This window comes from Cibotium barometz, chromosome 54, assembly GCF_041138505.1.
Source record: "Cibotium barometz isolate CiBa-2024 chromosome 54, ASM4113850v1, whole genome shotgun sequence".
NCBI classification, from domain to species: domain Eukaryota; kingdom Viridiplantae; phylum Streptophyta; class Polypodiopsida; order Cyatheales; family Cibotiaceae; genus Cibotium; species Cibotium barometz.
This window is the reverse complement of record NC_141099.1, coordinates 4,947,351-5,019,439: the sequence shown is the minus strand read 5'-3', so window position 1 is coordinate 5,019,439 and position 72,089 is coordinate 4,947,351. Positions and strand designations below refer to the sequence as shown.

Here is a 72,089-nt window from a genome sequence, read left to right as displayed (position 1 = left end):
ATATATTCACTTATAAAAACCAAGATGGAATCTCCATTGAGGGCCTTTTGGATAGTTCCTAGCTCATAGTACCCGATAATATATTCACTTATAAAAACCAAGATGGAATCTCCATTGAAGATCAGCAAGATCAACCAAAAGATCCATATAAAAGAGCCATGGATTCATCCGTTGAGGACCAGCAAGGTCAATCAACCAGATCCATGCCCGGTTTCAGAAAACAACTCTTACTCCTTGTTCCAATATCTTCCGCGATGCACGTGTGGGTATCTTCAGTGACCTAGAGCCCGAGCACCGTATGATCAGCACCCTCTAGGATCCTTCGCAGAGCTCACCTAGCACTTCACTCATAGGCCGCTTCCTTGGTCCCTCATCCACCATACCGGAAGCTGACCATTTAAATCCAACTGAGGCTAGTCAAGACCTCGGCTGACCTTGCTACGCGAGACATCCTCCATTGACTCTCTATCAACTGTTGCAACTTTATCAGTTAGGTCACCACGACCTCATTCAAAAGACGGTCAAACATGCTTCCCCAACATTTTTGATATAAATTAGTCATTTAAAAATAGGTCAAAATACAGTTCTTATAATGAACTCTCGTCTTTCACATTGTTCCACATCCGTCCACATTACTTAATCCATATCCAATTCATGTGTATACCCATTCTCATCTAATCACATCATTTTCCATCTCATCACATCTTTCCTCATTTATTCTCATCACATCCCATCCACTCGCATCAACCCATATTCACATCCCATCACACCTCATTCATTTCACATCTATCTCAATTTACATCACATCTCATCTCATTCATTTCACATCTATCTTAATTTACATCACATCTCATCTCATTCATTCTTATTCCCATTCACATCACATCTCATCTCATTCATTCTTATCCCCATTCACATCACATTTCATTCATTCACTCACATCGATATCACATCCTTTCACATACATATCCACATCCATTCTTCCACATACACAACCACATCCATTCTTCCATATACACATCAGCATTCATTATTCCACATACACATCCACATCCATTCTTCCACATACACATCCACATCCATTCTTCTACATACACATCCACATTCATTCTCATCCTATCGCATCCCATTTACATCTTATCACATCCTATCACATCCCATACACATCTTATCGCATCCTATTTTCACCTTATCTCATCCATTCACATGCTATTCCCATTTAATAGCTTTTTCTAGGTTGATCCCGAGAGTGGGACTTCTTCTAAATTTCTGCCAATTACTTGGTCTAATTAAAGGTTCTTTTCTCGACAACTATTTCCATATTCATTCTAGGTTGATCCCGAGAATGGGACTTCTTCTAAATTTCTGCCAATTACTTGGTCTAATTAAAGGTTCTTTTCTCGACGACTATTTCCATATTCATTCTCAATTTCTCAAATGAATTATATTCAATATTCCTCTTTTGAATAAAAGAATTCATGGGATTTACAGAAATCAATTCTACCCATATTTTCACTTTTGATAATTAATCATAAATTGAATTATACTAAAAACTCCTCTTCTTCTCATTTAATTTCTTGGATCTCAATTACCATGGGAATTCCTCTTTTTGCATTTAATTATTTGCATTCCAATGACATGGGTATTCCTCTTTTATCATCAAATATTTCTCATAAAGTAATTTCATCTAAAATAAAAAACCCATTAATTCAATATGCTAGGAATTTCTCTTTTTCCATCTAAATGATGGAGTTTCAAATGTCATAGGAATTCCTATTTTAACATTTAAATATTTCTCATAGATAAAATAAATTTATCTAAATTTCATCTTTGAATTTAATTAAAATACTCATTAATTCCAATATGCTAGGAATTTCTCTTTTCCCATCTAAATGATGGAATTCCAAATGTCATAGGAATTCCTCTTTTAACATTTAAACTTATCTATGCAAAAAGATAAATTTAACTAAAATCCTTCTTTAATTTTTAAATAAAAATATACATTATTTTAGCATCCCAAGTTTTCTCTTACTTCATTGGAATACATGGATTTCCATTGTCATGGTGGGGATTACTCTTTTAACATAAAAATGGATTACTAGAAATTTCTTTTTTTCCTTATTAACTATTTATGCATAAACATAGAAATCAATTTTTTTCATGATTATAATGAGAATTATTCAATTAATCTAGGATGATTAATCCTAGATGATTATTCAATTAATCTAGGATGATTAATCCTAGAATATGGTAGGAAGTCCTCTTTTCATATTATGAATGAAAATGAATTATGTGTTTATTTTTCAGAAATTTTGCCATAGCTCCACTGCTATTACTCATAAATCTCAATAAATTTGAAAGAATAAAGTTTAGTATTTATCATGTGATTAGAATAACCACTGATTAGATCATTGTCCAATTATGGATTGATTCTTAATTTTACCATAAATTAAATAGCATAAAAGTATTAAAAAGCCATTATTTTGGCCTCCAATTAAACAAGCATAGAAATTACTTTTAGATTAGAGAAATGCTTCATGAGAAGCCTCATTCGAATTCAGAATAGGTCATAGGAATGACCATTCTTTGGGAGAGAGAGAGAGAGAGAGAGAGAGAGAGAGAGAGAGAAATGCTTAAAAACCATTATAAATTAAGCATAAATGAAAATTTATGTGTTTCTTCATTACAATACATTAAAGAACTTGAATAGTATTCAAAAGCCATTCAAATTAATGCTTCTCAAGCTTGAGAGGGGTTGAGAAGAGAAACATTTTGAGATTTAAGAAAAAGAAAACAATAATCCACACTTTACCTCCTAAATTACTTGATTCTTTGATCACATTAGAGGCCCCCAATCAATCAATTGGTTTGGTATGTTGATGAAGTCTCCAAGGAAGATTGAAGAGAGAGAGAGAGAAGCTCCAATCTCTTCAATTTGTAGAGGATAATAGAAAATATCATTATTTCAGTATAATACTAGCATGGTATAGTTCTCATAATTTTTTCCAAAGGGCTAAGGATCTATTTATAGGTGAGGGAGGCCTCTAACCAAGTCCAACTAGTTTCTAGAATTTTCCACGTTCAGTTTGGCTGAATTTGGACAAGATTTGGTGGACCTAGTTTGGCTCCCTTTTGATTTGGTTTGATCTAGGAGAGAGGAGAGATAAAAAATATCACAATTTTTTTGAGTTTAAAACTCCACCACACATGTGAAATAGGTGTCTCCTTGAAGAGTCTCCTTCTCCTTACCAAGGTGTCAAAATTGAATCATTATATCCAAAATATCTCATTTTTTTAAGTAATACTTATAGTTTTTTTTACTAATAAACCTTGTCCTTAGTCAACTCTTCATCTTATGTGAGCATTTACTCATTTTTGGGGGGTTTTTCTTTTATAAATTGGATTTATCTCCTCCCCACACTTGGATTGATCCTATTGGCCCATAGGAACCTTAATTGGAGCATAATTCAAAAATTTCTGAAAATCTGGACCCTTAGGCAAAGGTCCTTTTTACTTATTTTCAATTAACTCCAAATGCACATTGGAAAGTTCTTTTTGAATTTCTGTTTCAAGGGAAACCATTTTAGACACTAGGAGGATTTTTATATCCAAAAATATCTCAATTTTAGATTACCTCTCTCTAGATATTTTCTCTCTGTAGGTCAAAACAGGGTAAAACAGAATCTTTATTTTATTTCAAAGAGGGAAATAATTACAAGATTAGAAGGGGAGGTTCTTACACCTGTACACCTCAAAAGCTGGAGGGAGGAATCTTACATTCTACCCCACTTAAAAAACACGAGATGTCCTCATCTCGTAGGTGGAGTATGATCTCTTTCATCTTCTTCTTCTTCTTCAATCACTTCCAGCGTTATTGCCTTGGAAGTGGATGGCCAATTTGGGAGCATCACTCTTTGACTTCCCCTATTCTGAGGAGGCGGAGGTCTTGCAATACTTTGGATTGAAACTGCGGGTTGGTTAGAGGGGCTATTTCTGGGATTTCTCTGATTTTGGGACGGAAAGAAACCTGTTACTCTAGAAGGAAGGAGATGGAGTTTGGAATCTTGATCCCTGATATTCCCACCCTAAAAACCTTGTTCCAAAAGGAGTTGGGCAATCCATACTATTGCGATATCCAAATCCTTGACACTTATAGCATTTCACTCCCTTGTTCAAGGGTGGAACTTCTAAAGTTGAATTCCAAGGGATTGAGTTCCAGGAAAAGGACATTTCTTCCATTTTGAAACTCCCCATATCGTGGGCTTGACCCTCATATCTCTTAGACGGTGGAAGGTTAGAATCACCTTCTGGAGCTAAAAACCTTTTGAAAGGTGATGGTGCTGGCTTCGGCGCGGGACCTTGACATCAAAGGCCTTGGCGAAATCCTTCGCCATCCGGCATCGGCCATGGAAACTGGCTTGGCATTCTTTACTAGGATATTCAAAGGTTCCTTCAGTCCCCGAATGAACCTGGCCATCAGCTGTTCTTCATCCAGCGGTGGCGAGTATTTGAGGAGGAGAGAGAATGCTTGGTGATATACTTCAATAGTTCTGCTCCCTGGGTTAACTCTAAGAATTCGTTCATCTTTGTTTCCAAAAAGCTGGGAGGGCAGAATCTCTTCCTTAGGTAAATTTTGAGATCATTCTATGATGACTGAGTGTTTCGATCCACGCGGTTTGTCTTGCAGTGGTTTCTCCATGCTACTCTGGTTGTTTCTACTATCTTCAACCTTACAAGAGCCATTTTGCTCTTCTCATTGTACCCGGTGACATTGAAGTATTCTTTCATTGCTTCGATCCACTTCTCCACAGTCTCGCCCAAGTTTTCCCCTTCACCCTTGAAAGGTCCAAGCTCTGCAATCTATGAAGAGTTTTACGGACATCCAAGTCGAGCTCTTCCTCACCGAGTTGGGGGTTATCATTCCTACCACGAGACGACCTCGATCCATGATCCTATCAATACGAAAATTCTTGTTAAGTCCTTTTATTTACAATTCAAATCCGACTTTAGATCCAACTGATTCTAGGGTTCTTTAGATTGGTCAGCTCTCCACAGAATCATGGGATAAAGATCCCTTATATAGAACTCATTATCAGATAACAATTCATTCAGAACATATCATTCATATTCTTAATGCAATAATGGTCCATCAAACCAAAAATTCCATCTGAACATTCCTCCATCGAAGTTTCAATTATGCAGGTTTTTAATTTGTCATCCCTTAACTGGATCCACTAGGTCAAGTGTTAATAGTAGCAATCTGTCAGCACAATCCACTAATCTCGTAGTGATTTGCTGAAGTCCTTATCGTCATTCCAGTTACGAACATCATCACAGGGACTCGTCCATTCATCCTCATTGTGGCTTTGTTCAACTGATCGCTTTTCAACCAAAATTCAGGAATCCTCTCAATCAGAATCCAAATCAACTCATCAATTCTCAACCAGAATCTTAAAATCATATCAACCACATTCGAATTCATCATTTGGATAGCATTTTTACTTGTAATTTCAAGGTCTTAGATTTACTCGTATATACTGCCAGTAAAGAGCTGAAGTTATATCCTCGCTATATACGGGTAGTCATGATCCTTGGAATTATAAGGTAAATACCATCATGCCTAGGCCTCAATCAAGTTAGGGATTTCCATACAATTGCAGAACTTTCATCTGAAGACCCAATTTTCAATTTATGAATTTCAGTCTGAATATCAATTTGTATGAATTTCATCACACAATTCGAACCTTTTACTGATACTTCATAAATTTTTGACATTTTTGGCTTCTTAGTTGATTCACTTTAGTCAATTTGCTCTGATACCAGCTGAAAGATCCCTGCCCCCTCCATGCAACGGATTCGAGGGTGCTAGCAGCGGAAGTAGCACTCCGTGCACGGGCAGGATCCCTCACTCGTCGCGGTCTCACCCACGGATATCAGGACAAGAGACTAATCCCTCGGTTCTTCAAAATCCGAACCCGAAAAAACTTCCCTTGCCTAGAAAGCATGGGAGAGTCCACCAAAATATTTGTACTTTAACGTAGTCAGGGTCATTACTGACCAAACTGATCCAACTGAACCTATGAGTAACTTGGTGAGATCAAGGAAGGAACTTGCACTTGGATCATAGAAACCAACGCTTTTTTTCCCATCGAGAGGCACAGCCGTTGATTCTTTTTCCATAGAACAATTACTATCCCGGAATTACTTCATCTATCATACCATAACAGAATTGAGTCTCTTTTACGGATCCATCAGTCCAGCCTAGCCCCATCATGGGTTAGCCAACCGCCCAACCACTGTAGTGATGGGATCCAATTAAGAATTTGGTTAGGTTTTGTCCCGGTACCAGGGAGGAAAAGAGTTCCCAAGCCCCCTAGCCAGATATTCATGCAAATTTAATGCCACTCACACCACTTACACACCCAATATGAAATTGCTTTTTTCACAGATTCAGCTATCTTTAAAACAATCATTTAATGAAACCATACTGTCACTGATCATAATCCTCCAAAATATCCAGTTGAATGCTAATTTCCAATCATTCCTTCATCGGTGTACCTATGGCATCATTGGCAACTAGAACGCTCACCACCTGTCCCTCAAGGGCCTTTTCGATAGTTCCTAGCTCATAGTACCCGACAATATATTCACTTATAAAAATCAAGATGGAATCTCCGTTGAATATCAGCAAGATCAACCAACAGATCCATATAAAAGAGCCATGGACTCATCCGGTCAATCAACCAGATCCATGCCCGGTTTCAGAAAACAACTCTTACTCCTTGTTCCAATATCTTCCCCGACGCACGTGTGGGTATCTTCAGGGACCCAGAGCCCGAGCATCGTATGGTCAGCACCCTCTAGGATCCTTCACAAGTGACCTAGCGCTTCACTCATAGGCCGCTTCCTTGGTCCCTCATCCACCTCTCTCTCTCTCTCTCTCTCTCTCTCTCTCTCTCTCTCTCTCTCTCTCTCTCTCTCTCTCTCTCTCTCTCTCTCTCTCTCTCTGTGCATCTTTTAAAATTTGTACAAGCAAAGTACTTCTAGGTAGCAAATTACTCACACGATACAAGACTCTAAAAGACTTAAACTACTTAACAAGAATTGAAATGAAGAAAAACCAAGAAGTACATGGAGACAGATTTAGTACTCTAATTCATATTTATCTTCATCTTCATCTACCTTTCCCTCTTCCTCTTCACAGATATCATCGTAGTATTGTTGTCCTGCTTCCTCTAGGCACTCAGCTAGGAGTGAATCTTTCTGAGTCGGTTTATTAAGCTCCTCATCCATTTCCATTTGCCAAACCTTATAAAGATTATCGTATTCTTTCTCATTATAACCAAATACATCACATACAGATTTTCCCTTCTTGAGACATAATGGCCTCTCATTTAAAGTCTTTTTCTTTGCTTTAATATCCTCTCTTAGCTAGGACAATAGGATAGGAAATCCAAAGGGAATAAAATTTACCTAAACTATTTGTGTCATTGTGTCTCAAAGCCATTCAAGGGCTTTAGGTACGGTTCGTGTGGGTGGTGACCAAATCAAAGTCACTTTGCAAATTCATTTGTGTAGCCTAAGGAGTGAGCTGCTTTGAAATTGCATTAGAGGGCGGGGTTTCATCTTAGGTGCCATTGTGCTTATGCTAATGCTACCCTCCACTAATGGTCAGACATTTGCCCCATTCTTCTTTATAGATGGGGGCTGGGATGCATGTGGCTGAGACTCTTCAGTGTATTGCAGGCCCTCTTCCATCAATCATCACAAACTCTTGGATTTTCCTCTAGAGATAAGACATGATTTGACAGTTGTCCTTTCAGATATGAATATATATATATATATATATATATATATTATATTAAAAAATTACGTTTTATTTTTTTTTAAATTTTAAATTATTTGTTTATATATTTAGGTAGTTAATCATTTTGTATTTGAGTGGAGGTTTCTTTGTGTTATTCTAGCATAGATTCATCCATAAAAGTGTAAGAACTATAACTGAAGTTAGAAACACATTTATAAAATGTGTATTGTGTGAGTAGGTAGTTGATTGCCATTTGACACGAATATGTGATTCCAACTTGTAGAATCATCCTTTATCACGCCAAATGGCATGCTTTTTTGATATCTATTTGGTGGGTTTGTGCCTCCAGCCTCCATGGAGCCTAGTGTGCTTTGAATTGGATAAGAGAATGCTATGGACCATTAATTCAATAATAGACACGCATGCAGAGATAAGAATGTAGGTATTGGTATTAAAGAACTCTGGTTTATAATAAAGGCCTCCTTCTCATTCATGAATGTTTATTTGTTCTAGGTGCATTAAGAGATTGCTTGTAGCCCTAGGAACAGTCTGCCCTATCGAAGATTTATTTGACTCAGAAATCAAGAATATCTCATTACCATAGCAGAAAGATAGTTACTCCTGTGGGTGGAGGACTCTTTTTCATGTTGAATACATTCTTGATAGCTTGTACAACTTGAACCCTAGGTTGCACAAGATAAGAAAATCACTAGCAAATAAAAATTAATATTAAGTCAATGTTCAAAAAAATTCTGAAACACTGTCTTCTTGACTGTGCAAAACTATGATAATTTATTTATAGAGAGTTATAGGGTCATCACTATCATAGAGTGTTATAGGGTCATCATTGTGCAGAACTATGGTAGTTTATTTATAGAGCGTTATAGGGTCATCACTATTAAGGTGATCCTGAAATGTGCAGAAGAGAAAATTGAACACAACCAGCTAGCATTTCCAGATGAGGTAGAGGCTCTGCTCAGGAACCAAACAACTCTCGGATCATTAGGAGAGAAAGAGGAGAACGAGGAGGAAAATCACAAGGAGGAGAAGCTTTTGAATAACAAGGAGGAGAAGTCAGAAGAGGAGAAAAAAGCGGATAAGCAGGAGGAGGAGAAACAAGAGAAGAAAGAGGAGAAGAAGGATAGAGATAATTATGTGAAAAAGCAGGAGGAGAAGCATGAGAAGATGGAGGAGGAGAAGGAAGAGGAGAAGAAGGAGGAGAAAGAAGAGGAGATGCAGGAGGGAAAGAAGGATGAGGAAAAGCAAGAGGAGAAGCTAGAGGACTCAGGGGAATGAGGAAAAGAAAGATGAGGAAAATGAAGTGGAGAAGCTGGAGAAGACAAGCAAGAGGAGGACAAGCAGGAGAGGGTGTAGGAGAAAGTTGCAAAAAACATTACACATCAAATTAAACCTAAGAAAATAGATGTAAGCCTACAGTAACAAATTGTAGCATTTGTGATATATCAATATCTATAATGTTCACAGTATCTCTAAATCTTTTGAAGAGTTGTAGAGATTTTAGAAACACTAATTGAAATTTTCTTCCACTTTCAGAGATTGATCATTCTTGACCTTAGAGTCACAACCGCTCGTTTTGGCTTGGCATTCTTCACTAGGATATTCAAAGGTTCGTTCAGTCCCCAAATGAACCTAGCCATCAGCTGTTCTTCATCCAGCGGTGGCAAGTATTTGAGGAGGAGAGCGAATGCTTGGTGATATACTTTAATAGTTCTCCTCCCGTGGGTTAACTCTAAGAATTCATTCATCTTTGTTTCCAAACAGCTGAGAGGGCATAATCTCTTCCTTAGATAAATTTTGAGATCATTCTATGACTGAGTGTTTCAATCCACGCGGTTTGTCTTGCAGTGGTTTCTCCATGCTACTCTGGTTGTTTCTACTATCTTCAGCCTTGCAAGAGCCATTTTGCTCTTCTCATTGTACCCGGTGACATCGAAGTATTCTTTCATTGCTTCGATCCACTTCTCCATAGTCTCGCCCAAGTTTTCCCCTTCACCCTTGAAAGGTCCAGGCTCTGCGATCTATGAAGAGTTTTATGGACATCCAAGTCGAGCTCTTCCTCATCGAGTTGGGGGTTATCATTCCTACCACGACGACCTCGATCCATGATTCTATCAATACGAAAATTCTGCGAAGTCCTTTTATTTACAATTCAAATCCGACTCTAGATCCAACTGATTCTGGGGTTCTTTAGATTGGTTAGCTCTCCACAGAATCATGGGATAAAGATCTCTTATATACAACTCATTATCAGATAATAATTCATTCAGAACATATCATTCATATTCTTAACATAATAATGGTCCATCAGATCAAAAATTCCATCTGAACATTCCTCCATGGAAGTCTCAGTTATGCAGGTTTTTAATTTGTCATCCCTTAACTGGATCCACAGGTCAAGTGTTAACAGTAGCAATCTGTCAGCACAATCCACTAATCTCATAGTGATTTGCTGAAGTCCTTATCGTCATTCCAGTTACGAACATCATCATAGAGACTCGTCCCATTCATCCTCATTGTGGATTTGTTCAACTGATCGCTTTTCAACCAAAATTCAGGAATCCTCTCAATCAGAATCCAAATCAACTCATCAATTCTCAACCAGAATCTTAAAATCATATCAACCACATTCGAATTCATCATTTGGATAGCATTTTTACTTGTAATTTCAAGGTCTTAGATTTACTCATATATACTACCAGTAAAGAGCTGAAGTTATATCCTCGCTATATACGGGTAGTCACGATCCTTGGAATTATAAGGTAAATACCATCATGCCTAGGCCTCAAGCACGTTAGGGATTTCCATACAATTACGGAACTTTCATCTGAAGACCCAATTACCAATTTATGAATTTCAGTCTGAATATCAATTTGTATGAATTTCATCACACAATTCGAACCTTTTACTGATACTTCATAAATTTTTGACATTTTTGGCTTCTTAGTTGATTCACTTTAGTCAATTCGCTCTGATACTAGCTGAAAGATCCCTGTCCCCTCCGCACAATGGATTCGGGGGTGCTAGCAGAAGTAGCACTCCGTGCGTGGGGCACGATCTCTCACTCGGGGCCTCACCCACGGATATCTGGACAAGAGACTAATCCCTCGGTTCTTCAAAAGCTGAACCCGAAAAAACTTCCCTCGTCCAAAAAGCACAGGCGAGTCCACCAGGATATTTGTACTTTAATGTAGTCAGGGTCATTACTGACCAAACTGATCCGACCGAACCTGTGAGTCACTTGGTCAGATCAAGGAAGAAACTTGCACTTAGATCATAGAAACCAACGCTTTTTTTCCCATCGAGAGGCACAGCCGTTGATTCTTTTTCCATAGAACAATTACGATCCAGGAATTACTTCATCTATCATACTATAACAGAATTGAGTCTCATTTTACGGATCCATCAGTCCAGCCTAACCCCATCATGGGTTAGCCAACTGCCCAACCACTGTAGTGATGGGATCCAATGAGGAATTTGGCTAGGTTTTGTCCTGGGTACCAGGGAGGAAAAGAGTTCCCAGGCCCCCTAGTCGGATATTCATGGAAATTTAATGCCAGTCACACCACTTACACACCCAATACAGATTCAACTATCTTTAAAACAATCATTTAATGAAACCATAGTGTCACTGATCATAATCCTCCAAAATATCCAGTTGAATCCTAATTTCTAATCATTCCTTCATCAGTGTACCTATGGCATCATTGGCAACCAGAACGCTCACCACCTGTCCCTCAGGGGCCTTTTCGATAGTTCCTAGCTCATAGTACCCGACAATATATTCACTTATAAAAATCAAGATGGAATCTCCGTTGAAGATCAGCAAGATCAACCAACAAATCCATATAAAAGAGCCATGGACTCATCCGTTGAGAACCAACAAGGTCAATCAACCAGATCCATGCCCGGTTTCAAAAAACAACTCTTACTCCTTGTTCCAATATCTTCCCCGACGCACGTGTTGGTATCTTCAGTGACCCAGAGCCCGAGCACCGTATGGTCAGCACCCTCTAGGATCCTTCGCAGGTGACCTATTCACTCAGAGGCCACTTCCTTGGTCCCTTTTCCTTGGTCCCTCATCCACCTCTCTCTCTCTCTCTCTCTCTCTCTCTCTCTCTCTCTCTCTCTCTCTCTCTCTCTCTCTCTCTCTCTGTGCATCTTTTAAAATTTGTACAAGCAAATTACTTCTAGGTAGCAAATTACTCACACGATACAAGACTCTAAAAAACTTAAACTACTTAACAAGAATTGAAATGAAGAAAAACCAAGAAGTACATGGAGACAGATTTAGTACTCTAATTCATCTTCATCTTCATCTTCATCTTCATCTACCTTTCCCTCTTCCTCTTCACAGATATCATCGTAGTGATGTCCTGCTTCCTCTAGGCACTCAGCTCTAGCAGTGAATCTTTCTGAGTCGGTTTATTAAGCTCCTCGTCCATTTCCATTTTCCAAATCTTATAAAGATTATGGTATTCTTTCTCATTATAACCAAATACATCACAGACAGATTTTCCCTTCTTGAGACATAACGCCCTCTCATTTAAAGTCTTTTTCTTTGCTTTAATATCCTCTCTTAGCTACTGAAGTTAGAAACACATTTATAAAATGTGTATTGTGTGAGTAGGTAGTTGATTGCCATTTGACACGAATATGTGATTCCAACTTGTAGAATCATCCTTTATCGCGCCAAATGGCATGCTTTTTTGATATCTATTTGGTGGGTTTGTGCCTCTAGCCTCCATTGGAGCCTAGTGTGCTTTGAATTGGACAAGAGAATGGTATGGACCATTAATTCAGTAACAGGCACGCATGCAGAGATAAGAATGTAGGTATTGGTATTGAAGCACTCTGGTTTATAATAAAGGCCTCTCTCTCATTCATGAATGTTTATTTGTTCTAGGTGCATTAAGAGATTGCTTGTAGCCCTAGGAACAATCTGCCCTATCGAAGATTTATTTGACTCAGAAATCAAGAATATATCAGTACCATAGCAGAAAGATAGTTACTCCTGTGGTAGGTGGAGGACTCTTTTTCACGTTGAATACATTCTTGATAGCTTGTACAACTTGAACCCTAGGTTGCAGAAGATAAGAAAATCACCAGCAAATAAAAATTAATATTAAGTCAATGTTCGAAAAAATTCTGAAACACTGTCTTCTTGACTGTGCAAAACTATGATAGTTTATTTATAGAGAGTTATAGGGTCATCACTATCATAGAGTGTTATAGGGTCATCATTGTGCAGAACTATGGTAGTTTATTTATAGAGCGTTATAGGGTCATCACTATCAAGGTGATCCTGAAATGTGCAAAAGAGAAAATTGAACACAACCAGCTAGCATTTCCAGATGAGGTAGAGGCTCTGCTCAGGAACCAAACAACTCTCGGATCGTTAGGAGAGAAAGAGGAGAAAGAGGAGGAAAATCACAAGGAGGAGAAGCTTTTGAATAACGAGGAGGAGAAGTTAGAAGAGGAGAAAAAAGAGGATAAGCAGGAGGAGGAGAAACAAGAGAAGAAAGAGGAGAAGAAGGATAGAGATAATTATGTGAAAAAGCAGGAGGAGAAGCATGAGAAGATGGAGGAGGAGAAGCAGGAGGAGAAAGAAGAGGAGATGTAGGAGGGAAAGAAGGATGAGGAAAAGCAAGAGGAGAAGCTGGAGAAGCTAGAGGACTCAGGGGAATGAGGGAAAGAAAGATGAGGAAAATGAAGAGGAGAAGCTGGAGAAGACAAGCAAGAGGAGGACAAGCAGGAGAGGGTGTAGGAGAAAGTTGCAAAAAACATTACACATCAAATTAAACCTAAGAAAATAGATGTAAGCCTATAGTAACAAATTGTAGCATTTGTGATATATCAATATCTATAATGTTTTCAATATCTCTAAATCTTTTGAAGAGTTGCAGAGATCTTAGAAACACTAATTGAATTTTTTTTCCACTTTCGGAGATTGATCATTCTTGACCTTAGTGGTCTTTTAGTCAAAAGACAGTCTGAGTACGTTTAAGCCTAGCAGAGTCACAACCGCTCGTTCTGGCTTTTCATATGTTAGAGTGAGACCGAGATTAGGGTTCTTCCCTTAATGATGGATTGTTGGTTGGCAGGTGAGATGTTGGGTTGAGAAGATAAGGTCTCCTAAATTTGGTCCTAAAACTCAGAGGTGATATCGCATGGAAAAACAAACTAATCACACATTTGTTGCCTTTATTGAGAACTCAGTTTGGCACTAGACCCATAGTCAAAGCGAGGGGGAATGCTGGAAAAACAGTCCCCCTGTGGTTACACTACAGATGTCATGACGGAGGCTTGCCTAGTGCTGGGGTATCAGATCTCTTGGGAACAATCTTGCTTCTTGTGTGAAGATGAAAGATGGGAGTTTTTATGTAAAATCTTGAATGAGGTGAAAAAAGAGTAGATAGGGGTATTCTGGGTCAGGTTGTATGACAGCTTTGGCACAATTAATATAAATACATATTATTGGTTAAAAAACGTGTTAATATAAATAAACATTATTGGTTTTAAAAAAAAACGTATTAAAGACGAAGAGTGAGAGATTGATTCAAAGTCCATCGATTACTTACTACTACAAGCCCTTACACCTCCCAGATTAGGCTAGAGGTAACCACCAGTGTCATTATTATAGATTAGGCTAGAGGTAGCCACTGGTGGGGACAGGATCAGTGGATCAGTTGCAGATTGCGGACCAGGTGCCTAACCCGGAACCCACCCCGCAGACGCGTGAGTTGGCTTTGATGAGGCCCACAGAGCATTGATTCGCGTCCCGGAAGTTAAGCCATAGTAGTCCGCCGGAACCCCACACGGTGAAGTTACGGGTCGTCGTGAGCTGATCGCCGCATGCGAGCACCCCATCGAAGGTGTTGCAAATGCCGACGGGGAAGTTACCGGAGGCCTCGCCGTCGAACTTGTAACCACCACCCCGATTAAGGATTTGAGTTTGAGCGGTGATGATGGCCATCGGCAGCATCTCCTTCACCTGGCCGGAGACGCCGTAGGTGTGGATTGACTGACCACCTCCATTATACGCAGCTTCGACAGCTTTCTCGACGGCGATAGCGGCGGCCTCGATCTGATCGGGCGAGAGCTTGCCCTCCACCGCCGTGCGAAAGTCACTCGCCACTACCTTCGCACTCACAGCTACAGCCTGCGCCATTGATGCAGCTTCTTTTTTTTCTATGGAAGTCTAGTGTGAATTCCATGAGATTTTATAGCTGCTGTGCGGCGTGCAGGCGGCGTGGGCATTGGAAAAAATGACAAGATGCTCATCCATGCCCATCCACTGACATCCACTTCATATTCGATTCCAACATGCTTAGCCTTAGTGCGCCATGCCCATCCACTTCATATTCGATTCCAACATGCGAATGCCCATCCAGTGTCCACACGCTACATCCACTCACACCAACAACGATTGGAGTTGAAACCAAATAGAAAACCCATACGTATAGGACCCCACTAGTCCCCCAACCTCATAGTTGGAACCAGCTTCATAGGTACAACCTCTCCTTCTCTAGCAAGCCCTCGCTTTGACCCTACCCCTTTTGTGACATATCTCATAATTAGTGCTGACCAAGAGACAAAGTTTCGCACAAGACGTTGATCAAACACTTCACATACTTTGACAAGTGCACTGCATTTGGCATACATACTCACTACTATGAAAATGTTGTTTTCAAGGAACCCCCCTTTGATCATGAAGTCTAGTGCCTATGTGCGTCTCCACTCTCATTTTCCAATAAGCCCTATTTGGCAATCTCATCTCATGAATTTTTTGCCCCTTGTTAGTTGTCTCATCATGAATTTTGTCACCCTTGTTAGTTGCTCCTATATTGCCACATGATTTCAAGGTGTAAGCAAGGATCATTGCATCTGAATATAGAGGCCCTCATGCTGATCCGTTCAAAACTGTCCAATGTTTCCTGACTTTTGCCATGTTCCACATACCCATGCAATTAGTGTATTCCAAGAGATGACAGGCCGACATGAAGCTCTTCAAGCACTTACTGTGCTTTTGCATAAGAGAACTGCACTTGGCATACATATCCACCAGAGCATTGCCAAACATAATATTATTTCCCATTAATCCATATTCAGCAATCTTATCATGAAATTCCCCCCCTTCTCAGCTGCTTTTATGCTAACACACGCTTTCAAGATGGAAATGAAGCTCATTGCATCTGGAAATAAGCCCTTACGCTGCATCGATTCAAAATAGTTCAATGCTTGCTCATCTACATATAGGACCCCACTAGTCACCCAACCCTACATTGATAGGCTTTTATATAGAAATTTATAATTATAATATTATATATACATATATAATTATATAATTATATAAATATATGTCCATATATACATACGTACATACTAAAACTTACTTAGATTCTAAAAAAGCCTTCCTAGGTTTGTGAGAAAAGCAAATAACCCTTTTTAAAAGCTTCAACTCTAATTTATATTTTGGGAAAAACAATTAAAACCATAAACATTAAACATTGTCCAACTCAAACTTTTAAACCCAAACCTCATGACCCATAATAAAAAGTCTATGTTGATGCATTTCTTAGAATAGCTTAAAATGATGACCACACTGAGTATATTCTTCAACTTTTGCATCCCATAACCCTCATTGCTCTTGGTTGCTTAGGCTTTGGTTTATTAGTGCACCACATCACTAGGGCTTTAATCTATTAATGCCACTGACTTGGCATTAATGAACTAAAGCCATACCCTAAGGCTAGCTACCCCATCTCTCTTGGGCTTTAATTTATTGATGCCCATTCCTCACCCTAAGGAGCTACCCCCTTATTTCTTTTACCCCTCTCCCACAAAATGTCAATCTATGCCCTTCTCTCTCCTCTTGCCTCTCTCCTTGCTCCCCCTTCCCCTCTCTCTGTCTCCGTTTGCCCTCTCTCCCCTATCACCCCGATCCCTAACCCTCCCACCTTTCCCTCAACCCTACACTCCCAACCCTATACCCTCCTCACTCTTGATCTCACTCCTGCTCTTTGTTTCCCCTTGCACTCCATCTTAAATGGTGGCCATCTTTTGATGCACAATTTTTGGAAAGGCCTTTTATAGAAGGCTTGAGAAGGGAAAACGCCCTCTGCCGCCTTCAAATTTCAGGCTAGCATTGAGCCTTCATACACCTCTTAAATTCCACCAAGTTGCAATCACCATTGGCCCCTCTTAGATAATTTATGTAGCCTTACCCCCCAAAATTTTAGCACATACCCTTTATTTTTATTCAAATTTGTAGTAAAATACGTACCTTTATCTAAGCTTTAGCCCTTTGATTTGATTAATTCAGATATCCCAACATGCGTATATGTCTATTATATCTTAATCATGTGGTTACATACCTTTGAGATTTCTAGCAATTCTCTGAGCTATGATTTAATTAAGCATCCATTTAAATTGCCAATGTCACTTTCCCTTCTAGAAAATGGTGCTCTAGATTGCTTTCCCAATGTAGCAGGCTTCACATACTTTATCAACTTTTTGCAGGGATGGTATGCCCAAAACCATCCCTTCTTATCATGAAATTCCCCCCCTTCTCAGCTGCTTTTATGCTAACACACGCTTTCAAGATGGAAATGAAGCTCATTGCATCTGGAAATAAGCCCTTACGCTACATCGATTCAAAATAGTTCAATGCTTGCTCATCTACATATAGGACCCCACTAGTCACCCAACCCGTCCTTCGGATGGGAGAGGAATGGATACCATAGAGTAGGCCTTACATTGATAGGCTTTTATATAGAAATTTATAATTATAATATTATATATACATATATAATTATATAATTATATAAATATATGTCCATATATACATACGTACATACTAAAACTTACTTAGATTCTAAAAAAGCCTTCCTAGGTTTGTGAGAAAAGCAAATAACCCTTTTTAAAAGCTTCAACTCTAATTTATATTTTGGGAAAAACAATTAAAACCATAAACATTAAACATTGTCCAACTCAAACTTTTAAACCCAAACCTCATGACCCATAATAAAAAGTCTATGTTGATGCATTTCTTAGAATAGCTTAAAATGATGACCACACTGAGTATATTCTTCAACTTTTGCATCCCATAACCCTCATTGCTCTTGGTTGCTTAGGCTTTGGTTTATTAGTGCACCACATCACTAGGGCTTTAATCTATTAATGCCACTGACTTGGCATTAATGAACTAAAGCCATACCCTAAGGCTAGCTACCCCATCTCTCTTGGGCTTTAATTTATTGATGCCCATTCCTCACCCTAAGGAGCTACCCCCTTATTTCTTTTACCCCTCTCCCACAAAATGTCAATCTATGCCCTTCTCTCTCCTCTTGCCTCTCTCCTTGCTCCCCCTTCCCCTCTCTCTATCTCCGTTTGTCCTCTCTCCCCTATCACCCCGATCCCTAACCCTCCCACCTTTCCCTCAACCCTACACTCCCAACCCTATACCCTCCTCACTCTTGATCTCACTCCTGCTCTTTGTTTCCCCTTGCACTCCATCTTAAATGGTGGCCATCTTTTGATGCACAATTTTTGGAAAGGCCTTTTATAGAAGGCTTGAGAAGGGAAAATGCCCTCTACAGCCTGCAAATTTCACGCTAGCATTGAGCCTTCATATACCTCTTAAATTCCACCAAGTTGCAATCACCATTGGCCCCTCTTAGATAATTTATGTAGCCTTACCCCCCAAAAATTTAGCACATACCCTTTATTTTTATTCAGATTTGTAGTAAATATACGTACCTTTATCTAAGCTTTAGCCCTTTGATTTGATTAATTCAGATATCCCAACATGCATATATGTCTATTATATCTTAATCATGTAGTTACATACCTTTGAGATTTCTAGCAATTCTTTGAGCTACAATTTAATTAAGCATCCATTTAAATTGCCAATGTCACTTTCCCTTCTAGAAAATGGTGCCCTAGATTGCTTTCCCAATGTAGCAGGCTTCACATACTTTATCAACTTTTTGCAGGGGTGGTATGCCCAAAACCATACCTTTTTATTTCAGTAGACACATGCTATTGAAATTCAGGTGACCATACCTTTTATGCCATAATTTTGAAGGAGGTAAGGAGGTTGACCTATCAGCTTGCATTGCTGACATTTTTGCTACTGATCCACTCAACTTGAAGAGTTTTCCATACTTCTAACCTTTTCCAAGATGACTTTGTGGATCTCTAATTAGGTAGTTCTGACCTTGAAATTCTACTTTGAAGCCCTTATCCACTATGGCTCCAACTGAGAGAAGGTTCCTGGTGAGTGAAGGAACCAAAAGGACATCTCCAAGATACTTCCTTTCCCCTATGTTCAACTTAAGGGAAACTTCTCCTTTACCTTTGATAGAATTAGGAGTTTTGTTCGCAATATAAATCAAATCATCAGGAGTAGAATCCAACTTAGAAAAATATTCAATATGAGAAGTCATGTGGGAAATTGGCCCACCATCAATCCATCATGGTTCTTGCTTTTGTTGCCATGGTCTATATGATTGGACTCTTTGATCTCTTCAATAGAGAGAAAAGTGTTGGCATTTGTGAAGCTTTGAGAGCTTCCATCTCCAGCATAGCTAACTAATTTCCCCTTCAGATTAGCTTGATTTTTCTTGCAATCTTTCTCAAAATGTCCATAATTTTGACAATAATAACATTGAATAGAGTTATGGGAAGTTCTACCTCTGGAGAAATAGCCACCTCTACCATTAGAAGAATAAGTACCTTTATGAGTACCTTGATCATTGTTGTTGTTGTTGGCTTGATAGTTATTATGTCTTTCTCTTTCTCTTTGATTATTTAATCTTCCTTTGCCTCTGTGTGTGAAGAGAGCATTGTCATTGCTGCTTGCTAAAGTGCTACTACTACCATGGATGTCCTTCATGGTTGCTTTTCTTTGATCCTTGTCCCTAAAGGATTTGCTCCATTTTGTCTAGTTAGGGTTTTTCTCTCAGAATGATGAGGCCTTGAATAAGACCTTCATAGCCTTCCTTCAGCCCATGGATGATGATTGTAGCAAGCTTGTTGTTGGACATCTTGTCTCCAACATCTAGTAGTTTACTAATATATAGATCTTTCACTTGCTTGTTGATGAAGTATGTAGCAGTGTCATTGGGCTTCCTTGTCTCATTTGTGAGTTTATCTCTCAAGGCAATTTACCTTGAAGTGATTTTAGACTCATAGACCTTCTTCAAGTTGTCCCAAGCTTCTTTGGGAGAGTCAAAACTTCCCTCAAATGGATAAGGATGTCATCCTTCACACTCAAGTCTATCATGTGGACAATAAACATGGCCTTCTCTCCATAGAATCCATCTCCCAAGAGTCTTGTAAGAATAATAGAGTGACTTCATCTTCAGCTTCCAGGTTTCATGGTTTGTACTATTGAGTTTTTCAGCTCTCTCCAAATGTATGCTACTACTCAGGTTGGGTGCCATCGAGTCAGTAGAACAAATTGTTGATTTCGCCTTTGGGTTCCAATAATTGGAGTTGACTTCAATAGTCCGAAAGGTGATTTTGACTTAGTAAACCTAGACAACAAAGAGTAAACATGGCCAACAACAAAGAGTAAACCTGGCCAACAAAGAGTACACTTGGCCAAACAAGTAAACCCAACCAAATTAGTAAACCTAGAAAAATGTTGAATGCTAACTCCAGAATGCAGAAGGTTGTGTGGCAATAGGCAGCAGTGTGATTATCAATAGAGTAGCAAGTCACTAATATTAGTTGGTAGGTTGACGGCTGTGTCAGTAGTAGGTCAACGGCTTGTCTGTATATAGAAGTCAACTCAAATGGTTGACTCTAATAGTTAATGTAGAAGGATAATTCCTTCAGCCAATTTAGGAAGCTATTATAGCTGATTTAGCAGCTACCTCTCTGATAGCTAATAGCTGGCTCCAATAGCTATTTTAGATAGCAAGCTTCAATAGATCTTTCAGATAGCAAATTCAGTCAATTGTTTCAGACAACTGACTCAGATATTCGAAAGATGATGTGGCATCAATAGGTCATCGAATGATGACATGGATTTAGAACGTCAAAAGATGATATGGCATCAACAAATCAGAAGATGACATGGCTTCAACATGTCAATAGATGATGTGACATCAGCAGATCAGAAAATGGCATGGGTTCAGCACATGTTGAAAGATAACGTGACATCAACAGATCAGAAGCTGATGCAAATTCTGTAGATCTGAGTCTACATACAAATGTGGCTGATGTTGAATATTTAACCCATGTGTACAATGCAAAATTCCATAATGTAGAAGACTCACTTAGCAGTAGTGCAATGCTAACGTGGAGCAATATGGTACGTATCTGAGACAATGTGTGACTTAAGTTGATGCAAATATTGGTATTCTTAATCTCAAAGGCAAGGTGGAGCCTAATCAGACTACTCTATGCAATGGAGTAAATGAGGCTTTGATAGAAACCATGTGAAAATAAAGAGGATAGGAGGAAATGCGACACAATGACTAGCACGAATAATTGAATGAACAAGTTAAAACCGAATCAACACTGTTATATTACTGAATCAGATGAGATATGATAATGATAAATTTTAACTCTAATTTGGAAGGGATAAACCCTAAAACTCTATCCTAATGCTTAGGAGCTCAATCAGCTCAAATATTATAATTAGTACAGTGATGTGAGTTTTAGGGTTTATCCAATATGCTTCTTGTACACTTCTTGTTTCTTGTTCACTATCAAGCCCAGTTGAGTACAAAACTGGATTTTATAATGATCCAAGATGAGCAACTCATCACCGCATCGTGCTTCATCTTTGCCAATGTAATTATGTAGATGTGACCAAGATTATATAGCTAAATCACAATGGTTACGTCTCCTAATGCATAATTATCTCTTGAGAAGATGGCGACATGTAATTCTTTCCCCAAATAGTTTACCAAACACGCGGCATATTTTCAAGGTTTTACAAACCTTAGATGATGTGAACTTGCATCTTTTAACACAAAGAAGCTGGATTTGATCAACCACCCACCAACAGGTGTGATGTGCTATTTTGCAAGACATGATAGACAAATGTCCGACCTAGTTGTGAACCATAAATTAGCAGAGGAAGACAAGGGGCCAGATTGATGGATATGTGGGAGCTCAACATCTGAACTAGGAGGCTAACACTGCAAGGCTGAGGGTTAATGGCACACAAAAAGAAAGATGGAATTGTTGAGCATGGAACAATGGGAGGTGGCAAGGAGGAACAAAGGGTGATGTGTGTACATAGGCTAAAGATGGGTACATAAGAGATTCAGGCTGTGTGAAATGGCGGATGATGAAAAGGGGGTGCTGGAGGGGTTAGCGGGAAGGCCGACTAATAGAAGGGACTGTCGGATGGAAGAGGGGTGGTCAGAAGGTGCTTTTCAGAAGGTTGGATGGAAGGAAAGTTGTGTCCGATAGACGGAAGGAAAGGGAAGGAAATCAAGGGGAAGCTGTGGATGAGATGGGAGGTGAAACGGAACCAGATGACCCTATTTTTTTCCTTTCCGGTTGAGCTAGGATCTACTAGGTGGTAAGTTTTGATCCTGGAGCCATTAACTAGGGGGAAGAAGCAAGCCGTCCAAGGTGCGGAGTTGTACAATGCCATGAAGAAGAATCTGGTAGAATCTGGTGTGAGGATGAGGAATAGGAGCGCACCCAAGATGGTGGCCAAGATAGTGTCCACCACTAGGGCTTGAGTGCGCATCTTCCACCAGGTGAGGCACCTCGTGTGAGGACTCACACACCTGCATAAAACACCATCATGATCCGCCTTGTGGAGTTGGCTACTAGCGAATGAGTTGAAAGGGTCGGCTCTTCATGTGAGAAGCCAACATTTGTCCTTTGTCTTAGTGCTGATTAGAAGCTGTCCTATAGAGAGCAAAACAAGGATAACCCTAAACAAGTTTGGGGTAGCATCAACTTTGAATAGGACACTAATAAGAAAGTCATCATCAATACCTATTGCAGGCTTCCTAGTGTTGATGCGGGAAAGGTGGTTCGCCATGATGTGTTGTTTGCCTAGTCGGAGTAGGATGATCTCAGAATCAAAATCTTGGAAAAGAAGCAACCACCACTAGACACAACCAACCACCTAAGGTTTATTGAGTAGATACTTGATGGTCTAAGATGACGAGCAAAGTGGGAGCCCAAGAGCTAGTGTTGAAACTTTTGGCAGGCATACATGATAGCCAAACCTTTGTGCTCAGTGGTGGTGTAATTTTGTTTAGCAGGTGTAAGGAGGAGCCTGGCATAATAGATTGGTCTGTCCATCTTATATTTCTCATTGGGCTAAGTCATAACCGTGCCTACTGTAGTGAGGCTTACGTCAGTATATGGACAAGGAAGATGATTGTCCAATCAGGGGGGATTAAAATGGGGGCTTTTGTGAGGTGATTTTTGAGGTAGGAGAAGGTAGTCAAGGCTGGGTCAAACCATTAGAAGATGGTTGATGGCTTTACTAAGCCAATCAGTGGTGGGTGGAAGGGCCACATTGGCATACATGTCAATGAAATGACGATGATAGCCTATGTGTCCACGAGACGAAGACTTGGGTGCCTTTGGAGCTAATTGGAGGAGGAAGGCAGAGGATGGAAATGATTTTATCTGGATTGGGAGCCAAGCCCTTGGAAGAGATAATGTGTCCAAGGAGGGTGTCCTAGAACACTAAGAAATGACACTTGAAATGGTTGAGGCAGATCCTAGAGGATCGACATTAATTTTGGTGAAAAACTGAGCTAATTGAGAAAGGTGTTCGGAAAAGGCCTCTAGCTTGGACACAAGATGGGTGCCTGTGAAATTAGAAAAATCATCTATAAAAGTTGTTAAGGAAACCCTACCCTAACTGTGTCATGGGAAGTTGCCTATCTGTCGAGCTCGAGCATGGCTCAAGAGCTCCACCATGGCTACTCATCACCCGCACTTGTCGTCACACCAAGGCAGTTGCTCTAATCTAACAGGTGATGAAAGATCTCTCATGAAGATTGTGGGGGATCTCTGTGGAAGAAGATTGTGCTGGTTAGCCTAATCACAAGAGAGAGAGAGAGAGAGAGAGAGAGAGAGAGAGAGGAAGCAAGAGGGAACAAGTGATTAGCACTCCCAAACCCTAACCAAAATCACACCACACATGTGATAAAAAACAGGAGCAGGATGTAACACACACAAGAGAAGCAAACCCTAATCCATAACCATCAATCATAAAGAAGGAGAGAAGCCATAGTCACCATCTCTCTCACACACACAAAGAGGAACACAACATAGTGTTTTGTCCACACTACAAAGTAAACCTAATGTAATGTCCACACCACACATGACCAGCTGGACGCGGTCATAAACACACCACACGATATCTATCTACCATACTGTCACTCTGTCAGCACCCATGTGCTATCCTCCAGCTGTATACGAGCTTGACATTTCAACACTCCCCCTCAAGCTCGACATGTCCATCTCTAGGACTCCCAATCTAGTACGGAAATACTCGAACTTATCCTTACCAAGTGCTTTGGTAAAGATATCTGCAACCTGCTCATCTGTCTGCACATATGTCAAATCAACATGCCCATCTAGCACCTTCTCTCTGATGAAGTGATAGTGGACCTCAATATGTTTGGTCCTGGCATGATAAACTGGGTTGCTAGCAAGCTGAATACTACTCATGTTGTCACAATGAATGACAACTCTCATATCACTCTGTATCCTGACATCATCTAGCAACTTCTTCAACCACATAGCCTCACATGCAGCTATGGCTGCTCCACGATACTCTGCCTTTGTGTGGTAGATAAAGCAACGGTAGGTTGCTTTTTACTGCTCCAACTCACAGCTCCACTACCAAGGCTGAAAACATAGCCACTGGTAGATCTCCTGTCATATGCACTACCGGCCCAATCTGCATCTGTATATCCATAGACATGCATGTCTTTTCCTGCCTCATAGAAAAGACCATAATGCACGGTAGTTTTGACGTATCTCAAAATCCGTCTCACAGCATCCAAGTGAGGTTTACGAGGACTCTGCATGAACTGACTCACCAAACCAACTGCATAACTGATATCTGGCCTCGTAATGGTCATGTAGATAAGACTACCAACCATTTTCCTGTACATGGTGATATCATCAAGCTCATCACCCAAATCAGCCCTAAGCTTCATGTTTTGCTCTAATGGTGTCAACATTGGTTTGCATGTTGTCATACCATACTTTGCCAGCATGTCAAGTGCATATTGCCTTTGCACCAACCATATACCCTTGCCTGTTCTAATCACCTCAATGCCAAGAAAGAACCTCAAATCACCAAGGTCTTTCATATCAAACTCTTTGCATAAAGAGGCCTTAACCTCATCAATGCCTTTCCCACAATCACCTGTGATAATCAGATCATCAACATAAATGACTATCATCACGATACCATCATGTGTCTTCTTCACATAAAGTGAAGAGTCTGCATTTCCAACCACAAATCCAATACTGACAAGATATCTGCTGATCTTGTCACTCCAAGCACGAGGTTCTTGTTTCAAACCATAGAGTGCTTTCTTTAACCTGCAAACAAAAGTCGGATATTTTGGATGTACATAACCTTCTGGCTGTTCCATGTACACCTCTTCTTGCAGTTCACCATTCAAGAAAGCATTTTTTACATCCATTTGATGTAAAGCCCAACCTTTTTGTGCTGCTAATGCAATGATAGACCTCACTGTAGTCATTTTAGCCACTGGGCTGAAAGTTTCATCATAATCAAGACCATAAGTTTGTGCATATCCTTTAGCGACCAGCCTTGCCTTATGTCTCTCTAGGCTGCCATCTGACTTGCACTTTACCTTATACACCCATTTGCATCCAATTGCATTCTTTCCTTTAGGTAACTCAGCCAATTCCCATGTATCATTTTTGTCCAAAGCATCCATCTCTTCATCCATGGCTTTCTGCCATACATGCTCTCCAATAGCCTCTGTATAGCATGTAGGTTCCACATGCTTTACCATAGATGTCATGTATGCATAATGCATAGCAAAATCCCTATATGTCAATCTTTCAACTGGATATCTGACTGTCTGGGATCTCCGCAATGCATGCGGGTCACTCTGTACACCTGTAACTCTGGCATGTGGTGGCACATATCTGTCCTGCCTAGCACAAGGTGTGCGTACAACAGGTATCCCGAGCTCCTCATCCAAACTCTCTGAGCTAGAGGACTCATAGCCTGTGATTCCAATTCCTTCGACTTTCTTCTTGCCTTTATCCATAGCACTACTCCCAGTGCTCGCACTCTCATGCCTCAATCGTCCTGACCATGGACGTACACTGCTACTACTCTCAGCTTCTGCTGCTGGCCCAGACATAGTAGTAGAGCTAGAACTTGCTTGTGATGGCAAGTTCACAGGTACATTAGCCTCAAGTGTGTCAATGACTCCCTCATCTCTTGCTTTGTACCAACTAGCAAGCTCATCAAACACCACATCTCGTGAGATGACTACTTGTCTAGTTTGAGGGTTATAACATTTGTAAGCCTTTCGATCCTGTGCATATCCAACAAAGATACATTTCTCTGCTTTAGGATCCAACTTCCGTCTTCTTTCATCAGGCACATGAACATAAGCTACACATCCAAAGACTTTCAGATGTCCAATATCTGGCCTGTAACCTGTAAGCCGCATCTCTGGCGTGCTTCCATGAATGGCTGCTGTAGGTGTTTTGTTCAGGATATACACTGCAGTAGCACATGCTTCTGCCCAATAGTAATCTGGCATGCTCTTTTCATTGAGCATTGCCCTTGCCACTTCACATATGACACGATTCTTTCTCTCAGCCACACCATTCTGCTGAGGTGTATACCTGCATGTCAACTGTCTTCTTATCCCATGCTTCCGCAAGAAATGCTCAAATGTTTTTGAGGTGTATTCACCACCTCCATCTGTTCTCAGACACTTAATCCAACAGCCATATTGTTTTTCTACAAGAGCTTTGAAATCCATGAATTTTTCCAGCACTTCACTCTTCTCTCTCAAAAAATATATCCATGTCATCCTGCTGAAGTCATCTATAAATGTCACATAGTATAGACTTCCTTTGATAGATGGATTTTGCGCAGGGCCCCATACATCACTGTGCACTATTTCAAGTGGCCTGTTACTCATATTTCCTTCCCGAGGAAACCTCAACCTTGCCTCCTTTCCAAACTGACAGGCTTCACAAACATGCATATGTCCATCATATTTGAATCGAGGCAATCCACTGACAATGCCTCTTATTTGCATGTTCTTTAATCTCTATATATTGACATGTCTAATCCTCTTGTGCCACATGTCAATGTCCTGCACAATCCCATTGCTCTTTGAAAACATGGCTGAACTCAATTCTGGTATGCCTGCATCCAATTTGAACAACCTTCCTTCCTTCTTGCCCTTGGCAATCAATCTACAGCCATGCTTAAAATCTTCCACAAAACAGCCTTTCTCATTGAATCTTACTTGTAATCCCTGCTCAACCATTTGGCCTACTGATGCCAAACTCTTTGTGATGGATGGTACATATAACACTTCTGACATATTCTTCACATTTCCATCATGCATCCTCAAAGGCACACTGCCAACATGTGTTATAAGATGCTGAGTATCATCTCCTGTGACCACATAACCATTTGTATCCAATGGTTGCATCTTCTCAAACCACTCACCATGACATGTCATGTGGTTTGAGGCACCTGAATCCATATACCATGACTCATCTCGAGCATTCTGAGAATCCATTGTCCCCATAACATGCTTCATTGCAAAAAGATGGTTTGAAATCCCATCATTGTTACTGGTAGATGCATAATTTCCATGTTGTGGTCTTCCATTCCTCGCATCATTCTGCTTTTTGTAACAATCTTTTGCCAAATGTCCAAGTTTGCCACAATAGTAACATTCAATCCCATTCAAATTTTGTTGAGGACCTTGCCATCGTCCTCTACCACGAGCACCTGTTCCAAATCTCCCCCTATGGGATTGAAATCCACGTCCTCCACGTGATCCAAATGATGACTGTGAATTCTGAAAATTCTGATTTGATTGTGGTTGAGTAGACCTGTCATTCCACCCACGTCCTCCACGGCCTCGAGGGGTAAATCTCCCCCTGCCTCGAGAGCCTCTAGATGAGTAAAAAGCCTGATTTCTTGCATGTTCATCATTGCTTGACGAGGATACACCGCTTGTAACACTCATACCACCAAGGCCAAGCTTCAATTCTTCCACAATGAGCAATGACACAAGCTCATTAAAGTCTGGCATTCCTCCCAATCTTACTGAGATGGAAGTGTCAAAAGATTTGTATTCTTTGCCTAAACCACGCAATGTGAGAGCAACCAAATCATCATCATCCATTGGGGCATGAATCGATGACAAGGAATCTGCATAACCCTTGATTTCCTGAACATACTCATGTATACTCCTATTCCTTCGTGTTACACTGTGAATCTGTTGCTTTAGTTGTATTTTCCTTGCACCAGTGTCTGTCTCATACATTCGGCACAATATACCCCATGCTTCTTTCGGTGTATCTGCATCTTGGATGTGAATGAGCAAGGCATCTGTTACACATATTGAAAAATAATGCAACACCTTCGAAGACCGCTCTACCCATTGCTTGTGAGCCAGCAACTGAGCATTATTTGGTTGAGGAGGTAAGTATGGCTCCGGGTCTTCCTCCGAGACGAGACTCCATAAACCTTTGCCTTTCAAAAAACTCTTCATTCGAAACTTCCACACTTGAAAGTTAGTGCGGTCAAGCTTCTCGCCAACAATCTGTATCGAACCATCTCCCATTGTTGCAAAAAAATAGAGTAGATGTACCCTTTCGATTACAATGTATGAAGTACCTTTAATGCTCCAAATCTCTCCAAATCACATCAAATTCTTGAAAATTGTGTGCATTAACATCCCACAATGGTTCACCAACAATGTACAGTCGATCAAAGTTGAAACCAAATGATACTCCTTCAAAAAAAAATTTCTGGTTTTTTTTCTCGCCAGAGAACCAGTCAAAGATCTTGCTCTAAATCCTTCAAATCTTGTCCAAATGCAATGATTCAACTTGAAAGGGCTTCCCAACACATTGCTCCAACATATCCTAGAAGGGTTTGATCCAATTCTTCAAGGGGAATGAGAACCACCAATTTTTGTAACCTCTGGTTTGAATTTTTCTGCATCTGTCAGGTACCACCTCTCACTAAAATTGCTCTATCTCCTTCAAATCTTCTCCAAATCCAAAACTTTTTGATTCAAAAGTTTAGCAACTCATAGGACTCTACTTGTACCAGAGGACTTTGGCCAATTTGATATATACAAGGATTAATGCCTTGATTAAAAATGCTCTGTTTCTGGACAGACTTTCTGCAAACCTGCACACCTCTGATAAATCACTTCAATGAGCTCCAAATACATGAAATGAGCTGCAACCAAGCATCACAAGTCCTTAGAAATGTCTTTGCTAAACTCTCCAAGCTTTAAATCATTCAATTTGGTGTCCAAATGAGTGAATTTCATGAAATCAAATGAAACTGTCCATCCTTCTGCAGAGGAATGCGCCGCCTGCTCTTGTGGGCTGTAGAGAGAGGGGAAATCAAAATTGACTTGATAGGCTTGTTAGAAATGACCTAATCTACCTTGGGTATGAAGGGTTTAGCTCAATTTTCTCTGTAGCTCCTGCAATTGATCCTCCACGGGGGGTATGTCCACTGGTTTTGTGAAAAACCAGAAACTTTTACATAAATCCACTTTCTCTTTATTTTAATCAAATCTGTATGCATCAATCTGCTTCAAGATTCTGTATGTTGCTTGTGCCCACTTTGTTAATACATTTGCAAGCCCAAATACACGTGCCTTTGTGTATACATTTGCCAAGAGTATACATTCACTTCAAGCTTTCCATGAAAGCTTAGAGAAAAAACCAGAATTTTTCCTTTGCTTTATGCCCTTCAATCTTCACTGAACCTGCTCTTTGATACCTGCAATCCGCAGAGGGGGTCTTGCTACACTCACCAATGGTCCTTAGCTCTCAGATCTGATGCCGGTGTGTGCTCCACAGCTTTTCCTTTGCTCCAAGCTCCAATGGCTTCCTTCACAGCTTTTTCTTCTTCTTCTCTCACTCACTCTCACAACTCAGCTTTTTCTTCTCTCTTCTCTCACTCACTCTCACAACTCAGCTAATGAGCTCTTGGCTCTGATACCATGATAAAAAACAGGAGCAGGATGTAACACACACAAGAGAAGCAAACCCTAATCCATAACCATCAATCATAAAGAAGGAGAGAAGCCATAGTCACCATCTCTCTCACACACACAAAGAGGAACACAACATAGTGTTTTGTCCACACTACAAAGTAAACCTAATGTAATGTCCACACCACACATGACCAGCTGGACGCGGTCATAAACACACCACACGATATCTATCTACCATACTGTCACTCTGTTAGCACCCATGTGCTATCCTCCAGCTGTATACGAGCTTGACATTTCAACAACATGCTAGATTAGAGTTGCAGTAGATTGGGAATGTGTCGTGATGGTCTTCCATCCAAGACTTAGAACATTCCCCCATGGAGAAAGGTGGAGTGCCCTTAGACACCTTTGGTGGGTCTCCCTACTTGTTGCTGCTCTGGAGCCAGCACGAGTAGTAGTTGGATTGGTGTTTGGGGGCTTGTTAGCCTTGTGGGAGAGAGATTTTACCATTTTGTGCCCTCTATGGAAACCCTTGAGACTAGTTCTCTGAGGCCTATGGCTTCATAGTTCTGGATTTGGTTGGTACCTCTGTGATTTCCACCATGTATGATATCAAGCCTTTTGGGCTGCCTAAGCCAGTTGAGAAGTTCTGATTCATCGTTATGGGGAATAATTCCTTCATCATGGTTGAGCCAGGATGTCAGAGGAGAAGGAATTGCAAAAGCTGTGGGAGCTACTATGGCACCCCAGATGCCTTGATCCAAGCCTTCTTCTAGTTTTAGCTCCTGTGGCCCTTGATGTTGAGGAATCCATGATTGGTCAGAACCCCAATCGTGGAGAACACCCTTACTCTAAAGCCAAGGACAACCAATGAGTAAGGAATAAGCACGTCTAACTTCAGGAAGTCAAATCACCACAAAGTCTAGACAGAACGGAATCCCTTGGATAAAATGACAATGACACCTTCTACTAGGCTGATGGGGGTCACCTCCCATTGGGTAGCCTCCAAACACAGAAGTTAGCTCCCTGCTGAGACCTAAGGCATGGAGTGTGAATTCAGGCATAAGGTTCACCCCAGAGCTGCTGTTAGCTATTGCCCTAGAAAGTTGAGTACCATGAATTTCCACAAAAAGGTGGGGGCTTTGGTAGTTAGTAAGGGAGGGATTAACTTGGCTGATACTTGTGCAACCAGCGAAGCCTAAAGGAAGTGGAACCCACCATACCGTCGTCCACCACTAGAAGTGGTTGGCATATCATGGAGCTACTCTAGAAGGGCACTGAAACCTTGGCAGAAATTGGGGCTAATCCAAATACGATCGAAGAGGTTTAGTGACATTGTGTTTTTCTTGAGGAGATCCTCTACGGAGAAAGGCAGAAGCGGTGCTCTGGAAAGCAAAAGAGAGGGGTAGGTTGTTTGTCTGACATAGAGGGTAGGTTGTGGAGGACCTTGAATGGCTGTAAAGAAGGATTGATTGATGACTATTTGGGGAAGTGGGAGAGTGTTATCAGCATGCTCCTCCTCTTGTTGATTTGTAGTAGGCATAGCCTTCCTTTGTGATCCAGTGACCATGACGGGCGGATGGTGGATCCTCATGATTTTTTGTTGGTGTGACAGACACACTAAGGGTGGGAGAGGAAGGTGAGAAAGTGGATGGGGAATGTATGACAAAGACGAGGTGTGCGGTTGGAAGTGGAAATGTGAAGTCAGAGGAAGTGGATGCCCGTTGGTGGGGGAAATCCTGGGTATACTGATCTTTTGAGTTAGGGTAATGCTTGTAGGGAAAATCACCTTCAAGAAGGGGGTAGCAGCTTTGGTAGTGACCATATTCCCCACATTTGTAGGTAGAGGATGGTTCGATTATTATGGGGTTGGGGAGGGTGAGGAGGATGGTTCATGGGGGTTGCTCGATGGTGGCTATGGTGTGCAGGAGGATTGGATATGAGTGGGGGAAGGTAGGTCACTTGAGGAGTGGGTTAGCAAGGAAGCAATAGTAGCAAAAGGGGAAGGTGTGTGGAATAGCCAGGGTAGCTATGGTATAATGAGCAAAGTTGGAGGCTATTGAGGTGTATTGAGAAGTTTGCTACTACCTAATGAAGCTAATTGAACCCCTTAAGGTAGTAGCAATCCCTTTCATGATGTATGCCTTTTTCACAAAAGTTGTAGAACCTCCTCTTTGGGCTTTCTCGAATGGTATGTCTAAGTGACTGAAATATAGCACACCACAGGTTCTTTTTTGTTTCTTACTGAGTCTTCAGTTCTTTAATCTCCCTTTTGAGTTGGAGAAAGGTACTTTCCTCACTCGGAGGTTTCTACCTCACTTTGAGTTCCTCTAGCTCACTTCAGCTTTGGAGCCAGGGGGTCATCCAATTATGTCATTATTGGACTTACAGAACCCACAACATTCTCAAAGATTAGTCGCGCATTCTCAAGTTGGGAGAGTTTGTGAAATTATAACAATGTAGTTGGTGTGGGCTGACTCTCTTGGATCTTCTATTAGGTTGTCCTATGTAAGACATACCTGATTAGAGATCCTCAATGCAACTACAAAGTCATCTCGGAAGAGGTCAAAAGCATGGAAAACTCTTCAAGTTGAGTGGATCAGTAGCAAAACTATCAGCAATGCAAGCTGATAGGTCAGCCTCCTTACCTCCATCAAAACTATGGCATAAAAGGTATGGTCACATGAATTTCAATAGCATGTGTCTGTTGAAATCAAAAGGTATGATTTTGGGCATACCATCCCTGCAAAAAGTTGATAACGTATGTGAAGCTGTTGCATTGGCAAAGTAGTCTAGAGCATCATCTTCTAGAAGCACCAATAGAGCAAGAGGACTTCTTGACCTCATTCACATAGACATCTGTGAGTTAGCCCACACTCCTTCACTTGGTGGTAATACATACTATGTTTCCTTCAAAGATGATTACTCCACATATACTTGGGTTTTCTTCAGAAATCCAAAGCTAAAGTATTTGGCATTTTCAAAGGACTTCATGTTATGGTTGAGAACATGACAAGGAGAAAAGGGGAGTGGACTCATTCGTGTGAGCTCGACATCTCTTCTAATACACTCTTGTACTCTATGTCTGTAGTTGCTTTGCTAGTCTTGAGCAGTCACTTGCCTCTGTCTTGATTTGTACATTATCCTTTCCATTGTGATCTCTACAAAGTGTGTGTGGTGCAATGTGTGGACTTGTATCATTGTTTCTTGAGTAGTGCAAGTGTCTTCTTCCTTTGTTGCAATATCATCTCTCTTGTGTTATATTCATTATATTGTCTCTCACCTTGTGTTTGAGCTTCATTCCACTCTATCTTTGTATCCATCATGAGCAGTGAGGACTCTGGCCATGCTGTCCAGAGGAGAGTCCACCATTTAGTGTGTCAGTACTACACGCAACCAACCCTGCTAGAAATGTAGTCTCTTGGAGTAAGTAATTGCATGGCATACCCAATAGGGATGGGCGACAAGGAAACTTGAACTGATTTCACTGGAGTAAGGGCCTATCTCCAGATGCAATCACCTATGCTTATGTCTTGAAGGCAACAAGGGTATACAAATTCATGGCTATTGGGAAAAGATGTGTGCATGGCACTTCTTTGGTTGATATATATGCCAAATATTGTTTCCATGGAGCATCTCAAAATCCCTAGACTCCATACACAAACTCACCAACAAATCGTTGTGGATTCATGGCAAGTTCAATCCCTCTTAGGTTTGTGAAGAGTTGAGGAGAAGAGGAATGATGATGTCAACTACACATGAGTAGTTGTGTGGGGAAGGAAGAGAATTGTAAGGATTGGAAAGAAATGGGGCTTTCTTTGATGGCCTGAGTGAAAGCATGTGCTAAGAAGAAGGAGGGAGTAGACTATATGATGATATTCTCAAAAGAGGGTTACCTAAAAACATCACTTACATAGGAAGCATGTTAGTCAATGTGTATGCCAAATGCGGTGTGCTTGCCAAAGCACATCACCCTTCAAAAGTAGATATGTAGAGGAGTACATTTTAGGTATGGAGTGTTATAGCAGATATGGTGTGCTCCGACACTTTAATCACAATATATGCAAAATGAGGTGCATTAACAAAAGCAAAAGAATATCAAATGTGGTGTCCAGATACCTTTTCTCCTCTCTTGTGGTCTTTGGGGATTTCAAGGTCTCCTTTTGAGGGCAAGCAACTACACCAGCACCTTGTAAATTGGCACATGGTCATGAGGAACACACTTGGGCAACTTGCTTGTATATATGTATGTGCAGTGCACAAATCTTGAATGCCCATTTTTGCTTTAATAAAATGTAAGATACGAATGTCTTTATATGGAACTTTTTAATAGGAGCTTATGATGGATTTGGTTGTGTTTCTCTTTGAACAAATGCAAGTGGAGAATGTCATTCTTGACAAGGTAGATTTTGTGTATGTTTTGTCTACATATGCTAACAATAATGCAGTGTGTACTGAAGGAAAACAGCTACATGTTTGTATCATATCTATGGGACTTCATTCAAACTTCATTATGACAACTGCACTTATAAATATGTACAGAAAGTGTGATGACATTGAGCTTACATGGAGCACTTTTGCAAGCTTGCTTGAGTGAGATCTTGTTTCACGTGAGGAATGCTTTGATGGGAACCTACACATAGCAAGGTAGCTAAGGAAGCTTTTCACACATTTGAACAACTCCATCAAGAAGATTTTTTTCCTGAAAGGGTGACTTTTATGCATGTACTTAGTGGTTTTTCAAGCCCTGCTTATCTAAAGCAAACGAATCCATGTTTCCTTACAGTCTAAGGACTTAGAGAAGAATGTTATCGTGGGTGGCCATCGCACTTTTGCCAACATGCATGGCAAAATGCAGTAGTTTAAAGTGTGCACGACATCGTTTCAATCAAATGCATGCTTGTAATGTGGTGACGTGGAATGCCATGATTGTAGTGTTCACTCAACACGAGCATGGAATGCCATGATTGTAGTGTTCACTCAACACGAGCATGGTAAAGAGACCTTGTAACTTTTTAACCAGATGAAGGTAGAGGGAATAGGGTCAAATAAGGTAACCTTTTCTAGTGCACTTGATGCTTGTGCCAATGAGAGGTTCTTAAATTCCGAGAGAACCATAGATACCCATGACATGTAGGGTGGTGCGTCAAAAAGAGGAGCCCACTCCCCCCTCGTTTATAGCCCACTCCCGCTCGTTATCACATGGGAAGGATATCTATTCGAAGGAAAGATGTTACATGGAATTAAAGGAATTTTCAATGGAAATTAAACAAAAAAAAATGGGGTCCTATACGTATGGGTTTTCTATTTGTTTTCAACTCTTTCATTTAGCTATCTACATGTAACATCAAGTTTGGACATGAATTATCTAAGAGGGGCCAATGGTGATTGCAGCCTGGTGCTGGAGTTTAAGAGGTGTAATGCTAGCCTAAAATTTGAAGGCAGCAGCAGCAGAGGGCATTTTCCCTTCTTAAGCCTTCTCTAAAAGGCCTTTCCAAAAATTGCGCATCAAAATATGGCCACCATTTAAGATGGAGTGTAAGGGGAAACAAAGAGTGGGAGTGAGAGCATGAGTGAGGAGGGTAGAGGATTGGGAGTGTAGGGTTGAGGGAAATGTGGGAGGGTTAGGGATCAGGGTGATAGGGGAGAGAGGGCGAAGAGAGAGAGAGAGAGAGAGAGAGAGAGAGAGAGAGAGAGAGAGAGAGAGAGAGAGAGAGAGAGAGAGAGAGAGAGAGGAGGGAGGGAGCAAGGAGAGAGGCAAGAGGAGAGAGAAAGGCATAGATTGACATTTTGCGGGAGAGGGGCAAAAGAAAGAAGGGGTAGCTCCTTAGGGTGAGAAATGGGCATGAACAAATTAAAGCCCAAGAGAGACGGGGTAGCTAGCCTTAGGGTATGGCTTTAGTTCATTAATGCCACGTCAGTGGACTTAATAGATTAAAGCCCTGGTGATGTGGCGCACTAATAAACCAAAGCCTAAGCAACCAAGAGCAATGAGGGTTATGGGATGCAAAGGTTGAAGAATATACTCAGTGTGGTCATCATTTTAAGTTATTCTACGAAATGCATCAACACAAACTCACCTTGTTAAGGGGAACTTTTTTGACTTCCTGTTTTGTTTCTAAAGGCTCTTGGACTTTCAGCATGTCAAAAAATTCTCTCTTTTTAGAGCACTCCACATTTTGCACGCGTGATGCTAAAGGGTCTCTTAATGTTTCTAGCAACCTTCTTCTCATAATATCAGCATGTACCAACTTCTTTTAAGGTACCAACTTACATGAAAATAGATGATAGTCTACTTAACACTTTTTAAAAATTCAATGAAAACCTTGTAGTCATTCTCATCTAGTTGGTAACAGTTGTTACATTATATGTCAAGTGTGCTAATGCAATAACACTCTCAATCTCCATATTCAAGTCAGTCACATCATATGTAAAAATTTGGGATCCATTCACCTTTTGATACCAACCAAGTCCAAACACTAAGTCCTATCTATAAGAGGATGCCCATTTTACGAGCAACTACGAACGAGCCAAGCCCTACCTTGAGCAAGTGCGAAAGGAAAACTATGCATGTCACCGCATTATTGTTCTTCACTCTTCTATATTATTAGATAGTCAAAGAAGCATTAAAAGAGACATTCCCACATGTTAAAGTGCTAGACAGGTGAAGTTTGAACCAAATTCCAAAAGAAAGATTTCAATATTTTTAACACTCTTTAAAGCAGATTTTATCTTTGCAGTCTTTTCCGTCCCAATCTTCTCACACATGAGCATTGTTAGATTGTCTATGTGCCCTAAGCAAAGAAAAAGACACTTGCCCCCCCAGGAAAGAATCCACCAAGGAAAGAACACAGGAGGTATTATTTCATAGCATGTTTACCCAAATTTCATAATTATATTTTTACCTACAAAAAGGAGCAGCCATTTTGCTTTACATACGATAAAGTCGCAACCCTAGATAGCAAACAATACCAACCAAAATATATGCTACACGTGTGTGCACATTTACCAAGTTGTGTGTACATGTGTGTGTGTGTGTGTACACACACACACACACACACACAACTTGGTAAATGCGCACATGCGTGAAGCAGTTTCTTTTTTACCTACAAAAAGAAGCAGCCATTCTGCTTTACATACGATAAAGTCGCAACCCTAGATAGCAAACAATACCAACTAAAATATATGCTACACGTGTGTGCACATTTACCAAGTTGTGTGTACATGTGTGTGTGTGTGTGTACACACACACACACACAACTTGGTAAATGCGCACATGCGTGTAGCAGTTTCTTTTTTTCTTTTTCTTTTTGGTAAGGAGGAGGAGGAGAGTATATATACTCATGTATGCAGGCAAATAGCTCAATTGTCCAGCTAGCTCTTTACCTTAAAAAGTTCACTTCCAGTGTAAGCATCAACTGCACTAAATGGGTCCTCAAGAAGATAGATATTTGCATCTTTGTATAGAGCCCGTGCAAGTTTAATCCATTGTTTCGGACCACCACTAAGGTTAATACTCCTTTCACCAATGATTGTCTAATCTCCATGGGAAAACACGGTCAAGTCCTTCTTTAGTGCACATACTTGGAGTATGATCTTATACTTTTTTTTTGTCCATGGGACTCCCAAACAAAATGTTTTCTTCTATGTTGCGAGTCTCGATCCATGCTAACTGCGAGACATAGGCTTTTTGTCCACAAACGTTCACTTGAAGAGTTGAGTCATAAAAGTCACTTTATATGCTAAACCAATATGACCTAAGTAGAATATCAGACCCATGTTTCGCACCTTATCTTTTGCAATCATACTTATAATATTGTAATCATACTTATAATATTTCAAACGTTAAGCCTCCACCAATCATACTTGTATTATATGTGCTTCATTCTAATGCCTTTGGATCCATTTTCTTACAAAAAGTAGGACATTGGATTCTTGGGGAGTAGAAGATTGACAAGTTAACTTGTAGCAAGCTGCAACAAGAAATGTTATAGAAAAAGGCTCCTAGTGACCAATAGGCATGACATGCACAGTAAAGGCTTCAGAGGACTTCAATGCTTTATACTTCATAACTCTTCATTGCATATGGTCAAGGCTGTAGAAATGTTTCTTTCAGCTACTTCAAAAGCCCTATAAAAGAACACATAACATACACGAGTATCGTATGCATTTTTTTTTCAATTGTTTGATGTTTGGATGACAATCATACGAGCATGATTGGAATCATGGTTTATCTTCAAAATTGAGGTAAATAAAGTCACTTCCTCTAAAACCCAACCACACAGCAAGCAGACATAGGATTAGAGAACCCAATAGACATCACCACAACGCACTACACTACTGAGACAAGTTTCAGACAAGACCCAACCTCAATAGGATGTGCCCAGTGGGGTAGCAACCTCACCATATGACCCAATTCACACGGGAAAGTTTTGAGAGGGATTTGCATGGAACAAGCCAAAGGGAAAGAGATATGGACTTTATAAACCTACCTAGCCCTCTCATATAGAGAGGAACCTTGATGAATAGAATTAATACTCTATATTGTCACCTGATTTAGTATTTGTTAAGATCTGGTGAATGTTTAGGTATCTTATCGTGCCACAGAGCTTTGACATTTCCCCAAGAATGCATGCAAGAAGACTTATCTTTCTAGGACCCAACCTTCCTGCACACGGCCACCATCCCCCTTGCTCACTCTCACATTGATTTTTGAGAGAGTGGGCATTTCAAAAGATAGGTCCCAGTTGAGCACACCATCTTTGATTTCAACTGCCATGTTTGAGGCACCCTTGTGAACCTTAAGAAGAACTGCATCCTTTGGCAACTCCTCCTCTTCCAGGAAACTTGAGACTCGGTCCCAAGGAGACTTTCATTTGGGCAATCATAGCCAAGAGATCAAGAAAGTTCCGCAACAAAGACTCTTTCAGAATGCAAAATGTGGCTATGCCAAAGGCAATCACAGACACAAAAATTGGCACCTTCTAGAATATGAACGTGACTACTACCTATGCAAAGAGATCTTTCCGCAACCATCCGTATTCTTCTTCTATCAAACTTTTTTCTAGCTTTGCCCAGTATCCTCCCATGCTTGCAATTTCCTGAAGTGGTCCGCATCATGCGTTTATCTTTTTCGTTGTCATAAAGTGATCCTAATAATTCTCCTGCACCTTGGCCAAGGGAATGTTGCCGATAATAGAGATAGATTTTGTAGCCAGAGTTGCAATGAAGGCCACCCCGACACTTCTGTACAAAATCCCAAGTGCCAACATAATCTGCAAAGGCAAAACCCAGCTATCATGCAAATACTAAGAAAAGTCCCCAATTCTTTGCACATCCACAGACATGTAATTCATGATCTCCCCGCCACTGAGGCTTTTCGGGGCTTGACTTAAAAGGCGGAGCCCCTTGCGGTACACAAAGGCTGTCAAAGCAACCCGAAAATGCATCCCTAGTAGATTAATCCCCATGTACCACTAACGATGTGTGTAAGATTCCTCCCTCTAGCTTTTGATGATGTAAAGATGTAAGAACCTCCCCTTTAGTCTGTTGTAATCATCCCCTCCCCTTTAGAATGGAAAAAGACCTTGTTTGACCCTGTTTTGGTCTAGAGAGGGAGAAAATATTCTAGAGAACAATTTTGAGATATTTTTGGATACAAAGTTACCCTTTTATTTTAAGATGAATTCCCCTAAAAATAGAAGTTTAAAAAGAGTTTTCCAATGTGCATTAGATATTAATTGAATATGTGCACTACTGGACACCTTAGCCTAGGGGTACCTATTTTCAAAAAATTATGGATTAAGGTCCAAAGAGTGTTCTAATGGGCCTATAGGATTAATCCATGTGTTTGAATAATAAAAATGCTAGAAAAAAAGAAAATCCACCAAAAATGAATAAATTTTCACATAAGATGAAGAGTTGACTACTAGTACTGGTACTTAAGTAGTATAAAAATGTGAATTTTGACACCTCAGGAGAGAGAGAACCCCTCAACAGAAAGGCACCTGGAAATAACATCAAGGAGGTCATTTTTTATTCAAAAAAATCATAAAGTGGCTAGATATTTTATCTCTCATCTCTTCTCTTTCAAACTAGATCAAAAAGTGGACAAATTAGTCTAAAACTTGTCCAAATTGGATCAAACTGAAGCTGGAACCCTCTGGATCCCAATTGGACTTGGTTGGTGACTCCATCACCTATAAAAAGAGCCCCACTCCTTTGTATTTTTATCTTAGTGTATTTACATGCTATTGTAATTTTGATTTTAGCGTAATTCCATAATCCCTCTACCTTGCCTCTCCATTGTGAAGCTTTGGTGCTTCACTAAACCTCTTCTTCTCTTGGAGATTGCCCTCTTCTCTTGGTGGCCAAGCCTCTTCTTTGAGGGCTACACATCTCCTTAAAGAATCAAGCCAAAAACCAAGGGTAAGCCTAAACAATGATGTTTACTCTCTTCTTTGGAGGTAATATTCTTCCCAACCTCTCTACATGCTTGGGAAGCTTTCTATTTCATGGTTTCTTCTTAGAACCATGGCCTTATTGATTCATGTTGTTTAAATGAAGTAATGTTAATCTCCTATGCTGCTTAAATGTATTGTTTTTTATCTGTAATCTCTCTTTTTGAAAGAATACTCACTTTTACGGGTTAAATCATTCTTGGAAGGATAAATCTTAGTTCTTATCTCATTTTCTTACCAAAACTCTAAAGCTAACAAGCTAGAGATGAAGATTAAACATTTTTATGATTATTAATCTACTTAGAATGAGGTTAATTCATTGAAGCTTGTTTTTATGATAAGAAATCTTATATTTATTCATTTTATGATGAAAGAGAGCTTATGATAACATTCATATATTTATTTTCATTTGGAAATTATAATTGGATATTTTTTTAAATAACAAGATGCTTAGATGCAATTATGCTTATATTTATGCATAAAATAAGTTTTATGCTAAAAGTGGAATTTTGAGCATTTTTATTTCATAGAAAATGCGGGGAAACTATGGCAAAAAATTTATCATTAGAAAATGAATTTGAATTTATGCATAATAAATTTTATGCCAAAAGTGGAGTTTTGAGCATTATTCATTTTAGAAATCTTAGTTCTTCTCTCATTTTCAAATGGGATTATGACTATAATTCACTTAAATAAAAATGAATTAGAATGTGTGCATAAGTATTTTATGCTAAAAGAGAGATTTTCATGATATTTTATTTTGGAAAATAGAGAAAAGAATGTGAAAATATTCATAGGGGTGCATCGAGAAAACATGGATAAAATTTTAATCAGAAAGAGGACTCACGGACATAATTAACTTTTGGAATTATGAAGTATACATCTAGATTCTCAAGAAATAGAATCTTAAATACATTCTACAGGAAAAGGATTTCCCAGAAAAAAACACCAAAAACATCCTTAGTTGGATGAACGTAAATACTTATGTGACTGACTTATTCCTAGAGTCCCTGGAAAAGGATTCTCGAATTCTTGAAAGGATTGAGGATTCGAAGGTGAATGGGAATTTAGACTTAATTGAATTGAGTCAAGAAAAAGTTGTCTTTAACTAAGCCAAGTAATGGCCGAGACTTAGAAAGTTTTATCGATATGTAAAGTAGAATAAATGTACTCTTAACCTGGTTGATTATGGAACAAAAATTCTGATAACTAGATCAAGGAAAGTTGATAATCAAACCTGATTCACTCAAAGCGAAAAGAGACCATCTTTTTTGTTAAGATTGGAATGATGTGAATGAATGTGGAATGATGTGGGATGATGTGAATGAATGTGGAAATGATGTGGGATGATGTGAATGATGTGAATGAATGTGGGATGATGTGAATGATGTGAGATGATGTGAATGAATGTGGAATATTGTGAGATGATGTGAATGAACGTGGAAATGACGTGGGATGATGTGAATTGATGTGGAAAAGTGTGGAATAATGAGAAATGATATGAAATGATCAGAAATGATGTGGAATGATGAGAATGATGAGAATGATGATGAATGATGTGAAATGATGAGAAATGATGTGAAATGATGAGGAATGATGTGGAATAATGTGAAAAGATGGGAATTTTACTTGGAAGCTGTATTTGCATGTGAAACCTATTTTTTTTAAAGATTGTTTTACGTCAAGAATGTTGGGGGAAACATTTTGACTATCTTATGGAATAAGGTCATGGGGACCTAAGTGGAAAATGTTGCAAACATCTGATGGAGAGTCAAAGAAGGACGTCTCACGTGGCAAGGTCGGCCAAGATCTTGATGACCAACCTCGGTTCGGTTAAAATGGTGAGCTTTCGGTACAGTGGATGAGGGGCCAAGGAGTGGAGTGATAGGTCACCTGCAAAGGAGCCTAGAGGGTGGTGACCATAAGGTGCTCGAGCTCTGGGTCACCCAGGATACCCACACGTGCGTCGAGGAAGAAATGGAGCATTGAGTTGGAGTTGTTTTCTAAACACGGGCATGGATCTGGTTGGTTGACCTTGCTAGTCTTAACGGATGAGTCCTTGGTAACTGGATCTCATTGGTTGATCTAGCTGATCTTCAACGAAGAGTCCATATGGATTTTATGAGATTATACTCATGGGTACTATGAGCTAGGAACTATTGAAAAGGCCCCCGAGTGAAGTACTAGGTGAGCCTAGAGGGACTGACTAGGTGGTGAGCATTCTGGTTGTTGCTGGAAAAGTTTAAAAAGAGTTTTCCAATGTGCATTAGAAATTAATTGAATATGTGCACTGGACACCTTAGCCTAGGGGTACCTATTTTCAAAAAATTATGGATTAAGGTCCAAAGAGTGTTCTAATGGTCCTATAGGATTAATCCAAGTGTTTGAATAATAAAACTGCAAGAAGAAAAGAAAATCCACCAAAAATGAATAAATTCTCACATAAGATGAAGAGTTGACTAGTACTGGTACTTAAGTAGTATAAAAATGTGAATTTTGACACCTCAGGAGAGAACCCCTCATCAAGGACGCGCCTATAAATCAAATCAAGGAGGTCATTTTGTATTTAAAAAAATCATAAAGTGGCTAGATATTTCATCTCTCATCTCTCCTCTTTCAAACTAGATCAAAAAGTGGGCATAATTAGTCTAAAACTTGTCCAAATTGGATCAAACTTAAGCTAGAAGCCTCTAGATCCCAGTTCGACTTGATTGGTGGCCTCCCTCACCTATAAATAGAGCCCCATTCCTTTATATTTTCATCTTAGTGTATTTACATGGTAGTGTAATTTTCATTTTAGTGTAATTCCATTATCCCTCTACCTTGCCTCTCCATTGTGAAGCTTTGGTGCTTCATTAAACCTCTTCTTCTCTTGGAGATTACCCTCTTCTCTTGGTGGCCAAGCCTCTTCTTTGAGGGCTACACATCTCTTGGTGGCCAAGCCTCTTCTTTGAGGGCTACACATCTCTTTAAAGAATCAAGCAAAAAACCAAGGGTAAGCCTAAACAATGCTGTTTACTCTCTTCTTTGGATGGTAATCTTCTTCCCAACCTCACTACATGCTTGGGAAGCATTCTAATTCATGGTTTCTTCTTCGAACCATGCCCTTATTTATTTATGTTGTTTACATGAAGTAATGTTAATCTAAATGTATTGTTTTTTATTTGTAATCTCTCTTTTTGAAAGAATACTCACTTTATCCTTCTTGGAAGGATAAATCTTAGTTCTAATCTCATTTTCTTACCAAAACTCTAAACCTAACAAGCTAGAGATGAAGATTAAACGTTTGTCCAGTCATATGTTTTATGTTTGGGAGGGTAATCATCGAAGAGGAAAAAGACAAAAGATGAGTGAAAAGGAGACTTCCCTGCTTGATGATGAGGATGATGGCTCCTTATTAGGTAATGATCCTCACCATGCTCGCTCTCCATGCTCTCTCACTCTCTCTCCGTATGCCCAACTCCGCTCCTTTCACAATCATTCACACAACTCAAACATCAGTTTTCTCTCTTCATGCATCCATGATCTCTTCCTCCATGCCTCTCTCTCTCTCTATTTTGTCTTCTTACCAGTATACACATGACCGTAATATCTCTCTTTCCCTTACACACATTACTATATTACACCCTTCTCTCTCCATTCTCTCTCTCTCTCTCTCTCTCTCTCTCTCTCTCTCTCTCTCTCTCTCTCGGCCACATTGCCTTGGATTATTGTTTAATATGCTTTGAAGAATGGTTGTTTTGATGTTATAGGGTGTGATAGCAGCACTCGTGTCACCCCAAGAGGACATGCACATTCATTTTTGTTGGTGCACACAAACAAAGCTTTGTTGCATCTATTGCATCTGGCCATTGTGGGGGACTATGTGGGACTTTGCTTATGGACAAAAAAACTCCATGTACACTCAGGTACATGATCACTTCAGGAGATTTTGTCCTAAGGGTAGAGAGTATGTCCACAATGGAGACCGGTAAGTTGGGCGGCCGATATTGTTTTCTTGGACTTAGTTGAGTTTCATAGGTCATCTAGAATGTCGACGGTTGGATGGTGATGCCTCATTTGTTTTGTCCACATGGCCAGCCCACTGGTTTGATTGAGAGACATGTTAGGGTGAGTGGCTTGGATATTTGGCATCGTATTGTGGTCATGCATCACACACCTTATGGTTCTATAGACCTTATGGGCTCTTTGTCTATGGTACAACGAGGTTTGTTGCAGTGTTCAGCTCTTCTATGCTCTTCTTAGTTCATAGACGCGGTTGTGATCCTCTTATTTACCTCGATTCTGGCTGGCCCCTGTTTGAGGCTTTGTGGGGCGACTGAGCCCTATGGACACCATTGTCTACCATCATCTACCTTCTAATAGCAGGGATAGGGCCTCTAATGGATGCGATTAGAGAGAGAGGGGGCATGGAGAGGAGCCACACATTTGTGGCATGTTATTTGTAGCTCCTCTATCGTTGTTATGATGGGATAGTGCTTGAGTTGGGTTGTTGTGGCACTGCTCCCCTCCTTTGGGTGTGCATGAACTCTAATCGATTATGTGTGGCCATTGACATTGATGATGAGCTCATCGCATCACATGTAGTCCCTGCTTCTTGAGAAGAAAAGGCAACTAGGTGTTGGGGCAAGCACATTAGAGACTGCTGAAGATGAGGTGGATGTTTTGGCTGGGGTCTCTCTATACGACTAGTGAGTAGCTCGCCTTTTCATTTTGTTGCACCATATTTCAATTGCACTATGACATTGGGTTTCATGCATTTAAGATAACATTTTGTTTGTGGCCTGCTACCTTTTGTTATGGTTTCGCTAAATCACTATGTTTTAGTTATGTAATCAAAACAGTTGTTGATGCTATATTGGATGAGATTCACATCTTTAGATCTTTGATTGGTGATGTTATATGCATGAACCCATATGTGGTGTGTGTGCACATGTGACGGATGCAAATTGAGTACGATCATGTCTGAGATTGTTATTTAGTTGTGACTATTTTGTTTATATTTTTATAATGCCATTACAAGGTTTTTATTGGTTAAGCAAGTTCTTTGTCCATGTTAAGTGTCTTGCAAGATTATGCTGAGGCGATTGCTTTGGAGATGTCTTAGGATCGTCGATATGACAAGGTCACATGAGAGAATCACTGATGATGATTATTTTTGGATGATGAAAGTTTTGTCAAATTCACATATAGATGTGCCACCAGTTGAACCTCATTACAACACCTTTGTAATTTTTTTGTGAATAGACCAATGTCAGAGTGCATTGTAATTATCTATTGTGTGTATTACGGCTTGGATCTTGTGTGCACATGGGGTGTGTGTTTATGTATGTGTGTGTGTGTGTGTGTGTGAGAGAGAGAGAGAGAGAGAGAGAGAGAGGAGCATTTGTTTCATCATTGTATAGCATAAAGACCAATGTCATAGTGGATCATAATTATCTATTGTGTGTATGAGTGTTCAAAGTGACAATAGACATACTTGAGTATGCACAATGGCATGACTTGGATCTTGTGTGTGTGTGTGTGTGTGTGTGTGTGTGTGTGTGTGTGTGTGAGAGAGAGAGAGAGAGAGAGAGAAAGGAGCATTTTTTTTGTCATTGTGTTCCAGCTAAATCGATAACATAGCGCATCATAATTATCTATTGTGTGTAGTATGAGTGTTCGAAGAGGCAATAGACATACTTAAGTATGCGCAAGGACACGGCTTGAATCTTGTGTGTGTGTACATGGGGTGTGTGTGTGTGTGTGTGTGTACATGGGGTGTGTGTGTGTGTACATGGGGTGTGTGTGTGAGAGAGAGAGAGAGAGAGAGAGAGAGGAGCATTTGTTTTGTCATTGTATAGCATTGTCATGATGGCCTCCAGCCTTCCCACTTGCTCGGTCTTCCTCTGGCTTGCTCACTCTTGCTCGTTGTTTGGGGTGCCTCATGTTCAATGATGTATCTCAATTTTTGATATTAATGAATTTTTGATGTGTAACATATCTTCCAATTGTCGATGTGTACGTCTTGGAATTTTCAATGTGCACTATATCTTGCTATTGTCTATTTGATTTAAGTGTGTATGTGCTTTCAATCACGTTTCAATAAAGGGCCAAAAGGGTGCAAAAAAGGCCCCTCTGAGCCATGTGCAATGGCCATTTTTGCACCCTAATGGCCCACGTGTGTACGTCTTGGAATTGTCAATGTGCATTGTATCTTGCTATTGTCTATTTGATCCTCTCCCCTATGTTCAACTCAAGGGAAACTTCTCCTTTACCTGTGATAGAATTCTGAGTTTTGACTGTAATATAAATCAAATCATTCACGAGTAGAATCCAACTTAGAAAAATATTCAACATGAGAAGTCATGTGGGAGCTTGCCCCACCATCAATCCACCATGGTTCTTGCTTGCTGCAATGGTCTACATGATTGGACTCTTTGATCTCTTCAATAGAGAGAAAAGTGTTGGCATTTGTGAAGCTTTGACAACTTCCATCTTCAGTATAGCTGACTAATTTCCCCTTCAGATTAGCTTGATTTTTCCTGTAATATTTCTTAAAATGTCCATATTTTTGACAATAATAACATTGAATGGAATTATGGGAAGTTCTACCCCTAGAGAAATAGTCAACTCTACCCCATTAGAAGAAAAGGTACCTTCATCATTGTTGTTGTTGTTGGCTTGATAGTTGTTATGTCTTCCTCTTCCTCTTTGATTATTTGTTCTTCCTCTACCTCTATGTGTGAAGCGAGAGTTGTCATTGTTGCTTACTAAAGTGCTAATGCTACCAAGGATGTCCTTCATAGCTGCATTTCTTTGATCCTCATCCCTAAGGATCTGCTCCCTTTTGTCTAGTGAGGGTTTCTCTCTTAGAATGATGAGGCCTGGAATAAGACCTTCATAGCCTTCCTTCAGCCCATAGATGATGATTATAGCAAGCTCGTTCAAACATCTTGTCTCCAACATCTATTAGTTTATTGATAAAGTCTGTAGCAGTTTCATTAGACTTCCTTATCTCATTTGTGAGTTTATCTCTCAAGGAAATATGCCTTAAAGTGCTTTTAAACTCACACACCTTCTTCAAGCTGTCCCAGGCTTCTTTTCAGACAGTTAGAACTTCCCTCAAATGGCTGAGGACGTCATCCTTCACACTCAACTTTATCATGTGGACAATAAACATGGCCTTCTTGTCCCATTTTTCTAGAGCTTCAATAGTCGAATCAGTTGGTCTCTCCATAGAGGCCATCTCCCAATAGTCTTGGAAGAATAATAGAGAGACTTCATCTTCAGCTTCTTCCAGGTTACATAGTTTGTACTATTGAGTTTTTCAACTCCCTCCAAATGTATGTTACTCAGGTTGGGTGCCAGCAAGTCAGTAGAACAAATTGTTGACAATTGGAGTTGACTCTGACAGTTGACTCCGGAAGGTGATTTTGCCTATAGAGTAAACCTGGACAACACAAAGAGTAAACCTAGCCAACAAAGAGTATACTTGGCCAACAACAAAGAGTAAACCCTGCCAAACAGGTAAACCTAGGCAAGTACTGAATGCTGGCTCCAGAATGTGGAAGGCTATGTTGGCAATAGGCACTGTGACTATCAGTAGAGCAGCAAGTCACTAATGTCAATAGGCAGGTCGACGGTTGTGTCAGTAGTAGGTATGGCTGGTTTAGTAGAGCAGGTCAACAGCTTGTCATCAGTAGCAGTCAACTCAGATGGTTGACTTTAATAGTTAATGTAAATGGCTAATTATGTCAACCGATTTAGGAAGATATTCTGGTATAGCAGACTGACTTAGCAGTAGTGCAGTGTTGACGTGGAGCACTATGGTACAAATCTTGAAAAGATGCAGGGCAGAAGAGAGCTTGAGATCTTGCAAGCACACCCACACTCACAAAATCCTAAAAGAGAACACACAAAAGGTGAGAGGCTGAAAATCTTCTTCTTCTTCACATAACACTCAACACACCATATACAAAGATAAGAGTACACACCATATACAAAGATAAGAGTACACACAATATGAAAAGGTACTCAACCAAATACATACTAGGGTTCTCTATAGTAGTGTGAACCCAACTAAATGAGCTCGCGCTATAACTATGCCAATCTCTAGAATGGCTGTTACACAGCCTGTCATCCCATTGGCCGTATATCACCCATGATCTCACCAACCATGCCAGTGGTATAAGTGTGGGCGGCCTATCCCCCAAGCGGGTCATGAGTGTCCATCGCCTCACTAGATGAGCTCGATATCTCAACACTCCCCCCCTCGAGCTCAACTCCATCTCATGTACACCAAGCAAAGCCCTGAATCTGCGGAGCTTCTCTGTTCCCAATGCTTTGGTGAAGATGTCAGCGACCTGATCCTGTGTGCTGACATAAACAAGGTCAACGTCTCCTACCAAAACCTTCTCTCTGACAAAATGGTAGTGGACCTCTATATGCTTCGTGTGAGCATGAAAAACTGGGTTCCTGGCCAACTGTATACTGCTAATGTTGTCACAAAAAATGACAACTTGTCTATCCATTGATAGACCCAAATCTGCAAGTAGCTTTCTCAACCAAGCTACCTCACATGCTGCCATAGCAGCACCTCTGTACTCGACCTCTGTGTACTAGTGGATAGAGCAACCGTAGGCTACTTCTTGCTGCTCCAAGTCATAGCAGCACTCCCCAAAGAAAACATGAAGCCACTAGTAGATCTTCTATTTGAGATACTACCAACCCAATCAAGATCTGTGTACCCATGTATACATATCTCTGTCCCAGTTTCATAAAATAGTCCACAATGCAAAGTAGACCTCACATACCTCAGTATGCATCTCAATGCATCCAAATGCGACTTTCGAGGAACCTACAAAAATTGACTCACCAACCCAATAACATAGCTCAAATCTGGCCTGGTGATTGTCTGTAGATCAAGCTTCCTACTATGCGCATATACATAGTAGGATCCTCCAAAATCTCTCCTGAATCTGCACTCAACTTGCCATTTTGATCCAATGGCACTGAGATAGGCTTACAGCCTATCATACCATACTTGCACAACATTAGGGGAAGGTTGAGGTCTATAGGGGCCCTTTAAGATGCCATGTGATTAAAAGGTTATTAAGGAAAAGAGCTAATCGTGTGATGCCATGTATACAAAAATGTTGGGTGATTAAAGGTGGTCAAAAGATTCTCTAGAAGATGCCTTTTTGTACTTTTCATTTCTAAAAAGTGGAGGGGAAAGTTTTTGAAATTTCGGACGTCCATAACTTCTACATATAAACTCAAAATTTGTCGGAGATTATAGATCTAGAATCTACTCGTCGAGCTCTTTCCATAGATATGTCACATGATATAGTTTTGCTCGCTTGATTTCAAATTCAATTTTGGCGGGAAACTTTGAAATTCAAACTTCTAGCCGTTTGAAGAACAAGAAAGTATCTAAAGTCAAAGAAACTTAACGTTTTAACAAAAAGTCATTAAAATCATAATATGGCAGCTTAAAGGGCCCCTATAGACCTCAACCTTCCCCTAATGCATGTCTAAGCCATATTGTCTCTGCAGTAATCCAATACCATGTGGTGACCTATTCATCTCAATGCCAAATATCTAAGCTCCCCTAGATCCTTCATCTCAAACTTCTGTCTAAGCAAGTTCTTTACATCAAAGATCTTTGCATCATGGTCCCCCGTAATGATCAGGTCATCTACATAGATGACAACAAGCACAACCCCTCTATCACTGTGTCTTACATACAACGAGAAATCTGCATTGGCTACATGAAAGCCAATAGTGACAAGATATTCGGAAAGCTTGTTAGACCATGCTCTTGATTCTTGTTTTAAGCCATACAAGGCTTTCTTTAACCTGCAAACATGCTCGCAGCGGTGACTCACATCCTTATAACTAGGTGGCTGCAACATATACACCTCTTCCTGCAAATCCCCATGCAAGAATGCATTATTTACATCCATCTGATGTAAAGACCATTGCTTTGACGTAGCCACTGCTATCACAACTCTCACTATTCCCACCTTGGCAACTAGGCTAAAAGTTTCCTCATAATCAATGCCATATGTCTGCGCATATCCTTTGGCTACCAATCTAGCCTTGTACATGCTTATGCTTCCATTAGTGTTATGTTTTACTTTGTACACCCACTTGCATCCAATGGCTTTCTTGCCTTCAGGCAATTGCACTAAATCCCAAGTCTCATTTCCATATAGTGCATCCATCTCCTCATTCATAGCTTTCTCCCAACACACATTTCCAACAGCCTCATCAATGCATGTGGGCTCTATAACCTGCACAACTTTTGCCATGTATGCATAGTGATGTGCCACATAACCATCATAGGTAAACCTCTGCATACAATTCTTCACTCTCCCAGATCTTTGCAGCTTTGCATTCATGGATTCCATAGCCTTCTTTACACCAGGTGTTCTCATAGCTGGTATCCCAAAATCCTCATCAAGGCTCATCTCTGAGCCACTAGACTCTCCATCTCAACATGAGAATGCCCTGCAGAAATGTCAGGCATACTAAGGGGCTCAACCACTTTCTCTTTGCCTTTATGTGATATACTAATCACATTTGCAGGACTGGTATTATAACGCAGCCTGCCACTCCATGGTCTATCAACTGAACCACTAGATGAGGACTTTCCTGGTCCACTCAAAGACTGTGATTTCTGACTTGCATTCTGTGCAACCACATTTCCACTCACATCAGTCCCAACAGCTTCTTTTTCATTCAACAACATACAAGCTGCTCATCTCATCAAAAACGACATCCCTGCTTACCCTCAACTCACGTGTAGCAGGGTTATAACACCTGTATCCCTTTTGCTCAAGGGAATACCCAATAAACACACATTTTTCAGCTTTTGGATCCAGCTTAGTTCTCAGCTCATCTAGCACATGCACATATGCAATGCATCCAAAGACTTTCAGATGAGACAAATCAGGTTTTTTGCCAGTAAACCTCTCCTCTAGAGTTACATCATGTATGGCTGCAACAATTGGAGTCCTGTTCATGATGTAAACTGCTGTAGAAATAGCCTCGGCCCAATAGCTATGCGGCATATTCAAGCTATGTGAAAGGGGGGGCGGATGACGGAAAGGGGGTGACAAAGGGGTCAGAGGGAAGGGCGGCTGACAAAAGAGGCTATTGGATGGAAGAGGGGTGGTAAAAAGGTGCTTGTCAGAAGGTTGGATGGAAGAAAGCTGTGTCTGATAGACGGAAGGAAAGGGAAGGAAATCAAGGGGAAGCCGTGGTGGATGAGATGGGAGATAGACCATGTCAAGTGAAACAAAACGAGAAGACCCTATTTTTTTCTTTCTAGTTGAGCTATGGAGAAGGGGAGCTCCTGGGTGGTAAGTTTTGATCTTGGAGCCATAACCAAGGGGAAGAAGTAGGCCGTCCTCCAAGGTGTGGAGTTGTATAGTGCCATGAAGAAGAATCTGGTGAGAATGAGGAATAGGAGAGTACACCCAAGATGTGGCCAAGATAGTGTCCACGAGAGCTTGAGTGTGAACCTTCCACCAAGTGAGGCACCTCATGTGAGGACTGACACACTTGCATAAAACAAGAAGAGAGCGGTAGGTTTTTTGTTTGATATAGAGGAGGGTAGGTTGTGGAGGTCCTTGAATGCTTGTAAAGAGGACTGATTGATGACTGTTCGGGGAAGTGGGAGAGTGTTATCAACATTCTCCTAGGCTCTTGTTGATTTGTGGTAGGCATAGCCGTCCTTTGTGATCCGGTGACCATGATGGGTGGATGGTGGATCCTCAGGAATTTTTATTGGTGTGACGAACACACTAAGGGTGGGAGAGGAAGGTGAGAAAAAAGATGGGGAATGTCTGACAAAGACGAGGTGTGCGGTTGGAGGTGGAAATGTGAATTCAGAGGAAGCAGATGCCCGTTGGTGGTGGGGGAAATCCTGGCCAGGGTATAATGATCTTTTGAGTTGGGGCAATGCTTGTAGGGAAAAGCACCTTCAAGAAGGGGGTATCAGCTTTGGTAGTGACCATATTCCCCATATCTGTATAGCCAGAGGATGGTTTGATTATTATGGGGTTGGTGAGGGTGAGGAGGATGGTTCATGGGGGTTGCTACCATGGTGGCTCTGGTGTGCAGGAGGATTGGAGATGAGTGGGGGAAGGTAGGTCACTTGAGGAGTGGGTTGGCAAGGAGGTGGTGTAGCAAATGGGGAAGGTGTGTGGAACAGCTAGGGTAGTCGTGGTATAACGAGCAAAGTTGGAGGCTATCGATGCGGATTGAGAAGTTTGCTACTCATCAAGCTAATTGAACCCCTTGAGGTAGTAGCAATCATTGTCATCATGTCTTCCTTTTTCACAAAAGTTAAGAACCTCCTCTAAAGTTGTGCTTTCTCGGATGGTATGTCTAGTGACTGACATATAGCACACCACAGGTCCTTTTTGGCTTCTTGCCGAGTCTTCAGTTCTTTAATCTCCCTTTTGAGTTGGAGCAAGGTTGTAAGATTCCTCCCTCCATCCTTTGAGGTGTAAAGGTGTAAGAACCTCCCCTTCTATTCTTGTAATTATTCCCCTCTCTGAAATAAAAGAAAGGTCTTGTTTTGTCCTGTTTTGGCCTAGAGAGAGAAAATGTCTAGAGAGAGGTAATCCAAAATTGAGATATTTTTGGATATAAAAATCCTCCTAGTGTTTCAAATGGTTTTCTCTGAAACAAAAATTCAAAAAGAACTTTCCAATGTGCATTTGGAATTAATTGAAAATGTGTATAAAGGACCTTAGCCTAAGGGTCAAGATTTTTAAAAAATTTTAGATTATGGTCCAATTAAGGTTCCTATGGAGCAATAAGATTAATCCAATTGTTGGGATGAGATAAATCCAAAGAATAAAAGAAAATATCCAAAAATGAGTAAATGCTCACATAAGATGAAGAGTTGACTGAGTACAAGGTTTATTAGTTAAAAACTATGAGATATTACTAAAAAAATGAGATATTTTTGAATAATGATACATTTTTGACACCTTGGTGAGGGGGAGACTTTAAGTTGGGGGCTTCTTCTAAGATAGAGAAGCAAGCAAAATTAAGAGGTAAGGTGTAATTTCATGGTTTTTCTCTACTATTCTCAATGTTTTCACTTCTCAACCCCACTCAAGCTTGAGAAGTTTCTAAATTAAGTGTTTATAATGCAAATCAAGCTTTTCTTAAGAGTTGTAATGAATAATTAAGAAAAGTTTACATTTATACTTAATTAGGATGCTTTTTATGTTTATCTCTCTCTCCCCAAAAGAATGGTCATTTCTATGACCAAATCTCTATTCAAATGATGCTTCTCCTCATTGATAAATTCTCAATTCACAAATCAAACTCTAGGCTTGTAAAGCTAGAGGTAAAGAAAGTGGCTTTTTATACTTTTATGCTTCTAAAATTATGATAATCTTATGATTTAAATCCATAAATTGGATTTAAGTTTAGAAGATAGTTATACTATCATAATTGTATTACTAAGTTTATTCTTTTCAAAAATATTAAAAATTCAGTAATAGCAGTGAAGCTATGGCTAAATTTTTAAGAAATTGATACATAAGTCATTCTTATGCATAACATGAAAAGAGGACTTCCTACCATATTCTAGGATTGGTCATCCTATTCTAAAAGAATCATTTTCATCACATTCAATGGAAAACTAATTTTTAAGGTTTATGCATAATTAAATAATTAAGAAAATAGAAAATTATGGTAATTTTATTTAAATGATAAAAGAGGAATTCCCATGACATTTGGAATTCAATCATTTAAATGGAAAAAGTGAAATTCTTCGCATATTGAATTAATCGATATTTTTTATTAAAAATCAAAGAGAAATTTTAGATAAATTTATTTTATGCATGAAAAATATTTAAATGATAAAAGAGGAATTTCCATGACATTTAGAATTCAATAATTTAAATGGGAAAAGTAGAATTCTTAGCATATTGAATTAATGGATATTTTTTATTAAAATTCAAAGAGGAATTTTAGATAAATTTATTTTATGCATGAGAAATATTTAAATGATAAAAGAGAAATTCCCATGACATTTGGAATTCAATAATTCAAATGAAAAAAGTGGAATTCTTAGCATGTTGAATTAATGGATATTTTTATTTAAATTCAAAAAGAAATTTTAGATAAATTTATTTTATGCATGAGAAATATTTAAATGATAAAAGAGGAATTCCCATGACATTTGGAATTCAATCATTTAAATGGGAAAAGTGGAATTCTTAGCATATTGAATTAATGGATATTTTTATTTAAAAAAAGAGAATTTTTAGATAAATTTATTTGATGATAAAAGAGGAATTCCCATGATATTTGAGATCCAAGAAATTAAATGGGAAAAAGAGGAATTTTTAGCATAATTCAAATTATGAGTATTTATCAAAAGTGGAATTTTGAGCATTATTGGAAAATATGGGTAGAATTGATTTTTGTAAATCCCATGAATCTTTTACTCAAAAAGAAGAATATTGAATATATTTCACAACAAGCCCCATGAGCATGATACCAGAGGATGATGCTTACTTTGTGAGTATTTATCTCTTTAGATGAAAATTTGTATAGCTTTTGTGAGTAGGGTAAGTATATGGTCATTGTTCTCTATGTAGATGACCTCATCTTAAAACGGGGAATCACCATAAAAAGTTATCACAAAGATAATAGATGCTCAATGCAAAGTTTGAGATGTGATAGATCTTAGGCTCATGCATTATTATTTGGGGATTGAGATCTGGCAAAAGCTAGATAACATTCTCATCTCTCAGCAAAAATATGCAAGTGAGATACTCAAGGTATTTGGTATGACTGAATGTAAGGTAGTTGGTACCCCAATGGAGATTGATCTAAAGTAATCCTTCGAAGACACCTAGGACCTTTTGGATGAGACCTTATACAGAAAATTGGTTGGTAGTCTTGGTTATTAGTAGTATTATCTTCTTGTGTAATACTAGACCAAACATTAGTTTCATTGTTGGTGTTTTGATCAGGTTCTCCAACAGAGAGAATCATTAAAAGTAGGTATACAGGTGTTGGGAAGGTCCTCCAACAAAGAGAATCATTGAAAGTAGCTATGCATATGTTTCAATACATCCAAAATATTGAGGAGTATGGCATTAACTACACTATGAGTAAGACTCTCAATGTCTTTTGTGACGACTCAGATTGGATAGGTGATTTAGACATCAGGTGCTCACAACAATAACAAGGTATTGTTTTCTCTTAGTTCAAGATGCATTTCTTGGATCAAAAAGATACATCCCACTATTTCACGTCCCTCAACAAGGGCTAAGTACAAAGCTGCTAATCAGGTACTCACAATAACAAGGTATTGTTTTTCTCTAGGTTCAAGATGCATTTCTTGGATCAAGAAGATACAGCCCACTATTAAACTCCCCTCAACAAGGGCCGAGTACAAAGCTACATTCTTTGCATCATGAAAGGCATTGTGGCTAAGGAGGATTCTATAGGTGTTAACCACTCTGGTTAATATTACCTTTTAGGCGTGGTTACGCTCATTGTAACTCATATTTTGTAACCGACAAAAAATCACTTAATGTAAAAGAGACATGGGATGACCAAGCTTATGGCTTATGTAATGCTGTTCATAGGAAAGAGTTGTACATAGAGATAGGAAGACTAGTTTTGGGCCCCCAGGGTGGCCGACCATTGTAAACTATAAGCTCTTGTATAGAAGACATTTTATGAAATATGAAAAGGGACAATCTTATTAGTCTCATTTGAGTTTTGCCTCTCTCTCTCTCTCTCACTCTCATGAGCTTGTGGATATATGCTTGTTGCTTGTTATGCTTGCGTGCTTGATTGTTGTACTTGTAGGAATGGTGATGCTCTAGCTTCTCTCCCCTCTCTTTTCTCTCTACTAAGTCCCTCTTGCATGCATGTGGCATGGAGTGAATGTTGAGCTTTCCATAGCTCCCTCCTTCTTGCTCTCTACCTAGCTATTAAATCTCTACTTGGCTAACACAAGTAGAGGTGGAGTGAGTCCCCTAGTGTCTTCACATCGAGGAGCTAACCCTCATTGGGGATGTCTAAGTGCACCTCTCTGAACTCGACCCTTGCATGTTGTTTCTCTTCTTCTCTCCATCTCTCGTGTGCAAGGTAGTATGTTAGGATTAACATCTTTGGCGCCGCTGTCAGGAGTTCATTTAGCTTAAGGTCCTCCACTTAGTTCATTTGCTAGAGTCCTTATTTGGCTCGATTGGAGTGCAAATCCACTTGTTTTTTTTTTATTGATGGTGATTCCATTGAGCAATGGAGGTCAATCAGAGCATTGGAGCATTGAGGTCTTCACCGAGCATGGAAGAAGTAAGTAAGTGTTCAAACTTTTCCCTTGACATTCATGTGAATCTCTAATTTTTTATACTTCTTTCATCAAGTGTGCACCATAGCTTAATTAACAAATTAATCTTAATCAGTTAGGTTTCTTTAAGCATTGTAGCCACAAATAGATAGCTTGAGACTATCCCTAGCTCTCTATTAAATCAAAAACCCAAAAAATTAGTGGAAGATGCATGAAATTGCAAGAATCTAAGGGGAAAACAAGGTAAAAATCACATTCTACAAACTTTTCTGAGAAGCAAATGGTTGTTCCTTTAATAGGCCACATCCATGTGGCACTTATGCCACACACGTTCCATTCTCTGGCCAAATCTTGGATGATCTCCAGCCTTGAATGTGGTAGTTAGCATTAAAAATAGAATAATTGCATTAAGTGGGCATAAAGGGCATTCAATTACATTAAACCAAGTAGGTACAGCTACACTGTCAGGGAATATAGTGGGTGACAGTTAGACCTACAGCTTTCAATTCTCTAAAAAAATCTATGAATCTGATAGTGCCATGGCCATTCCATTTGTGCCACGACTGTTTCATTTGTGCCATGGCCGTTCCTTCTTGAAGGGTATGCCTATTCCAAATAATTCATCTTGTTTGCCACGTCCATATCTATTTTGCCATGCCTGTATCATTCCCTTTTGCCCTAGCTCCAGAAAGCGTACGGCCATTCCACTTGTGCCATGCTCGTACTAGTTGTCTTGTCTAAAGCGTATGCCCATACCATTCACCTGCCACACTCGTACCTTCTCTGATTTGAAAGCACACGCCCGTTCCTTCTTGAAGCCATGCCCATATCCTTGAGGAAGCGTATGCTCGTGCCATCTTCTCCTTGAGAAGTGTACGCCCATTCCCTTCAGAAGCGTATGCCCGTACCATCCCAAAGCATACGGCTATACCATTCCCAAAAAAAAAAGATTGTTTAAAGGGGGGTCTTGCACAATAGTTCCACACTTCCATGCACCTACATTCGGGTAAAGTGGAGTGAAAAAACCCTCTTTTTCATAAGGTCACACCCATCGGTCAATACCTCATGGAGCCAAACAATGCTCGTCTTTGATAGCACTAGTGAGAGTGAAGACCATCCTAGCACGGGACAAGAAACTCCTAACTTTGAGATGGGAGAATCCGAAGCTTGGTGTATGGATAGATCACCTATCCAAGAGCAATATCCTACCTCTTCCACACATTCGCAAAGAATGCTTGCTTCAAGGCTCCACAATTTTATCCTAGGAAACACACAGTCGGAAGAGTCCCAACCCAAGGTGAGAGGTATGGAACATCAACAAGAAAGTGAGCCCACGCTGTCTCTAGATCCTAGAGAGGAAATAGGGTAGAGCGGAAGCCATCAAACCCACACCCAACCATTTGTTTGGAGAGCCATGTCTCAGGATTGGCTGATTTATACAGGGTCCAAAGACCCATCCAAAACCTAAGACCAAGTCCATCTTCCCAAGGACTAGAAACATCATACCAAAGAGAAAGGGCCTACCTAGCCTAGTCTCACCAGCCCAATCCGTCTCTATATCAATAGTACCCACCATAGGGAGCATACCAAGGGTACCAAAGAGGAAGGGCCTATCCAACCCAGTCTCACTAGCCCAGTCCATCTATATATCAACAATACCCACCACAGGGAACACACCAAGGTACCACATGGGACCACAAGGGGCACAATCTAGCCCACCCAATGGTTTATTATCCACCTGGCCCTACTCCTCCTCCAATCAATCTTCAACCAATACCCGCTCCAGCCATGACAGGGCTAACACCAGAAATGTTAAGATTAGCCATGGAAATAGGGAGGGGGGTGGCTGCAGGCATCACGCCCCCAACACTAGTGCAACTTGCACCAAGACCCAGATCAAAGCAGAACAAACCCACAAACATCTCAAAGCAACTGAATTTGATGGGACTAGAGACCCCAACCCACATTTGGAGATGTTCAATCAAATCTATGAACCTTTGGCCATGTGGAAGATCAAGTTAAGGTGAGTGCCTTTGGCCTCACCCTAGACGGTAAAACAGGCCAATGGTTTAGGTCCTTGAAAGCTAGGGAAACAAGGCCACCCTTGAAGCCTTGAAAGAGGCCTTCAAGGTAGGATATTCTCACCAAGGTACCAGATGGAGTCCGATGGAGCATCTGCACAATGTCACACAAAGGGATGGTGAAACCATCCAAGACTATATCAACAGAGTCAGATATCTCCACTCTCACTACAGTGTCAGAGACAAGTTCTCTTATGAAAGATTAATAAGGACATTCTTGGAAGGTATGGATGATGTGCCCTTACAAAACTCATTGTATGCCTTGGCCCATACCTCCTTTGAGCAATGTTGTAGGAGCGCTATGGACTTTGAGGACAACTTTAAGGGAACACGTTCTTGATTGATTAAATATTTATGCATAAATACTAAAAATTTATTTCCCATGAATATGATGAAAATCATTCTTTTTACATAGGATGTCCAATCCTAGAATATGGTAAGAAGTCCTCTTTTAGGATTATGCATAAAATAAGATATGTATTATTTTCTAAAAATTTTGCCATAGCTTCGTTGCTATTACTGATAATTTTTAATTTTTCTTAAAAGAATAAAACATTGTAATGAAAATATGATAGAAGATCTGTTCTTAAACTTAAATCTAAACCATAAATTTGAATCATAATTTTAACCATAATCATAAACTTAATTATAATTATTTTACTAGATTAAGCTATTTCCATTATTCCTCTTTTCCCAAATTGATACGCTTATCTCTTTCCCATTTAGAATCAATTAAAGTAGTTTTTAACTACTTATAAATAATCTAAAAGAATTAACCATTATTTTGTTAACACAAAATCATAAAAATACCATTGTCTTATTCTCTAGCTTAACAAGCCTGGAGTTTGGCTTTGGAATAAGAAATTATCAAAGAGAAGCAAGGAAGTATTGAATGCTTTCTTTGAGATGTCATGTTCCTTGATTCGTATCTGGTAGTACCTGGATTTGAGATCTATCTTTGTGAACATTTGGGTCCCACTTAACCAATCCAGAAGTTCATCAATCCTTGGGATAGGATACTTATTTTTAATTGTTAATTGATTCAATCCTCTGTAGTCAATACAGAGTCTTAACATTCCATCTTTCTTCTTTTGAAAGAGAATTGGCACACCCCAAGGTGAGATATTGGGTCTGACGAATCCCTGCTCTAACAATTGTCTTAACTACTCCTTAAGTTCTATGGCTTCAAGGACTGGCATTTTGTATGCACGCTGGGCTACTGGCTGAGCTCTGAGGGTTAACTTGATCTCATGATCTACTTTGCGAGACAGAGGCATCTCAGTCAGCTCTTTTGGGAACACATCTACATACTCACTTAACCACTCTGGTTCTTTAGCCTTGCATTTTATATCTATCAAATTCATCTTAACGACACAAACAGCTTGCCTGAGCGCTTTTAACAATTTAGAAGCCTTGACTAATTATAGCACTGGGGATCCGAAAGTTCGAGTTCCTCGAACTTTATTCCCGTGAAGGTTAAGGAAAGAGATGGTTCCATTGTGACAATGAATGTCAACCCTGATTCTTATGGAGCTAATCCATTCCAAGAATTCCATCATAGATTACCAAGGGTTGGACTCTGAATTGGCAATCTGTTACGTTCCCATCTAGACTAAACTGAATAAGGTATGTCTCAAGGTGTGTGAAAAGAATCTTTCCACTGGTGGCCAATTCCACTTGCATAGGTTTCCCTAATTTTTGATTTAGGACTAACTTACACAGACATCCTGGGGAAATAAAAGAATGAAAACTGCCTGAATCAATCAAAAGCTTGAATTTCTTACCCTGGTACTCTGTTGGAGTTTGGAGGACTGAAAATTGACGATTCTTCCCCTGGTGCTCAATTGCGGAGCATAGATCTGTCTTTTTTCTTCTTCCACTTCCTGAGCTATAGTGATGGCTCTAGCTGCTGCAGTTTGAAGTGGAACTCTCTCTCTCTTTAGCTACCCCAATTCTGGGAGGGCGTTCGGAGATTGCTTTGCATGGAGGTTGCAAGGGCTGAGCTGGTACTCTTCTGGGGTTGGCTTGATTTTGGCTCGGGGGACTCTGATTGGACTGATACGAAGGAGTCTATCTCTGAATTCTAGGACCCTGGCTCCCTTGGCCCACAGAAGGAGATGGGCAATCCTTGAGCTAGTGACCAAACCCCTGACATCCAAAGCACATGTTCTCACTTCGAAGCTCTTCCCTCTACATTCTTAAAAGAGTTGGAGTTCTTGAGAAAGAGCTTTGAGGAAAAGGTCTTCCTTCATTCTTGAGACTTCCAGACTCCAGATTCTTGTTGGGACCTTGATGTCTCTTTGGAGGCGGAAGGTTGGAAGAACTTCCCGGTGTTTGGAATCTCTTGAAGGATGTGGGAGTGGGACTTTAACGATGAAGGCTTTGGCGAAGTCCTTTGCCATTCTTACAGCTTCACCCATGGAAACTGGTTTGGCATTCTTGACTAGGGTGTCTAAAGGTTCGTTCATTCCCTAAATGAACCTCACCATAAGTTGCTCTTCGTCTAGCGAGATGGTGAGTACTTGAGGAGAAGAGCAAATGCCTAATGATATTCTTCAAAAGTTTTGTTCCCCTAGTTTAGCTCTAAGAATTCATTCATCTTGGTTTCTAAAAATCCGAGGACAAAATCTCTTCCTTAGATAAGCTTTAAGATCATTCCATGACTGGGTAATCCTATCCAAATGGTTAGTGTCGCAATGGTTTCTCCATGCCACCCTGGCTGTTTCCACAATCTTTAGCCTAGCGAGAGCCATTTTGCTCCTCTCAACAATGACATCAAAATATTCCTCCATGGCTTCAACCCACTTCTCCACAGCCTCACCCAAGTTCTCCCCTTCACCTTTGAAGGGTCCTGGCTGAGTTCTGTGAAAAGCCTTGCAAACGTCGGGGTCAACAAGCTCTTCCTCTCATCAGTGAGGATCTCACTGTGTCAGGCCACGGTTTGCGGGCCACGGTTCGTCGCTTACCTCATGATTCTGCCAAAAATGATACATTATTAAATTTTTATTTTGATTTCATCAACAAGATCCTAAGACTTAAGAGGTTCAAAAAATAATTGCTTAAACAAGGTAAACGATCTTATTGAAGATCTATGACATATGTCCGAGTAACAGATCTTGCTTCTTCAATTCATCAAATAATAAACAATCACTTATATATATATATATATATATATATATATATAAAACAGGAAATTTTCCACAAAACATTTCTTTATTCATATAAAGGTTGCAATATGTACATAGAGCATCTCGGCTCCATAAAGTCAAAACCTCCTCTCACGAAATGCATAAGACGGCGATACTGGGCTACAGACATGCCCCAATACAGATGTTCCCTTACTACCAAAGGAGCTATTATCTTACTACTTGGGATAAAACATCTAAGAAGTCTAAAGATATGGCAGGAAAGTCTGAAATCTCGAGGCGTGGGGTGATACAAAATAACACCATGAATCACTTTTAACCTAAATAGGACCATGGCCAACGAGATATTCTCCCTTAGCATTATGCACTGATTGCAGGAGGCATGGACATATTGCCCTGCGTGCCACTTGTGCTGCCATCTCTCCACTAGATCCGAGAAATATAAATCCTCAAAATGGCTTGCGAGTGTGGTTTGGCTCATTCGAGTCATAGAGCAGAAGAGACGATATGCTCGAAGGCGAAGGTAGTCATATCCTCTGACTAGGTGAGATCGGGAATATCGCATAAGTGTGGAACTTCCATCTATAAAACCAAATTCTTTGATTAAAAATCTTCATTAATGAAGCTTAAGGAATGAAAATACAATACGTAAATGCTCTTTCTGAGTTTTTATTATAAATTTTTTATAAGAGTATATTTTTCCCTTATTAGCTTTCAACAAGGCTCTGATACCAGCTGTGAGACCCCCGCCCCCTCCGAGATGCCCTCTCCGAGGGCACTGTGTGGCGGGCGGAAGCAGCATCACGGGAAGGGATCCACACTAGGGGCCTCGCCCAACAGATATCCAAACAAGAGACTAGCCCGGTGGTTCCTCCGAAATTGAGCCTGAAAAAACTTCCCTCGCCCCCAGAAGGCACGGGAGATTCCACCAGGAAAATCATCTAACGAGAGAATTGATCTATCGAATCAAAGTCTTAACTAACAAAACTAATCCGACCAAGCCCGAAAGTCACATGGTCAGATCAAAGAAGAGACTTGCACTTGGTCCATAGAATCACCCTGCTTTTTTCCTCCTTTAACGAGGTACAGCTCGCTGATTTCCTCCCACAGAACAAGGGTCTTCCTAGGACTTAATCTAACTAAGGTAACTTAATCGTAACTATTTGTATCACAGGAATCCCCCGATCTAGCCTAACCCCACCAACCGACCCCATGGGTTAGCCAACTACCCACCAACCACTATATTGGTGGGATTCCTTTATAAAAATTTGGTTATGTTTTGCCCAGGTGTACGCAGGAAAAGAGTTCCTAGGCTTCCTAGCCAGCACTTCAAGCAAAATTTAAGGTAGGCATACCACTTACACACCCAATATGAAACTGCCATTATAACAGATTCGGCTGTCTTTAAAGCAATCTTTCAATGAAATCATAGTATTACTGATCATAATCCTCCAAAATATTGAGTCCATTGTTTTACAAAATATATCATCTGGACTCTCCATTGAAGACCAGCTGGTCAACCAACGAGATCCAATATCAAAATTCCATTCACAAAAGTCATTCTTTTGGTTCTTTCGTATCTTCCTCGATGTACGCACCTTGACGTATGCATGGGTGTCCTAGCAACCGCGAGCCCATGCATCACCTGGTCAGAACCCTCTAAGATCCTACTTAGGTGTCCTAGCACTTCACTCAAGGACCGCTTCGTCGGTCCTTGCCATCGTACCGGAAGCCCACCATTTTAACTATACCAAGGCTGGTCAAGACCTCGACAGGCTCTTTGCCGCGAGCGATGTCCCTCGATGACTACCTGCCCAGTTGTTGCAAAACAAGTCTCTTCTTAGGCGTAAAACAGTCCTTTAAAAGAAAACAGAGGTTCTATGCAAGTAGAATTCCCAGTTCGAGATTGGCTCCACAAAACCCTTTTCCCTGAATCCAGATTTTCTTAATGAGAATCATTGATCTCTCATCAGGGTAATCTACCCATCATTTGACTGAGCTTCCAACTAAATTCTTGATGATTTCGGTTAAGGGAAAACTATGCCAATTCAACAGTAGTCTATTCTTTGTGTCAAGAATTGGAATTGGTCACGAGGTTTTTGCTTAATTCAGATTCAAGAGATGGGCAAGTAGTTTACTGGCCGCCCCTCTCACAGTCGTGGTCTAACCAAAATTATTCAGTTTTACTTCTGACTTTGATTCCTAAGGATTTTCTTCAGATAGAAATCTACTGAACTTCTAACTCTAAGGAATACTCTTCTTCCATTAATCTAGTTCTTATTCTCTAGCTTAACAAGCCTAGAGTTTGGTTTTGGAATAAGAAATTATCAAAGAGAAGCATTCTTTTTCTAAAGAATTAGTCATAGAAATGACTATTCTTTTTTAGAGAGAGATATACATAAGAAAGCATTCTAAATAAGCATAAAGATTAACTTTTTCTTGATTACACATTAAGATTCTTAGGGAAAGCTTAATTTTAATTTAAAACAACTAATTAAAAAACTTCTCAAGCTTGAGATGGGTTAAGAAGTGAAGTCATTTGAGAAAATTAACAAAAAACCATAAAATTCATTCTTACCTCAAGGATTAGCTTGCTTCTTTTTCTAGAAGTGAAGCCCCCAACCAATCAATTGGTTTAGCAAGTGGAGAAGAGATCTCCAACAGTTGTTGAAGAAAGAAAGAAGCTCTAAGCTCCCCAAAAGTAGAGAAAATTTAAGGGATAATAGAAAATATGATTATTTTAATGTAATACTGGCATGGTATAGCTCAAAGATGAGAATACAAAAGAATGAGGGTCTATTTATAGGTGAGGGAGGCCATTAACTGAGTCCAACTAGGTTTTAGAGTTTTCCAGCTTCAGTTTGACTGAATTTGGACAAGATTTGGACTAGTTTAGCTCCCCTTTTGATCCAGTTTGATCTAGAAGAAAGGTGAGATAAAAATATCACAATGTTTTTGAATTAAAAACCGTCTATGAGCATTTACTCATTTTTGGATATTTTCTTTTATTCTTTGGATTTATCTACAAGAGAGATGTTTTTTCTGAACTCGGGCATGGATCTTGTTGACTGGCCTTGCTGGTCCTCAAAGGATAAGTCCATGGCTCTTTTATATGGATCTGTTGGTTGATCTTGCTGATCTTCAATGGAGAATCCATTTGGATTTTCTTATGTGATTATATTGCCAGGTACTATGAGCTAGGAACTATTGAAAAGGCCCTTGAGTGAATAGGTGGTGAGCGTTCTGGTTGCCAATGATGCCATAGGTACATCGATGAAGAAATGATTGGAAATTAGAATTCAAGCTGGATATTTTAGAGGATTATGATCAGTGGTACTATTGTTTCATTAAAAGATTGTTTTACAGCTGAATCTGTGAAACAAGCAATTTCATACTGGGTGTGTAAGTGTTGTGACTGTCTTGAAGTTTGCTTGAAGGGCTGGCTAGCGGGCCTAAGAACTCTTTTCCTCCCTGGTACTCGGAGCAAAACACAACCAAATTTTTAAATAGATCCTATCACTACAGTGGTTGGGTAGTTGGCTATCCCATGGGATTGGATGGGATAGGCTAGACTGATGGATCCCTAAAATGAGACTCAATTCTGTTATGTTACGATAGATGAAGTAAATCTCGGATAGTCTTTGTTCTATGGAAAAGAATCAATGGCTGTGCCTCTTGATGAGGAAAAAAATGTTGGCCTCTATGATCTAAGTGCAAGTCTCTTCCTTGATCTGACCATGTGACTTACGGGTTTGGTCAGATCAGTTTGGTTAGTTAAGGCTCTTGACTACGTTCGAATAAAAATATCTTGGAGGAATCGCCTATGTCTGCTGGGCGAGGGAAGTTTTTCTGGGTTTGGTTTTGGGAGAGCCGAGGGATTAGTCTCTTGTCCGGATATCCATGGGCAAGGCCTCGAGTGAGAGGTTCATCCCTGCGCAAGAAGTGCTACTTTCGCTCTAGCACCCCAGAATTCGTTGCACAGAGTGGGCAGGGATCTTTCAACTGGTATCAAAGCGAATTGGCTAAAGTGGAACAACCAAGAAGCCAGAAATGTCAAAAATTTATGAAGTACCAATAAAAGATTGTAATTGTGTGATGAAATTCATACAAATTGATATTCAGAATGAAGATTCATAAATTGGAAATTGGACCTTCACATGGAAGTACCGCAATTGTATGCAATCCCTTACTTGCTTGAGGCCTAGATATGATGGTATTTACCTTATAGCTCCAAGGACCGTGACTACCCGTCTATACCGTGGATATATCTGCAGCTCTTTACTGACAATATATACGAGTAAATCTAAGACCTTGAAGTTATAAGCAAAAATGCTATCCAAAGGATGAATTCGAATGCTAGTTGATATGATTTTTTGAATTCTGGCTGAGAATTGATGAATTGATTTGGATTCTGATTAAAAGATTATGATTTCTGAATTTTGGTTGTTTTGAAGAAAGATAAGTTGAACAAAGCCACAATGAGGATGAATGGGACGAATCCCAATGATGATGGTAGTAACTAGAAGATGATTATAACTTTCAGCAAATCACTATGAGATTAGTGGATTGTGCTGACAGATTGCTGCTGTTTGCCAGTGGATCTAATTAAGGGATGACAAATTGAGAACCTGCAACTGAAATTCTTGTGGAGGAATGTTTAGATGAAATTTTTGGTCTAATGGACCATTATTGTTGTAAGGATATGAATGATATGTTCTGAATGAATTATTCTCTGATAATGAGTTCTGTGTGTTCTTCTTGTAGAAGGGATCTTTATCCCAGGATTCTGCGTGGGTTGACCAAACTATAAGGAACCCCAGAATCAGCTGGATCTTAAGGTGAAAGAGTTTATCCTCCAGCTGCGAGAGATGAGGACATCTCCTATTTTTTAAGTGGGGTAGGATGTAAGATTACTCCCTCCAGCTTTTGAGGTGTAAAGGTGTAAGAACCTCCCCTTCTGTTCTTGAAATTATTCCCCTCTCTGAAATAGAAGAAAGATCTTGTTTTACCCTGTTTTGGCCTAGAGAGAGATAATCCAAAATTGAGATATCTTTGGATATAAAAATCCTCCTAGTGTCTAAAATGGATTCCCTTAAAACACAAGTTCAAAATGAACTTTCTAAGGTGCACTAGGAATTAATTGAAAATGTGTATAAGAGACCTTAGCCTAAGGGTCTACATTTATAAAAAGAATGGATTATGGTCCAATTAAAGTTCCAATGGGCCAGTTGGATTAATCCAAGTGTTGGAATGAGATAAATCTAAAAGAATAAAAGAAAATACCAAAAAATGAGTAAATGCTCACATAAGATGAAGAGTTGACTGAGTACAAGGTTTATTAGTTAAAAATTATGAGATATTACTAAAAAAATGAGATAATTTGGAATAATGATGCATTTTGACACCTTGGTAAGGAGAGAGGGACTCTTGAGGTAGGTGCCTTTTTCACATGTGTGGAAGGCTTTTTAATTCAAAAAAATTGTGATATTTTTATCTCTCCTCTCTCTTGGATCAAACCAAATCAAAAGGGAGCCAAACTAGTCCAAATCTTATCCAAATTGAGTCAAACTGAACCTAGAAAAATCTAGAACCCAGTTGGACTTGGTTAGTGGCCTCCCTCACCTATAAATAGACCCTCAGCCATTTGTAAAAAAATATCGGAGCTATACTATGCTAGTATTATATTAAAATAATCATATTTTCTATTATCCCTTAAATTTTCCTCTCTCTTGGGAGCTTGGAGCTCTCTCTCTCTACAACAACTCTTGGAGTTGCTCTTCTCCTCTTGGTGGACCATTTGATTGGTTGGGCACTTCACTGATAGAGAATCAAGCCAAACTTGGAGGTAAAATCAAATTTTATAGTTTTTTTCCAATTTATCTCAATGACTTTCTTCTTCTCAACTCCTCTCAAGCTTGAGAAGCTTTCTAAATAATTGTTTTAATTCAAATCAAGCTTTCCCTTAAAGTCTTAATGCTTAATTAAGAGAAAGTTAATCTTTTTGCTTATTTATAATGCTTTCTTTAAGTAAATCTCTCTCTCTAAAAGAATAGCCATCTTTATGGCTAAATCCCTTGAAAAAGGATGCGAGGATGCTTCTCAATGATAGTCTCTTAATTCAAAGCTAAACTCTAGGCTTGTCGATTAAAAAAATGATATTTTTATGATTTTGTGTTAACAAAATAATGGTTATTTCTTTTAGATTATTTATAAGTAGGTAATAACTACTTTGATTTGTTCTAAATGAGAAATAGATTATCCTATCATTTTGGGAAAAGAGAGGGCCTCCTTAAAACTGGGCCCTTCCAATGCACATTGTAATTAAATAAGTTCTAATTGTGACCAGACCTTGTAAGAGTGAGGGTGGGGTCCATATATACGCCCTTGAAAAGTTTGGTCACCATTGAACCACATGTGGTTGCAATGTGAATTGGAAACACCCATTTTTCAACGTGTTGTGGCCTTAGAGAGCCCGCATAAAATTGGGCCTTTACAATGCACATTGTAACCAAAAAAGGTCCGATGATGACCAAGGTTTGTAACAGTGAGGGTGGGGTCCATATATATACCCTTGCAAAGTTTTGTTATCATCATTGGACCACATTTGGTTTATGAATTTCATTCCTTCCTAACTAATAGATTAATAAATGTTTCTATATGAGAATATCGGATTTTTATAAAAATACTCTTCTTCCATTAATCTAATTTTGGGTAAATATCAATTTGGTGATTTATCCACATAAAATATCTAAGAATATTCTTTCTATCAATTTAATTATCAACCCTAATTTTTTCGGTGGATTTATGGTGAAAATTCCTCTTTTGTCACCAAAATTTAATTTAAACCTTTCTCTACTTAAAATACCATAAAAATTCTTCTTTTAATTAAATAAAAATATCCATTTTTTGAACATGCTTAAAATTCCTCTTTTTGTATTTAAATGATTGAATTCCAAATGTCATGGAAATTCCTCTTTTATCATTTAAAAATTCTTATACATAAAATAAATTTATCTAAAACTCCTCTTTTTAAATTAAATAAATTTTTTTATTATTTTAAATATGCCAAAAATTCCTCTTTTACCATTTAATTACTTGGATCTCAATTATCATGGGAATTCCTCTTTTTGCATAAAAAATAAATTTACCAAAATTTTCTCTTTTCTTTTTAATTAAATATTTATACATAAATACTAAAAATTGATTTTTCATGAATATAACCATTATTTTATTAACACAAAATCATAAAAATACCATTTTCTTATTCTCTAGCTTAACAAGCCTAGAGTTTGGTTTTGGAATAAGAAATTATCAAAGAGAAGCATTCTTTTTCTAAAGAATTAGTCATAGAATTGACTATTCTTTTTTAGAGAAGGATATACATAAGAAAGCATTCTAAATAAGTATAAAGATTAACTTTTTCTTGATTACACATTAAGATTCTTAGGGAAAGCTTGATTTGAATTTAAAACAACTAATTAGAAAACTTCTCAAGCTTGAGAGAGGTTGAGAAGCGAAGTCATTTGAGAAAATTAACAAAAAACCATAAAATTCATTCTTACCTCAAGGATTAGCTTGCTTCTTTTTCTAGAAGTGAAGCCCCCGACTAATCAATTGGTTTAGCAAGTGGAGCAGAGATCTCTTGAAGAAAGAGAGAAGCTCTAAGGTCCCCAAAAGTAGAGGAAATTTAAGGGATAATAGAAAATATGATTATTTTAATGTAATACTGGCATGGTATAGCTCAAAGATGAGAATACAAAAGAATGAGGGTCTATTTATAGGTGAGGGAGGCCATTAACTGAGTCCAACTGGGTTTTAGAGTTTTCTAGCTTCAGTTTGACTGAATTTGGACAAGATTTGGACTAGTTTAGCTCCCCTTTTGATCCAGTTTGATCCAGCATCTTATCCATTCAAATCTACCCATATCCACATCACATCGTATCACATCCATTCACATCTACCCCAGTTCACATCACATCTCATCACATCCATTCACATCATACCTCATCCATTCACGTCTCATCACATCCATTTACATCTCATCATATCATATTTACATCACATCACATCCATTCAGATATCATCACATCACATTCACATCCATTCACATCTCATCGCATTCATTCAGATATCATCACATCCATTCACATCTCATCGCATCCATTCACATCTCATCGCATCCATTCACATCTCATCACATCCACTCACATCTCATCACATCCATTCCCATCTCATCACATCCATTCCTATCTCATTACACCCATTCACATCTCATCACACCCATTCACATCCATCACACCCATTCACATCCATCACATTCATTGCATCCACATCACATCACATACATTCTATCCACATCTATCCTTATCACATCACATTCATTCCATCCACATTATATCACGTCCACATCTTTCCGCATCACATCTCATTCATTCCATCTACATGTATCCATATCTCATCACATCCATTCACATCTCATCACATCCATTCATATCTCATCACATCCATTCACATCTCATCACACCCATTCACATCCATCACACCCATTCACATCCATCACATTCATTGCATCCACATCACATCACATACATTCCATCCACATCTATCCTTATCACATCACATTCATTCCATCCATATCACATCACATTCATTCCATCCACATTACATCACATCCACATCTTTCCACATAACATCTCATTCATTCCATCCACATTACATCACATCTACATCTATACATATCTCATCACATCCGTTCACATCTCATCATAGTCATCCACATCCATCCATCCATTCACATTAACATATATCCACATCCATCCATTCATTCACATTCACATCTATCCACATCCATCCATTCATTCACATGCATATCTATCACATCACATCTCATTCTCATCCATTTACATCACATCACATCACATCCTTTCACATATCATCACATCTCATTCACATCCACATCTATTTACATCACATCACATCTCATCCACATCTTATCACATTCACATCCACATCCATTTACATCAGATCACATCTCATCACATTCACATCCACATCCATTTACATCACATCACATCCCATCCACATATCTTCACATCCACCTACACATCCATTTACATCACATCACATCTCATCTCATCCACATCCACATCCATTTACATCACATCACATCTCATCCACATCCATTTACATCACATCTCATCCACATCTCATCACATTCACATCCACATCCATTTACATCACATCACATCTCATCCACATCCACTCACATCTTATCACATCGCATTCACATCTTATTCACATCTCATCCACATTTAGTACCGTTTTCTACTTTTGATATCGATGGGACTTTTCTAAGTTTTTGCCAATTGCTTGGCCTAGTTAAAGGTACTTTTTCTTGATGGATATTTTCATATTCTTTCTCAAATTTCTCAAGTGAAATATATTCAATATTCTTCTTTTTGAGTAAAAGATTCATGGGATTTACAAAAATCAATTCTACCCATATTTTCCAATAAAATTAATAATTCTCAAAATTTCTCTTTTGATAAATACTCATAATTTGAATCATGCCAAGATTTCTCTTTTACCATTTAATTTCTTGGATCTCAAATATTATGGGAATTCCTCTTTTTGTAAAAAAATAAATTTATCAAATTTTACTCTTTTCTCATAATCAATTAATTATGCATAATTATTAAAAAAATATTTCTCATGAATATGATGAATGTAAGATTCCTCCTTAGCCTGAATAATGAATAAACTTTTACCTCAATCCCCTGTAACCATTCCCTATTTTTGAATAGAAGAAAATATTTTTTTTCCTTGTTTTAGCCTAGAGAGAAGAAAAATTCTATTGAGATATAATTCAATATTGAGATATTTTTTAGATATAAAAATTCTCCTAATATCTAAAATATATTTCCCTGAAATACAAGTTCAAAATAAATTCTCCAAGGTGCATTAGGAATCAATTAAAAATGATATAAGGGACCTTAGCCTAAGGGTCTAGATTTTTAAAATTTTCTAGATTATG

The 72,089-nt window shown here is 39.5% G+C and overlaps 1 pseudogene; it reads right to left on the bottom strand.

Annotated features, from left to right (window-relative positions):
- Positions 1 to 37,419: 37,419 nt before the first annotated feature.
- Positions 37,420 to 47,733, bottom strand: LOC147607795 (ABC transporter C family member 5-like; annotated as a pseudogene).
- Between the last annotated feature and the right edge of the window lie 24,356 nt (positions 47,734 to 72,089).